Source organism: Neovison vison, chromosome 7, assembly GCF_020171115.1.
Source record: "Neovison vison isolate M4711 chromosome 7, ASM_NN_V1, whole genome shotgun sequence".
In the NCBI taxonomy this organism is placed as follows: Eukaryota; Metazoa; Chordata; class Mammalia; order Carnivora; family Mustelidae; genus Neogale; species Neogale vison.
The window spans coordinates 152,909,276-152,981,364 of NC_058097.1; the positions used below are offsets into that span (position 1 = coordinate 152,909,276).

Genomic DNA, 72,089 nt, shown 5'->3' on the forward strand with positions numbered 1-72,089 from the left:
CACTAAGATTCGTGGACTAGAGGCAAAGGAGTTTGGGAATTTTTTTTAAAGAGTTTATCTTATTTATTTGACAGAGATCACAAGCAGGCAGAGAGGCAGGCAGAGGGGAGAAGCAGGCTCCCCGCTGAGCAGAGAGCCCAATGTGGGGCCCAATCCCAGGACCCCGGGACCATGACCCAAGCCAGAGGCAGAAGCCCCAATCCACTGAGCCACCCACGCACCCCTGGGATATTTTTTTAATATCCCATCTTTATACTAATATATGTGTGTGTGTGTATGTGTGTGTGTGCACGTGTGTGTATGTGTATAAAATCTCCATAGTTGTGTGTGTGTATGTGTATAAAATCTCCATAGTTGACCACAGGGAATATAGCTAATCACTTCCTCACATTCCTCAGGAGAATTGCATCATAGTCTAATAGTATATTTCACTGGAAGTGATCTTTTAAATAACTGCTCTGTTTATAACTATGCCTCATAAGTAGGTGAGTGCACATAAGAAGGCTGAAGAATTAAACTCGTGAGTAAATGTTCTCATAGGTGCCTCTGAGATCTAAATAGACAAATATTTAGAAAGGACCCAAAGGGAGCATGGGGGATTGCACCTTGTTATTGTGCATAAGAAGACACTCTGAATGGAAATTGTTGAAGGAAAATAAGTAATTCAGTTGTCAGAATTTGACCCAGGATATAGAGTGTCAGAACATTTTTCACCTTTCTTTTCTTCACTTATCCAAAGTGAATATTTCTAGATCTTTCATTAAGGAGGTATGCATCCTGCCTCAGGTATTTAGGTAAAGATAATGCAGAAGTACAAAGAAAGCTTACATATCAAGAAACTAAAATTCCTAATATTTTTCCTAAACTGTTTCTTTGTGTTTTCTAATCTTTCTCCATGCAGATATACTCCTGGGAATAGAACACATAGATTTGTACCCACATTAAATGTGATGTGTTCTTTGATATTAAGTCGATCCAGGGAAAGTAAATTGCTAAATTAATTTATTCTTCCAAGGGTGCGCTCAGTAAATAGTAATTGTCTTGCGTCCAGGTTGTAAAGGAAGAATTTGGAATTCTGCTTAAAAATAGGAGATACACGGAGGACATTGGGAGAAGGAGAGGAGAAGGGAGTTGGGGAAATCAGAGGGCGAAATGAACCATGAGAGACTGTGGACTCTGAGAAACAAAGTGAGGGTTTGGAAGGGGAGAGGAGTGGGGGGATGGGTGAGCCTGGTGGTGGGTATGAAGGGGGCATGTATTGCATGGAGCACTGGGTGTGGTGCCTGAACAATGAATCTTGGAAGGCTGAAAAAATAAAAGAAAGTTTTTTAAAAATTAAATAAATAAAAAATAATGCAACTAGGGGAGCTGATTCTTGAGCTCAGACTTGAATAATAAACAATTATTTGCTAGGTAACAAACATTGGGTACAGGAGAAAATCTAAGGGAAAATAGATTATAGTGAAAGAAAAGTATAATAAAAAAGTAGAACCTAAAGTGGTTTTTTATAGATCTAATATACATTTTCTTATGACAATAAATTTGCAGTTGGATTAAGTTAATGGTAGCGAAAACACTTCAATAGTATGTACTAAAGTTCATCTCTTATATGTTAAGAATTTAGTCACGAAATGTATGACTGAGTTTGAAAGAATGGTAAGTTTGCTATTTTTTTGGAAGGGGGAGAAAATGAAATATTATTATTGCATTTACAATTACAGACAATAATATCTCCTTATAGGTGTCTTTTTCTTTTAAAATTTTATTTATTTATTTGAGAGAGAGAGAGAGAGAGAGACAGAGAGAGCACAAGCAGGGGGAGAGGCAAAGGGAGAGGGAGAAGCAGACTCCACCTGAGCTGGGAACCCCATATAGGACTCGACCCCAGAACCCGGAGATCATGACCTGAGCCAAAGGCAGGCACTTAACTATCTGAGCCACCCAGATGCCCCTCTGAGATTTGTATAATAAAAATCTCTCGTGTCTTGCGCGAATGAGATATATGGGTTTTCATGGTTGGTGAAGCTAGATTAAATCAGAATACTAGAATATCAGGCAAAAAGTAAGTGTTTTTCCCCCTATTTATAAGTGAAGTAGAGGGACTTTCCCATCCAGCCACAGCCAGTCACCAACGAGGTTAACCACTATGTGGCGTTAGAAGTACGAAGAGTAATCTGCTGCTCTTGACTGTACTGGAGAGATCAAAATGAAAATGAGAGGAAGAGAGAGACAAAGTCAGACAGACAAAGTCTTAGAGAATACAAGAGACTTAGAGAAAGATCACCAAAGGTGAAAGAAAGAAAGAAAGAAAGAAAGAAAGAAAGAAAGAAAGAAAGAAAATGACACCTAACATGTTTTCTAATCTCAACAATCTTATGAGTCACTTTTCATCTTCACCTGTTGGCAAAGTGAGTGACAAATTGGAGTTAAAGGTAGGAATCACCTTTCCAAACATTTTAAGGTCAGTATTTCCTAGTTTATGGGTCAACAGGAATCAGGGGTATTGGGGGGAAGGTCCTGTCAACAACAATGAGAAAGGTGAATTTAATTCAAAGAAGCTTTCAATTTGTTTTATTTATTTTCCACCATGGTGGAACTATTTAAAAGGCAGTTCAATATTTGCCTTCTGTGTTCAAAATTAGATTTATGGAAAAGCAATATGTAATTCTTCTATTTTCAGTGATCCATATAGCTGTGGGACTGGGTAATATTGCCAGGAAAGGACACGTAGTATAAGAAGGAGAACCATGAAGATGAACGTAGTTGTCAGTGGAATTTCTGGTATCAACAGTATAGTCAGACAAAGGAACATAGGAAGGGTATTTTTGAAATGGAAGAAAAGAAATTAAGATAAACAATATAGAAACAAAAAATGTATTTTAAGGAGAAAATAATATCAAGCACTGCACAGTTATCAATTCAGTAGAGCCTTTACCAAGTTTATTGTGTTTGGTTAATAGAGGATCATTTTTATTTTTTTTTCCAGAAAAGTGAAGTTAAAGTTGTACATGTAAGCGTTATTACAGTGGTTTGAAATGCACTTTAACTGATTAGAAAACCAGAAGTCATAGTGACTAATGTGACGGTTAAGAATATAAACAAAATGAGAGAGGGAATATTAGCAGGAGGAGGTCCCCGCTTCTGGTATAACAAAATGTATTGAAACTTGAATAGTTTGTCAGTAGGCAAAGAACAAGAATATTGCAAATGCTTACAATACAAGAATTTAGGAGAAAGGTAATAAGCAACAACAAAGAATCAAAACGTATTTAGGGAAATTTGACCAGAAGAAAAAGAGAAGTTCTCTTCCTGCTGGGATAAGAAATGGGAGAAAAAAGAAGATGAGAATTGTATATGTATATTATAAATACGTTTAATGGCAGAGAGAAAAAGAGAGAGAGGTGGAAATTGAATAGAAAGGTGGAATTTAAATGTAGAAGGATATAGAAATCAGTCAGGGAATTCAGAGCTGCATAAATGTTGTGACAACTCTTTTTAAGATTTTCTCTAGTATTATTGAGTTTCTCTGTTAAAATAACAGAAGAGACTGATCAAAATTTGAGATTTTCAGACACAGACTGGTGGGTAATTAAAGGAGCAAAGATATTTCATTACATGACCAAGGAGTAGCTAATATGTCATACGATAAATAAAAAGCAAGAGAAGAATTTGAGTTAGGAAGAGGGGATAGAGGCCCTGAATAAGAAAGAAAAATAAACAACATGGATCACAATATACTGAAAATAAAAAAGAGGTATTTATTAGAATACAAAGTTTTGATGAGTAGCTTGTACATGAATAGTGTCTGTTGTACACATTTTCAGGGTGATTCCAAGCTTTTACTCATGGAGATTTAAAAATAAAAGAGAAAAACAAAATAAAACACCTTATTTTCTTCATTCACAATTATTAAAACATAATAAGTATTTAGTGTTTCTGCCAGGACAGAAAAATAAAATCCAGGTACAGGAACACTTGTCTCCTTTAACCTGTTATTTCTATACTCTAAATATAAGAATTCTGTGCCTTTTAGTGATTTACTTTTTTAAAAATTTGGAACATTTAGATGAATGTTATTTTGAAGCTAATATTTCATGCATCAAGTTGCATTCAATACATTGCCAAGAGAAAAGAATTCAGAAAGAATTTGTTGGCTGATACATCAGCGCAGATATAAAGGAAAGAAAATGTGTAAAGAATGAGGTGGATAGAGAGAAAACAAATTTGTATTGATCAACAATTTTTTCTGGGTGAATACAGAATGGATTGATGCATTGAAGGGTGGAAGACTTACATGGATTTTTTTTTAATTTTATTTGTTTATTTGACAGACAGAGATCACAAGCAGGCAAAGAAGCAGGCAGAGAGAGAAAGGGAGGGAAGCAGGCTCCCCACTAAGCAGAGAGCCCGATGAGGGGCTCAGTCCCCGAACTCTGGGATCATGACCTGAGCCGAAGGCAGAGGCTTTAGTCCACTGAGCCACCCAGGTGCCCCACATGGATAGTATTATATAAAGCAGGCTTTGCATGATCGAAGATATAATGATAGTAAACTAAGAATACTGGCTTCACACTAAGGACTTTCATGAGGGTATGGGGAATTAATGGGAATTAAGGGTAGAGAGATACTTATCGAGGTTGGCATGTTCCTTAGTCAGCCACGATGAGTGGTGAATTAAGCAACAAATTGAACAAACAAACAAACAAAAAAAAACAAACAAGAAGCCCAACAAACAAAATCTTTGGATTTATAGTTCTTAAAATCCCTTCAAGAACTAGGGGAATTAGACTGCACTTTTTTTTTTTTTTTAATCTTATCTATAGTCAGAACTTCATGATGTCTCTGAAACGAAACTTATGCAACATGCTTATAAGACCTACCAAAGAATCATCATCCAACACAAGTGAGAAGAACATTGTTATCCAACACAAGTGAGAAGTAGAAGTCCACATTGGGTGGAATTAGCATTCTAAAGTCTGTTTCTCCCATCCAAGTACTAACCAGGCCCTACCCTGCTTAGCTTCTGAGATCAGACGAGATCGGGCGCGTTCAGAGTGGTATGGCCGTAGACCTAATGTCTGTTTCTAAAGCATTCATTTTATAGATCTAAGTCTTTAAATTATTTTGTAAAAATTTAAACTGACTTCATAGATATTTTCCTGCTGATGAATTAATAGCACAAAAGGTAGCAGAGAGGCAAAAACCAAAGGTTCTAATAATGAATCATATAAGAAATGCGAGGTGTTTGAGTCCTTTTTTGGGGGGGGTGTATAATTTAAAAAATTTTTTTTTTGTATTAACATATAATGTATTATTTGTTTCAGGGGTACAGGTGTGTGACTCATCAGTTTTACAATTCACAGAGTTCACCATAGCACAGACCCTCTCCATCGCCCACCACCCAACCACTCCATCTCTCCCACCCCACTCCACTCCAGCAACCCTGAGTTTGTTTTTTAATTTGGTATTTTTTTATTGTTGGGTTTTAAGAGTCCTTTGTATATTTTGAAATAAAAAGTAATTTTATCAAATATATGCTTTGCAAATATTTTCTACCTGTCTGTGCTTTGTCTTTTCATTCTCTTAACAATGTCTTTCACAGAACTGATGCTTTCCAATTTTAATTAGGTCAACTTATCAGTTTCTTTTTTCATGGATCAACCTTTTAATGTTAATAAAAAGATTACTGTCAGAGACAAGGTCTCCCAGATTTTACTCCATTCTCCCTTTTAGAATTTGTAGAGTTTCAAAATTTCGATCTAGAAATACTGTGATCCATTCTGAGTTAATTTCTGTGAAAGGTATAAGGTCTGTTTTCTATTTCCATTTCTATTTGCATGTGGATGTGCAGTTGTTCTGGCACCATTAGTTGAAAAGACCCTTCTTTCTCCATTAAATTGCCTTTGTTCCTGTGTTAACTACTTACATAGTATCTAGTTGTGGGCTCTCAGTTCTGTTCCACTGAAAGATTTGTTTATTCTGCATTACAACACTGTTTTGATCACTGCCATGCTAAATTCTAGAGTACAGTAGTGTCATTGTTCCAACTTTGTTCATCTTCAGTGTGTGTTGCTATTCCGGGTATTTTGCCTTTGCGTATTAACTGAAGAACAGTTTGTACATATATACAAGTTTTGTATGGAATGTTGATTGGGATTACATTGTATATATGCATCAAGTCGACAATAAATTACATTTTAATAATACTAAGTTTTCCTTTTAAGCACAGAGACATTTAAATTTTATTATAGCAATGCATCTTCACAAACAGATTATTGTCTTTAAAGTCAAGATCACAACTTTGTAACTTCCTATTTTCCCATGGTATACAATACTGCTTGGAATGGAGAATGTTCCTTTTCTTATTTTCCTCTTTGTATTGACAGCAGACTAAATGCCTATGAATTCCTCTTGGGTAAAAACAGAATTGATATATGTAGTATCTTAAATTTCTGAACCTATTATTAATCCAAACTAATATTTTGTAACTGATAAATGCACACAAATGCACATACAATATCAGGTGTGACTGGGTCTGCTTTGCATACTGAATTGTCCTGTGTATTTGTCTGCCTTCATAGAAAGAGAGAGCCAGAGACAGAGACAAAGAATTTTGGGAACCTGTATATGCATTTCTAGACTTACATCATCAATGAATACATGTGATTGACAAAATGCCTTTTAAAAACACATTCAATTTCTGTTTCTAGAAGTTTCAATAACTCTAGAGGAGAACTAATAAAGAAGAGAGAAACCAATATAAAACTTGAAGCATTAATCAGGCAGCTCTAAGCCAAAATGTTCAATCTCAATGTCACAGTCTTCATGCCTTCAGTGCTGACACTGATCGGGATCCCTGGATTGGAGTCTGTGCAGTTCTGGATTGGAATTCCTTTCTGTGCCATGTACATCACTGCTCTATTTGGAAATTCCCTGCTCCTGGTCATCATCAAATCTGAACGCAGCCTCCATGAGCCCATGTATCTCTTCCTGGCAATGCTTGGAGCAACGGACATTGCTCTCAGTACCTGCATCCTACCCAAAATGCTTGGAATATTCTGGTTTCATCTGCCAAAAATATACTTTGATGCTTGTCTCTTTCAGATGTGGCTCATCCATACCTTCCAGTGCATCGAATCAGGAATTCTGCTGGCCATGGCCCTAGATCGCTATGTGGCCATCTGTGATCCCCTGAGACATGCAACCATCTTTACCCACCAACTTCTCACTCAGATTGGGGTTGGAGTGACGCTCAGAGCAGCCCTCCTTGTAGCTCCGTGTCTCATCCTCATCAAATGTCGGCTGAAACACTACCGGACCACTGTGGTCTCCCATTCATACTGTGAGCACATGGCCATCGTGAAGTTGGCAGCAGAAGACATCCGAATCAACAAGATCTATGGTCTCTTTGTGGCTTTCACTATACTTGGATTTGACATAGTTTTCATCACACTCTCTTACATCCAAATATTTCTAACTGTCTTCAGTCTTCCTCAAAGGGAAGCTAGGTTCAAAGCCTTCAATACCTGCATTGCCCATATTTGTGTCTTCCTCGAGTTTTATCTACTGGCTTTCTTCTCCTTCTTTACACACAGGTTTGGATTCCATATTCCACCCTACATTCATATTCTTCTGTCCAACCTTTATCTTCTTGTCCCTCCTTTGCTCAATCCTATTGTGTATGGGGTGAAGACCAAACAGATTAGAGATCGAGTGTCCAAGATTTTCTACTCTAAAGATCCATCTTGATTTCTCATTTAACTCCTTTTAAATAATAAAATTTCACTTTGAGAAATACTAGTTTGGGGTCAGGTTTTGTGCTTTCTCAAGTTCATTTGTGCTGCTGAAATATACAGTTCTAGATTTTACTTTGGAGACAAGATCTGTCTCCTATGTAAACAATTTTAACTTTTATGAATATATAATCAACTCATCAGTAGGTGGTATAAAAGTCAGAAAACATGAAGACTTGTTTCTAACTTAGTCAATGAAAATTTTTAATTTTTCAGTGGGGACGTTTCTTAAAGACAAAAATAAATTTAAGTGGTTAATCTCGATTAAGATATTAAGTTCATGGGGTTCTTCAAAAACAATAAATTCATTCTAAAGTTGACAATTCTGATGACCATGTACTAATTTGTCTTCTAATTTTGATTTCAGTAGTCTTTCTCCTCAACTTTATCATCTTCATCATTTTAATTATCATCACCATTCAAGTCTTAATTATTTTCTGACTTACATTCATCTGAGCATTAAGAAGTTTTGGATGTTTAATTTTGTATTGAAATGAAAAATAATACATTTTTAAAATCTAAAAGATTTGGATTTGTAGAAACTTGAATATGTAGTTACTAAGAGTTCCCATAGACCCTCTACCTAGTATTCCTTATTGTCATCTTTCATTAATATATGTTACAGTTAGTGTATCAACATTGATAAACTGATTTACTAAATTCCATATTTTATTCATATTTCTTAATTTTTACCTAACTTCCTTTTTTTCCTTCCAAGATCCCATCCTGGATGCCACATTGCATTTAATTGTCAGGTCTCCATACGATGCTCTTGGCTATACCTTTCTGAGACTTTACTTGTTCCTAATGACTTTCAAAACATTGAAGAGTACTGTTCAGGTATTTCATAGGAATCTTTTCCATTGGAATTTATCTGATGTCATTGTATTGATTAGATTGGAATTATGTGCTTTGGTATATGTGCTGCCGAAGCGAGCACTGGAATTATGTGCTTTGGAGAGGAAATCATCGCTGTTAAAGTCCCATGTTGATGACATACCAAAGGTACATATTATCAACATAATTTATCCATTGTGTATATTGACCTTAATTGTCAGATTTCTCCATTTTAATTCCGTTTTCCATTCCATTTAATTTCATTTTCATACTGAACTTTTGGAACTTTTGAACTTTTTGCTTAACCAATGGAGCCATCCAACTCCCCATCATCTACACATTTTTAACTATATTATACTTAATTTTTTTTTTTAATCTGGGGTGGCTGGTGGATTTTATTTTCTGTTTCTTAATTAATTTTTTACCATTTAATTTCTCATATATCTTTGGCCTATATTTGACACTTAAATACTTGCTGACATTAACTGTTTTGTGTCACTTGACATGTTTTTCACTGAGATAAGAAATTTTTTTAGAAAAAAAAATTTTTTTTAAAGATAGTTTGTGTGGGGTAATAAGTGCAAAATGCCCACTTTGGGGTATGTTGAATTAAATAAGTAGGACCTTCTAGGAGATATACCCATTTGGGAACTCTATTTAAACATTTGAAAAGATACCTTTATTAGTTGATCTTAATATTTTCAATGGCTATCATGGCCGTGAGCATTGGTGTGTATGGAAGATTGTGTTGAATATTGTGATAATTATGTTTCATCCATTGTTTCATTGAATTCTGACTTTAGCACTATAAAGTATAAAAATCATTTCCCGTGTTTCTCAATGATGAAGTTAGGATTTATAATGTTAAAAATGACACTCATCCAGCTATTAGTGGGAAGCAGTATTTAAATGACTTTTCCCCCCAAAACCCAGTCTAAAATATCTGATTAACCCACTCAATATAGACTCATTGAAGAAATGGAAGAACTATATGATAATTATAAGGAAACACAATTATTTTCAACATAAAGCAAAGATGTTGATAAGATACATGCACAGTCATTAACAAATAAGAATGTGGCTGTAGATGAAACACCTAAAAATGTAAAGTTTTTGAGGAATTAATTCGAGAGCACAGAATGTTCATGTAATGTCCACAAAATAAATACCAGCCCTGATCAAAAACTAACAGCTTCCAATTCAATGAACCTTTCATTCCATGGTGATCTAAAAGTAAAACAATATTTTGAACAGAGCATTTTACAGATAGGCCCGATGTAATTTCTTCTGTGTTCCCTGCATAATAAAATTAACATTAGATTAAGAAGTGAATCATTTTCAACTTTAGCACTAAATGAATGTGACCGAAACAAACTGGTATTCACTAAAGCAAAAGAAGAAAGGAAGGAAGGAAGGAAAAAGAGGGGGGAATGGCATGTGGATAAAGTAGTATTTTCAGAGATTTTCTTAGCATTTTACTTAAGTCTGGAAAGCATAGTTATAATGTTACCAGGCTATACTGATTGGACATTTCTCTGGTAAAATAGAAGCAATTCTTGCTTGGGGTCTTGTCAAAATACTGTAGTAGATTTATCACTTATAAGGAGTTTTAAGGAAACTGAAAAAAATCTACCACAATATCTAAAAGAAAGGAAGATGTGGGGGATAAAAAAAAGTGTTTAGAGGAATAAGCCCCCATAATCATAAAGCAAGTAATTGTAAGCACATTGGTGGATAATATTGCACTATAAGGAGCATATCTTTTGAAAGCCAGAGTCCCTGGGTTCAATTCTGCATTGCTTTGTGCTAGGCGAGTTACCTTTATGCCATTTACTTAACCTTTCTGTGCCTCAGTTTCCTACTTGGTACAGTGAGAAAAATAATACCATCTATATCACAGTATAGTTTTGTGGACGAAAGGAGTAAATATATATAAAGAGATTAGTAAACAGCCAAGCCCACAGTGATCATTATTTGAGTGTTAAGCAATTATGATAACTATTACAATAAGAAAAATGAAACTTGAAAATAATGACTTTTACTCAGGAATTTTTAATCAGTGTAGGTAACAATTAATTGGGAAAAATCATGTTTATAAATTACATTGTCCAATGTACTGAGAATTTTAAAATTATTACAATAATTATCTTAGTTATTTCACATTTGTGAATATTATAAAATATTATCCACAAATATAGAATACAAAGTAATTTCAATAATAAATAAATAACAATTATTGCAAATATTTATTGAAAGCTTCCCATGAAGCTTATTTATAAGAGAAAGAAAAGGAAATATTAAAAGATGAAAATAGAGAGAAAAATGTACAACATCACATATCCCTGCTGAGAGGTATAAATGAATTGAGAAATATCATGTTGAGACAAAGCTGCAACTATTGTAAATGTACCGTAATTGTATTAAACAGATTCTGCCAATATGGGTTTTTATTTACATATTTTAGTTTTCAGAAATCTTCTTGTTTGGAAAGGAGAGACTAACCACTCGGTCACGAATCTGCTTGGTCTTGACACCATACACCAGAGGATTGACTGTGGGAGGCACCAAAAGATACAAACTTGCAAGAATTATATGAATGCTTGGAGGTACCTTCTTGCCAATGCGGTGAGTTAGGAAACTAAACAGCGCAGGTGTGTAGGACACAAGTATAGTGCAGACGTGAGCAGCACAGGTGCCCAGCGCCTTCGAGCGGGTGTTCTGGGAAGACAGCCGGAAGACTGCCTGGAGGATTTTGATATAGGATGTGGCTATGAGCCCGAGGTCCAACACCATCACTGAAAGGGCCACAGAGATTCCATATGCTCTGTTAATGAGGGTGTTGGCACTGGCCAACTTCACCACAGCCATGTGTTCACAGTAGGCATGGTTGATGACATATTTAGTGTAATATGGTAGCCTTTTAATAAGAAGAGGACAGGGCAAAACCATAAAGGCAGCTCGGGTCATACCAGCAAGACCCATTTTAATGACCACTGGTGTTGTCAGGATGGTTGTATAACGCAGTGGGATACAAATAGCTACATAGCGGTCAAACGCCATGGCAACCAAGAGGGCTGACTCCATTATGCAGAATGTGTGGATAAAATACATTTGTGCTAGGCAGATACTAAAATCAAACCTGTGAGCATCCAACCAGAAGATACCAAGCATCTTGGGGGCTGTGGAAGAGGCAAGAGCCATGTCATTCACTGCCAGCATGCAAAGGAAGAAATACATAGGCTGGTGGAGGCTTGGTTCTAGTTTGATGGTGATGATGATTACGCTGTTCCCCAGCAGGGCCAGGACAAACAGGAGGAAGACAGGGATGCCAATCCAGCGATGAAAAGCTTGCAAACCAGGAATACCAACCAGGAAAAAAGATGAGATGTAGTGATGTGTAGCATTGTCTGCCATGTTAAAACTGGAAAGTTTGCAAGCTTGGATATAAAATAACCAGGCTAATCCCCTCTGGGCAGAAAACAGGATGGCAGAGTAATCCTGCTAGCACCTGAAAGGTTAAAGCTTGAAATCATCAGTAAACCACTTCATTCTGAATCTTAAATCTTCATCTGCAAATGAGAAAACTGTGTTCATATTTCAGAAAATTTTCCCTGAATTTCGGAATTTTATTTAATTCTACTCTATTTTTTAATTTCCTACTAGAGGGTCAGTTAGTAATAAAATGACCTCATGGTGATGTCAAAGTCAGTGTTGGATTCTGTGATACAAACATTAAAAAAAAAAAAAGTCAAGTCTTGTCAAGGACGTTGAGTTCAAGTATAGATACACATGAATAAACATACATACACACAATAATTAACAAATATTTCAAAATGCAATCATTATTTTAATAATACAGTTATTCATAAAGAACATAACTAATCAGGAATTCAGAATAAGATCTTATCCCAATAGGGAAGAACAAGGCTTATAAAAATTAAATACAATAAGTGCCTTATCATCAAAGACAAATTTATTCCTATTTTAGAAGAATTGCTCAAGGTGATCTGAAAGTGGAAGAAAGAACAGACGATCTGAAGGTGGACAGCATAGCATAATCATATAAACAGGGAAAAGGAGGAGAATTTTAATTTCTTTATGCTGGTAAATGATTTAAAGTTGCTAGAAATAAGCATATTAGTGGTTAATAAGCTCGGTCTATTTTCTGCAAAGCCATCACTCTCAGCTATAAACTCAGCCCTACCCCTCGCTGGCATCCAGACCTGCCTAATGACAGTGAAGAGCAAATCAGGTAGAATTCAGCCTGACTCAGCTGCAAAAATATTTTTGTATGACTCTTGTTCTGACCATATCCTTTAGTTTTGATAACTCATCTCTGTTTTTCTTCCTACCATCCAGTTTCTACCTAATATTTTAATTCTGGAACATGCACTCTACTCTTCTTAATCTGCTTCTTAAATTTATATCAATTTCTTTTCACTAACTCCACTGATGAGAGAGCTCATGATCTAATGAGAAATATTCTGAATGGCAAAGCTTCCTTTTATGGAAGTCTAAATACTACCTGTGTAGGGAAAAAAACTTTCTGGTTATGGAATCTGCACTCCACTATTAAGCATACTACACTGGGACTATATGAATATCTGAGGTATTTTGTAAGGAATTGAAAAATGTCAAATGAGTCGTAAAATGTTTCAGAACAAAGCCAGAGCTTAAACTTCAGCCACAATATAGAAACCTAGTGTTGTAGAAATTACTAGATATGGATGAGCCTGTAAGTCCAGGCAGAGAACTTCAGTCAAAATATACAAGATATAAAAAATTCAAAGTAAGAAAGTCTTGTGTGTATTAAACTTTTGCTCTTGGAGATCCTCACATAATTGTTTTCCACTTGGAAACTTGTTCTGCCAAGTTTCATTCTTGTATCTTCTTCTGAAAGTCTCAAACATGCAAGAGACTAATTTGCCTAGAAATATAGGCATATACATTTTAACTAGGAAACATTACTTATGACTGCAAACAAGAGTAATTACTTTTGGTAATGCTCTTGGTATATGCAAATACTTTAAAATCATCTCTTAGTTTTCAGTAAATTAATTTATAAAACAACAACATATTTAATCTATACCAAGACAAAATAAGAGCAGTGACTTCCCATTAAACAAAAGTTTTCTGTGAGACCCCCTAGAGTAGGACACATAAGAAAGTACAGAAGATGCCCCCCACATGGCAGTCTGCCTGTTACCATTTCCACTTCTACCTAGAAGGTCTTCTCTATCTTCTCTCAGGCTTAGTTTGAAAGAAATATTGAAAAAATCCATTTGTTTCCATCAGACTATTCTTTATATTATGTTCAGCAGACAGTCTGGGAGGACATTCAGAGTATCTATTAGCACAACCGTCCCTGGTGTTTCTGAGTCATGTTAAGTACCATATGCCTTCTGACTCCCTGGGCTTTGCCATTTTGCCTGTTTCTGGGTCAAGCCATTTTGCCTGTTTCTGAATCTGCCACATCAGAGTAGAGGACTCTATACCTGCGCAAATACCATGGCAAATACCACGGCATTTTTTATACAGTGCTTCTGAATGCATTATCTAATTCATATTAATGTATTATAATAATAACACAAACATACCCCACACTAAAATCAGTATGTTCTCCCATCCTTCCCCCATGTGATTGTATCTTACATGCTGGCCACAGTGGCCACCCAGAAATTAAATTAGGAAATCACAGAATTTTCCTTACCTCCTCAATCTGTTTATATCTAATACTTTAGTCAGCAACCATAAAGTCCTTGTTTCTGTTAGAGCTCTTACTGTACGCTTTGTAAGCAATTATTTTCATGTCAACCATGTTCATCAGTGTGAACTCCCAAAGGAAGTTTCTGAATCTTAACTTTCAGTAGATTCTGAGAAAAAGATGGGATGTTTCTGTACTTCCTCTTCAGTTTCTTAAGAATTTCACAGATTTTTATCTTGCTTCCAAGGCTTCTGAGCTCCCAGAGAAAGGTTACATAACCAGAAACTTCCCTATAGCAGAAATTTCCAAGGTCCTTCCATAAACAGGGTCTCAGTATGTGTGTGTGCGTGCGTACGTGCATGTGTGTGTGTGTGTGTGTGTGTGTGTGTTTAAGATTTTGTTTGGTTCCTCTTCTACTACCAAATCATATTACTCAATATCCATTATGTCTCATAAAAGTGTATCATCCTTTATGTTTACAGATCATGCCTTCCCATTTTACTTTCACCTGCTTTATCTTAAATTCCATCTCACAAACCACAATATATTGCAGATGATAATAAAAGCAACTATTATTCTCTGAAAATCTTCAAATGTTCATTTTCCATTGGAGCATCTAGGTCAATATGTTATGTGGGGCTGGTTAAAAAGTATGTCTGTGGTTGCCATTGGAGCAGTGAGGACTGTAGTTGAGTCATAGCTGCCGTTGATTTATAATGGGCTATCTAGATGCTCAGGAGGCCCCTTTATATGGAAGATGGATAGGTCCTTTAGGAGAGAAGAGGACAAAGGAAAAGAGTACTGGGCCAGGACTGAGCACAAAGCAGTAACAATGTTTCTCTAGAACAGCTATAAACTCCCTGGAGCTTGTATGTGGGTAATACTCTCGTGTTTCGCCTTTGGAGGATACAGTCTTGAGAGACTCTCTCACAATGCCCAGTTGAATGAGATGGCTGAGATGTCCATCAAATATGCAATTCACAGAAGTAATCTGTGAGAAGGGTTAGAGAAAATCAATTTAGTGTGGGCAAACTATTTGAAAATTAAGAGAAGCAAATTGTTAACCTTAATTCCAATATGATTATCATTGAATTTGCACCTATGTCTTAGGAAAAGATTAATAGTCTGAAAGTGTAAAGGTAGCTCAGGGCATTGCATGATCTCTGATGTGTTTTCCTTTTTCTCTTGTACGATTTTACTGACACAATTCTCATACATTGATCACCTTGCATTTCTCCTCCCCTATTAACACGTGCTCACATGCATGTATAGCCTTGTGTATTCAGTCCTTTAGAGTTGATGAGCCAGGATTGCTCTCTGCTGTGACTAAGCTTATCTATCATCCTTCCAGTTGTGCAATAAATGATCATACTTATTTCCTTACGTTTCTGGTAATTTCAAGCTTTCCATGTTCTTCTGATCTGATATACAAGTATAAAGAGGGTTTCAGGGTCCTTTTTTTTTTTTTAAGATTTTATTTATTTATTTGACAGACAGAGACTACAAGTAGGCAGAGAGGCAGGCAGAGAGAGAGGAGGAAGCAGGCTCTCTAAGGACAGAGAGCCCGATGCGGGGCTCGATCCCAGGACCCTGAGATCATTACCTGAGCCGAAGGCAGAGGCTTTAACCCCCTGAGCCACCCAGGCGCCCCTCAGGGTCCTTTTAATTTCTACCCCCCTCCTTACCCAGAGTAAGAACATCTAGTTACATGTTAGAGTGTCTTATGTCCCATTTTCTCTGCCATAAACTGATTTTACTCTTTAGTTTTCTATTGGAGATTCTGTATTTTTCTTGCAGTTGTGCAGGAATTAGATTTTCCTAAGTCTTGCCAAAGGCATTGCAAACACCTTCTCCCAATTGATCTCTTACCTTTGTCTATGATGTTCTTAGCACTTAAAAAATCCTGCATTTGACAAAAAGTCATGAAAATTTCACAGTATGTTCTTGTGCTTTTGGCATTTTTTTGTTTTTCATACACTTATTTGTTATCTTCCCACATTCCCTTCTACTAACTTCCTAGCTTTAACTTAAGCTTTTGGGTTTGTATGGAGCACTGGGTGTGGTGCAAAAACAATGAATACTGTTGTGCCAAATAAATAAATAAATACAATTTTTTTAAAAAGGCAAAAAACTTAAGCTTTTGGACTTTCATTTGTTTGGAGTTCACCATGTTTTCTATAGGACATAAGGTAGAGGTTCACTTTTATTTATTTATTTTATAAAAATAAGCCCATTTTATCAGAAGCATCTAAAATATGTTCGTTATTTTCCATTATTTTGTGGTGTCATCTTAAATGTATATTAAATTCCTGTATATAAATGAATGTTTCTACACTTTCTAGTTATTTTTTGTTTGTATTTATCTTTTTGTGCCTATATATGACATTTCATTGCCATGCCTTAGTAGTATACTTTGAGAGCTCTTGCTGTTACTTCTCAAAAGTAAATGTGGTGAAAAATAATGAATAATGTTTTTCTGAAAATAAATAAATTGGAAAAAAAAAGTAAATGTTCCATCTATGAACATTTAATTTTCATATAACTTTAGAGTTGGTTTTCAAGTCCCTAAAAAATGCAATTGAAATATTGGTTTGTATTGCATTGATTTTGTGACTTAGAAGAGAACATTCTAATATTTTACTCATTCACTCAGATCATTTCTATGTCTGTTAATTGAATCAAAATAAAAAAATTATCCATAGGGGCGCCTGGGTGGCTCAGTGGGTTAAAGCCTCTGCCTTCGGCTCAGGTCATGATCCCAGGGTCCTGGGATCGAGTCCCACATCGGGCTCTCTGCTCAGCGGGGAGCCTGCTTCCTCCTCTCTCTCTGCCTGACTCTCTGCCTATTGTGATCTCTGTCTGTCAAATAAATAAATAAAATCTTTAAAAAAAAAAATTATCCATAAAGGTGTTTAATATTTTTGGCTGGTTTGTAGATACTTTATAACATTTATTTCTATTAAAATAGAATATTATATTTAATTGTAATTTAAAAATCTATAGTACTTCAACAGATAAATTATTATCTAAGTTGATCTCATGTTAAAAATAATAATTAGAAGCTGTTCTTCTATGCACTAACTGGTTTTGCTAAGAAAATTAACATATCATCCATAAATGACAACTTTATTTCTTCTTGTCCTATTCTTACACATCATATTTCTTTGTGTTTCTTTATAACATTGACAAATTGTCTATTTGGTATTTGAGCACTGAATTTCCTACAAATATACTTTATGTATTTTTTGTTATTATGTTCTCTAAATCCCCGTTCCATCAAAATGATGGAGAGTTTTGTTCAAAATGTCATTTTGTTAATTTTCTTATATCAATTCCTGAGAAAAGGATGCTAAAATCTCCACTGATAATTGTTGCTTTTTGTATTTCAACTTTATTTCTGTGTGGTTTGGTTTCATGAATTTTGAAATTAGTTATTAGATAAAAGCACTTGCATAATTGTTATGCCTTATTGATGAATAGTCACCTTTATAATTAGAAACTGTTCCTCTATCTCTTGTAATACTCCTGGTCTTGATGTATATTTGTCTGTATTAATATATCAATTCTACTTTTTTTTATGAAGAGCCCTGTCGTGTTTTATTTTTCCTATTTTTTTTTTTTACTTTTAACCTACCTACCTACAAATTTTTAATTAAACTAATTATCATAAGGAAGAGTTCACTTTTTTCTTTCACCATACAATATGATAGGATTTAACATATGTATAGAGTCATTTAACCTCCATTGTAATCATGATATTAGAAAACATCCAACTATATTACATTGTATGGATTTAGTACAATGTATTTATCCATTCACTCATTGAAGAACATTTGGGTTATTTCCATTACTAGGCAATTATTCATACAGCTACTATATTCATCCAGGTGTAGCTTTTGAATGAGCATAACATTTAAATTTTTCTAGTGTTACCCATTACTGAAAAAGGAATTGATAAACCAAGCAAGCATAAAATCGGGCAGGACCTTGGGATACCTGGGTGGCTCAGTCTGTTAAGTGTCTGCCTTTGGCTCAGGTCATGATACCAGGGTACTCAGATCTAGTCCCTCATCAGCCTCCCAGCTCAGCAGGAAGTGTGCTTCTCCCTCTGCCTGCTGCTCCCCCCCGCTTGGGCTCACTCTCTCTCTCTCTCTCTGACAAATAAATAAATAAAATCTTTTTGAAAAATCAAGTAGGACCAGAATATAAATACAAATCAATATGATCTATTAAACAAGATCAAATTATGGAACATAAGGCAAACTTTAATTTAAAATAACAGAAATCATACAAAGTATGTTCTCGGACAATAATGGAATTAAACTTAATACCAATAAAAGAATGATACCTAGCAAACTCCCAAAGTATTTGGAAATTAAGCAATATACCTCTAAATAACATACATTGAGGATAAGTTCTCAAGAGAAATTTATATGATATGCCCATGCCTTCTGCTGTCCATAGCTTCTGATGAGAGACCAGCTACAAATTTTATTGGGAATCCTATGAATGCAATGAGTCATTCTCCCCCTTTCAGCCTCAAGATTCTTTCTATCTTTGATTGAGTTTTGTCAATTTAACTATGATGTGTCTTTTTTTTTTTTTAAAGATTTTATTTATTTATTTGACAGAGAGAGATCACAAGTAAGCAGAGAGGCAGACAGAGAGAGAGAGAGGAGGAATCAGGCTCCCTGCTGATCAGAGAGCCTGATGCAGGACTTGATCCCAGGACTCCGAGATCATGACCTGAGCCGAAGGCAGAGGCTTTAACTTACTGAGCCACCCAGGCGCCCATGATGTGTCTATATATGAATATCTTTGAGTTTATCTCACTTATTGTTTTTTTTTTTTTTAATACTTAGTAGCATTTGTCAAGGTCTTGGATATAGAGATTAATGCTTTTCATTAAATTTGGGATATTTTCTGCTATTATTTTTTCAATTCCCCCCCCCACTCCCAATTTTCTTTCTCTCCTCTTCTCTTACAACTCCCATCAGTATATGTCAGTATACTTTTGGGTATTCTATAGGTCCTTAAGGCTTTGTTAATTTTCTTCATTCTTTTCCATTTCTGTTCCTCAAAGAGGATAATCTCAGTTGACATCTCTTCATGTGATTACTTCTCTCTTCTGCCACCTCAGTTCTGCTGCTTATGTAGTCATTTTCAACTTTCAGTTATTGTTCTTTGCAACTGCAGGACTTAAATACTCAAATTCAGTAATTGTCAGCTTTGAATTCTGGTTAGGACCCTGGACAGAATGGAGGGATAGACTGAAAAATGTGAAGATTTGTTTCAAATACCCTATCCTTGTCATTGATCTAGGCTTGTGGTATTCTCTGTTCAGACTTAAAATTTTGTTTTCAGGCTTTTTTTTTTAGAGGGTATGTATAATTTTTTTTCAATTTATTTATTTTCAGAAAAACATTATTCATTATTTTTTCACCACACCCAGTGTTCCATGCAAGCCGTGCCCTCTATAGTACCCACCACCTGGTACCCCAACCTCCCACCCCCCCTGCCACTTCAAACCCCTCAGATTGTTTTTCAGAGTCCATAGTCTCTCATGGTTCACCTCCCCTTCCAATTTACCCAAATTCCCTACTCCTCGCTAACGCCCCTTGTCCTCCATGCTATTTGTTATGCTCCACAAATAAGTGAAACCATATGATAATTGACTCTCTCTGCTTGACTTATTTCACTCAACATAATCTCTTCGAGTCCCGTCCATGTTGCTATAAAAGTTGGGTATTCATCCTTTCTGATGGAGGCATAATACTCCATAGTGTATATGGACCACATCTTCCTTATCCATTCTTCCATTGAAGGGAATCTTAAAGTGACCAGACAGGATGTTCACAATGTTAGGGCGGAGCTTAAAGCTACCAGGGAGGAGGTCCACAATGCTCTCAATGAGTTCCAATCTAATCTAAACTCTCTCAAAGCTAGGGTAACTGAGACAGAAGATAGAATTAGTGATCTGGAAGACAAACAGATAGAGAGAAAGGATCAGGAGGAAGCCTGAACAAACAGCTTAGAAACCACGAAAACAGAATCAGGGAAATAAATGATGCCATGAAGCATTCCAACGTCAGAATTATTGGAATCCCTGAAGGGGAGGAGAAAGAAAGAAGTCTAGAAGATATAGTGGAACAAGTCCTTCGTGAAAATTTTCCAAATCTCACGAATGAAACCAGCGTTCATGTACTAGAGGCTGAATGGTCTCCACCCAAGATTATACATTCCAAAAAAACATCACACCTGATAGTCAAATTGAGGAATTATAATTGTAAGCATAATCTCTTGAAAGCCGCCAGGGCAAAGAGGCTCCTTACTTACAGAGGAAAGCCCATCAGAATAACGTCAGACCTGTCCACAGAGACCTGGCAAGCCAGAAGAGGCTGGCAAGATATATTCAGGGCACTAAATGAGAAGAACATGCAGCCAAGAATACTTTATCCAGCAAGACTGACATTCAAAATGGATGGAGAGATAAAAAGTTTTCAAGACCGGCAAGGCTTAAAAGACTAGGCAACCACCAAGCCAACACTGCAGGAAATATTAAGGGGGGTTCTATAAAAGAGGAAAAATCCCAAGAATAGCATTGAACAGAAATATAGAGACAGTCTACAGAAAGAAAGACTTTAAAGGTAACTCGAAGTCAATAAAAACGTATCTATCAATAATCACTCTCAATGTGAATGGCCTAAATGCACCCATAAACCGGCACAGGGTTGCAGATTGGATAAAACGACAGGACCCATCCATATGTTGTCTACAAGAGACCCATTTTGAGCCTAAAGATACACGCAGACTGAAAGTGACGGGATGGAGAAGCATCTTTCATGCCAATGGGCCTCAAAAGAAGGCTGGGGTAGCGATTCTCATATCAGATAAATTAGACTTCAAACTAAAGACTGTAGTCAGAGATACAGAAGGACACTACATAATCCTTAAAGGGACTATCCTCCAAGATGATCTAACAATTGTAAATATCTATGCTCCCAATATGGGATCAGCCAATTACTTAAGAAAACTGTTAATCAAGATAAAGAGTCATATTGATATGAATACACTAATCGTAGGAGATGTTTTCAGGCTTTTAATACTTCTTTTCTTCATTTTTTTTTTCTTCATTTTTATTTTACCTGTTTTAAAGTATTCCTCATCTTACATACACAGAGACTTATGTGTATTAGTGGTTTCCCCATATTTAATAATTGACAACGATATCTAGAAAATAATCTCTCATCAGCAGCAGTTTAAAATTAACACTTAACAGGTTTACAATGTATACAGAGTTTTAAAAACTAGCCCAAGTACATTTTATGACGATTCATTTAATCTTTTATTACTCTTCTGAATTAAATCCTCATAATGTCTTATTTTATAAATGAGAGAGTTGAAGCTTGTACCAGCCTAAGAACATACCCAAAGACACACAATGAAAAAGCAGTGGTGCCAGATTTTAAACCCAAACATCCAGACTGTACTCTTACCCACAACACAATGTTGTTCAATCAGGTGAGGTTATCCCACCCAGAAATAATTGCAAATGTCCTGTGTGATGAAAGAGGCCAAAAGCCCTATTAATTTTTACTTTTTAAGCCCACTGAGTTAGTGTTAAATTGAATACATGTTTGGACAAATTGGGGATTAATAAGAATCACAGTGTTTTGTCCAATTATTGGTTTGTTAAAAGAAATTTATCTTTGTTATGATTATGACAAGTCATCATGTAATTATTCCAGAATATGTTGTGAGCCATAAAAGGTCATTATTTCCCTTATCAGAAGTCTAGGCTGCAGGCAGCTTGCTGCTGTTATGGATCATATATACATACTTTAGGTAATGAATCCTAGAATTAAAGTTTGTTTAAAGACATATTAGTTAATAAAAACAAAACTTCTGGTTATCATCGATTGGTAAATGTATTTTTGGGAATCAAAGTGACCAGACTGAGAAAGACAAATACCCTACGATTTCACTCACATGTAAATCTAAAAAACAAAACAAATGAATGAACAAAAGGCAGAATCAGACCTATAGAGAACAAATCAGTGGTTGCCAGTGGAAAGGAGGATGAGACAATGGGCAAAAGGGGTGAAGGAGAGTGGGAGATACAGGCTTCCAGGTGTGGAATGAATGCAGCATGGGAATAAAAGCTTCTGCCCAGGAAATATGGTCAATGATGATGTAATAGCATTGTATGGTGACAGATGGTATCTGTGCAGCAGATGCTACACTTGAGAGCAAAACATAATGTAGAGGGATGTTGGATAATTATGTTGCTCACCCGAAACTAATGTAACATAGTGTGTTGACTATACTGAAAAAAAGAGACTAATTCTCACCCCCCGACCAAATTAACTGAGAGTTTTATATATTTTTGTTAAAGATTTTTTATTTATTTGTCAGAGAGAGAGGAGCAAGAGCAAGCACAGGCAGACAGAATAGCAGGCAGAGACAGAGGGAGAAGCAGGCTCCCTGCCGAGTAAGGAGCCTGATGTGGGACTCGATCCCAGGATGCTGGGATCATGACCTGAGATATTTTGATAATACTTGTTTGGTTATTTCACATTTGGAGATGTGATGTAAATAACTTTGAAATAATTCCATATTAAAATATATGGGGGCACCTGGGTAGCACAGTCAATTAAGTGTCCAACTCTTGGTTGCAGCTCAGGTCATGATCTCAGGGTCATGAGATCAGGGTCCCTCTCAGGCTCCACATTCACACAGAGTCTGCTTGAGATTCTCTACCCCCTCCCTCTGCCCCTCCTGCTTGTATGCACTCTCTCAAAAATAAAGAAATAAATATTTTAAAAAATAAGATAAAATACATAGAAAATAATAAAATTGGTGAAAATGTTAAATGTTTTCCATACGACATATTATGATTTGATTTGAGTTTATTTCAGTCAACTGAAAACAGAAGTTTATATAATCCAATTTTTTACGTAACTGGACAGCATCAACTCTTCCTGCTGCAAGGCATAAGGAGAACCCAGAAAGAACAGATGGAGACTACTTTCTGTTACTCATCAGGGTAGCCATAACTTTCAATAATCATTTTTTACTAATTTGGGCTGAAATTTACATATTTTAGTTTTCAGAAATCTTCTTATTTGGAAGAAAAGATTAACTACTCGGTCACGAATCTGCTTGGTTTTGACACCATACACCAGAGGATTGACTGTGGGAGGCATCAAAAGATACAAACTTGCAAGAATTATATGAATGCTTGGAGGTACCTTCTTGCCAATGCGGTGAGTTAGGAAACTAAACAGCGCAGGTGTGTAGGACACAAGTATAGTGCAGACGTGAGCAGCACAGGTGCCCAGCGCCTTCGAGCGGGTGTTCTGGGAAGACTGCCTGGAGGATTTTGATATAGGATGTGGCTATGAGCCCGAGGTCCAACACCATCACTGAAAGGGCCACAGAGATTCCATATGCTCTGTTAATGAGGGTGTTGGCACTGGCCAACTTCACCACAGCCATGTGTTCACAGTAGGCATGGTTGATGACATATTTAGTGTAATATGGTAGCCTTTTAATAAGAAGAGGACAGGGCAAAACCATAAAGGCAGCTCGGGTCATACCAGCAAGACCCATTTTAATGACCACTGGTGTTGTCAGGATGGTTGTATAACGCAGTGGGATACAAATAGCTACATAGCGGTCAAACGCCATGGCAACCAAGAGGGCTGACTCCATTATGCAGAATGTGTGGATAAAATACATTTGTGCTAGGCAGATACTAAAATCAAACCTGTGAGCATCCAACCAGAAGATACCAAGCATCTTGGGGGCTGTGGAAGAGGCAAGAGCCATGTCATTCACTGCCAGCATGCAAAGGAAGAAATACATAGGCTGGTGGAGGCTTGGTTCTAGTTTGATGGTGATGATGATTACGCTGTTCCCCAGCAGGGCCAGGACAAACAGGAGGAAGACAGGGATGCCAATCCAGCGATGAAAAGCTTGCAAACCAGGAATACCAACCAGGAAAAAAGATGAGATGTAGTGATGTGTAGCATTGTCTGCCATGTTAAAACTTGCAAACTTGGATGCAAAGTAGACAGGCTTTCCCTATGGGCAAAATCAGGTTGATAGAAAGATTGATTCACTATATGGAGACTCCAGGCATACTAAGATAGCCTATCTAAAGGGCTGACTCTTCCCTGAAACTTCTGGAAGCTGCTGGGTCAATCACTTCACTATTATGAACCTCAGGATCTTCATTTGCAAATAAAAAGTTTGAATCAAGTTCTTTTTAAATTTTCTCTTCTCTGTTCAATCTTATTCTTGTCTACACTTTCATTTTTATTATCTACCAAGTATACAGGTCGTGATAAAATTTCTGCTTCTTTGTGCCTAGGAGTTTTCTGAATTGTGTGACACCAACTTTGCTTTAAGAAAGGCAAAGACCACTCCTTTCAGGGAATTCTCAATCAAGTATAAAAATACATGCAGGCATACAAAAACACACAGGTGTATGCATGCATATATATAATAATTGGTAGGTTATGTAAAAGGCAATTATAATCTTAACAACATGGTAGTCTACAAATAGTCAGGAATGCAGAATAAGAGAATAAGAAATCCAAGCAGCTTAAATATAGCCAAAATTCTTGTGAACATTAAAAATAATAAACCCATGGAAAATGCTTTCTTATTTCAGAAAAGGTCTTAAAGATAATCAGAAGGATAGGTTATTATAAGCATGTATCAAAAGTGAGGAATATCAACTGAAAACAGTAGAAAAACATGAATCTGCCATAGAGTTTTAAATTAATATTCTCCAGAAAACAGGTTTTTTTTTTCCAATGGCTATATCTCCACAACTTTTTATTTACTTCAAAAGCAAGTACCTATATGAGTACATTTATCAGTCCTTCCAATTTTAATAAGTGTATACTATGTTTCAAGTAATAAGGAAAACCTTTTTCTTTTTGGGGGGAGCCATCCAAGGAAAGTTAACTTTATTCAACATCTCATCAAGTTACCATACACCACTTTTTTAAATATTTTATTTATTTATTTGGGAGAGAATGAGAGAGAAAGCACAAGAAGGGGAGGTCAGAGGGAGGAGAAGACTCCCTTCTGCGCAGGGAGCCCAATGCAGGACTCAATCCCAGGACTCCAGGATCATGACCTGAGCTAAAGGCAGTTCATTAACAAACTGAGTCACCCACACATCCACCATACACAATTTTTAAAAAGATTTACTTGAAAAAAAAAAGATTTACTTGAAAGTTAATTTAATGTTTTAAATGATAGGGGAAAGTTGTAAAGAAGTTACTTGCCCTCAGATTTTCTTTTTTTTTGGAAAATTTTATTTCTTCATCCTTTCAGATAATTGAAACATTGTTATCAACACACATTTTCTGCTAATGGGAATAATGAAAGTTCATTTGGTCTGCCTCCTCTGACTCCTGACCTTGATCCTAGCTTTGCAACCACCATTGCCTAATGGTAAGGAAGAGCAAAACAACTTCCATCCAGTCCCCCACGTCTGAGTGCCACAAGCATCTTCTCATGATCTTTCACTGATCTGGTCCTTTTGGTCTAGTAATGGCCCTCAAACCTTCTTCTGAGGATCAAATTTCCTCCTAATATCATAATTCTGGAATGCACACTCCAGTCTTCATAACATGCCTTTTTAAAATTTGTAATTGTCCCCAATATCTGCTCCTAAACTCACCTGATATGAAAGTTCAATAAATATTAATAAATATTCCTACTGACAATACCTCTTTGTTTGAATGTCCATATAATATCTGTGAGGGAAGAACTTTCTGCTTGTAATATGCATATTGTCCTTTTAAGCATATGCTACTCTGGACCTATGTGAATAAATATCTGAGATATTTCCTTATAAGAAAGTGAGAATTCAAATTTGAGTTAATCATTATAAATATTTCAGGAGAATTCAGAGTTTAAACATTATCCCAAATACAAAGGGCCAGAGTTAGGTTAGGGATTGCCACATTGGATGTGAACCCCATAACCTCAGGTAGAATGGTATATAGATATAGATATAGATCATACTTGATGAAAGATATCAAACAAGCAGCAATTTTAGCAAACCCCAAAGTGGGGAAAATATGAAGAAAGCCACACTTAGGCATATCATAATCAAAGTACTGAAAATCAACGATAAATGTGATTGGAACATTCATTTTAAGGAACAGCAATAAAAATGATGGCTATTTTCTCATCAGAATCAATAAACTTCAGAAGATAACAAAACCATATATTTGAAGAAAAAAATTGACAATCTGAGATTCTACATGCAGAAAAAATATCTTTCAAAAATGGGAGCATAAGAATATGGGGCAAGAAACTTCTAGTATTGAACACGTAAACTATAAAAGATTTTTAAGTTTAATGTAAAGAGTACTTGATACCTTTACAGGTTTTTTCCATGTTCCATGATTTTTTCTCATTTTGGGAAAACCAAAAATTCAAGAGGATATTGTCAGAGAACTAGGTATGCGGCAAGTAAATAATACACCTAGAAACATAAACATGATTTCTAGGTAGAAAAAATTACATAGAACAAAATGTAAGTGTAAGGGCCTGGTTGGCCAGAGGGGGCCATTTCATTGTGAGCTTGGGTTGACCCTGCCCCTCCTGGAGGAACTTCTGCAGGCCCCTGATATGGGGGCAGGCCAGCTGGATGGAGACATCCAATCAGTGGGGTGCGTATATATTTGCTATGGTGAATTGAAATTCAATTGGCCACCCGTATTGCTGACCGAGCGTGACTGTGCAGTTCTCCCTGTGTGTTGCAATCTCATCGGCCACCTGTGTGTGGGCGGGGCTCAAGCACCTCTATAAAGGTTAGTCTATGAGGCAGGGGAGGAGTAGTGTCGGGGTCGTGGGGAGCGTCAGGGTCATCAGGAGCAGAGCAGCATTGTGGGAGCATCTGGAGCTACATCTTCAGGAGTGTGCGGATCATGGCGAGCATCATGGGCCTCACCGTGGAGCGGCCTTGCTGGAAAGCAGCACGGCCAGGAGCGTTGTCGTTGGGCAGTGGCCTTGCAGGGTAGCAGCACAGATGGGAGCGTAGTTGTAGGGTAAGGGGAGTCATCCTGGTCGGTGTCCTGGTCGTCGTCTCTTTGTAAGAGACGGCTCTGACTGTCAGTTTGATTTTTGATGCTTGGCGTGAAATAAAGCTTTGCTTGACTTTCGCTTTGTGTCAGTCTCATTCCTTTGATCACGGACCCTAACCAGTAAGCTTAATTGCTTTGTGATACATAGTACTAACAAAAATAGGTCTATAGGAATCAGTAAATGTACTTTATAAGATATTACTAAAAGGTGCCTGGGTGGTTCAATCAGTTAAGTGTCTGCCTTTGGCTTGGGTTATGATCTCAGGGTCCTGAGATTGAGCCTCAAGTAGGGTTCCTTGCTCACCAGGGAGACTGCTTCTCCCTTTTCCTCTGCCCCTGTCCCCACCCCCACCCCAGCTCTGCACTCTCTGTCTTTCTCTGTCAAGTAAGTACGTAAAATCTTTTTTTTTTAATTTATTTTCAGAAAAACAGTATTCATTATTTTTTCACCACACCCAGTGCTCCATGCAAGCCGTGCCCTCTATAATACCCACCACCTGGTACCCCAACCTCCCACCACCCCCGCCACTTCAAACCCCTCAGATTGTTTTTCAGAGTCCATAGTCTCTCATGGTTCACCTCCCCTTCCAATTTACCCAAAAGCACATACCCTCCCCAATGTCCATAACCCTACCCCCCTTCTCCCAACCCCCCTCCCCCCAGCAACCCACAGTTTGTTTCGTGAGATAAAGAGTTACTTATGGTTTGTCTCCCTCCCTATCCCATCTTGTTTCATGGATTCTTCTCCTACCCACTTAAGCCCCCATGTTGCATCACCACTTCCTCATATCAGGGAGATCATATGATATTTGTCTTTCTCCGCTTGACTTATTTCGCTAAGCATGATACGCTCTAGTTCCATCCATGTTGTCACAAATGGCAAGATTTCGTTTCTTTTGATGGCTGCATAGTATTCCATTGTGTATATATACCACATCTTCTTTATCCATTCATCTGTTGATGGACATCTAAAATCTTAAAAAAAAAAAAAAGAGGAAATACTAAGAGAAAGATTTTAAGTAGCTTCAGTTTATAGAGGGACCAGGCTCTCTTAAAGGCATTAGAATGTGTAACAAAAAAAAGAAATGAAACAACGCAAAGAGCAGAGCAGCCTATTTTGAATGAAGTCAATAAGGTCATTCATTACCTTATATTTAGCAGACAGATTGCCCTGGAAGTCAGAAAGCCTGCTCACACCCTCTGGCTTCTTGTTGGTTCTGTTTTTCCATCTGTTTCTGAAACATACAGATACAATGTTCCTTCTGCCACCTGGACTTTAGCAATTTTACCTGCATCTGGGTTAGTTAGCAGAATCTCTTGCTGGCAATCTGCCACTGGAGAGAGCATTGTTCAAGGAGAGAATGCAATGTTTTCTATGTGATCTGTTTTGTTATATATAACATGTTTATACCATGTCTTAAATAATATCACTTCAAGATATCCCATGCAATATTTGCTATTTGCCTCAAAGCCCCCCTACCATCTGCCTGTATCTCATTTGCTGGCAATAGCAGTCAGTCACACAGACATTTAAACTAAAAATCTCAGAGTTATCCTTGACCCTTTGCCCTTTATAACTTTAACAGTACAGTTGAGCAGATATTACATCTTCCTGAATTTAATTATTTGATATCCATCAGATACAGCATATGTCATTCATCCCCCATCAGATACAGCATATGTCATTCATCCCCGTTTCCTGTAGCTTTGGTATGTATTCCCTCCCATGTAGTCTGTAGCATAGTCTCCTAATTATCTCTCCTGTTTCTTTTTTTTTTCTTATAAAGTTCACTTCCTCACATTATCAGCTTTCGAAAATCAGATGTGATTATTTTGCTTAAAATCTTATCACTGAAAGCATTATTGTTCGAACCAAAATTGTTAATTCACTCTGCAAGATTTTCTTACCTTTCTCAAGCTCCCAGACTTGCTACTACTTCCCTTCAGTGTGCTCCAGAACTTTTAGCAGTTCTGGGATCACATTAAATGGGTTTTTTGTTTGTTTGTTTGTTTTAATGAATTTAAACTGACTTTACCTTTGGACTTGATTAATTTTTTCCTTATTGGCTTAATAAACTTTTATCTATCTTTTTAATTCCCATTGAACATTTTCTGATTCTCTAAAGCTTCTGTTGTCTACTTCAACCATTGATGATCCTCCCCATGAAATAGTCCCATATCTTTCACACATGCTGATGATCACAAATATTACATCTTGTGGAAGCTATTCCTTTACTTGTCCTAAGTACTCCACTATCAGTATGAGACATGAAATAAAAGGACCATACATTAAGGACTCTGTGTCTCCTATATTTTGCTCACTTTTTGATACAGAGGAAGCAACTAAATTGTCAGTGATTTAATATTAACTGAGATGCTCTTTCTGCCAGATAATATCATATTACAATAGCATAAAGGTGGTTTTGAAACATGAGAGCACCTTATGTTCTATGTTGGCAAATGGGGAAGGTGGTGGTGGTTCTGGACTCCCTAAATATCCCACCATCAACAAAGACATTCCTCCTCCAGTTTAATCAAAGATTACATTCTCTTAATTTTCATCAATACTGTGCTTCCTTTCAAAAAGCAGTATAGTGTAGAAGTATAACATTATGTCCAGAGGACAGCTATGTGTTAAATTCTAAATGGGTACACAGGGAATTATTTTAAGACATGGAAAACAGCATTTCATGACTATGTTTTTGAGTGACAGACATAAGTCCAAACCATCCTTATTTCTGTTCATAAAGGAATGTGGTAATACATAATATGTTATTCTATATTTGGCTTTCTATTTTTCCAGAAGCTATTATTACTTCATATTTTTTTACCATTCAAGGAAGAAGTCAAGTATATTAAAATAGTAGAGAGCAAGGATATATGCGTGCCAAATATATATTTTTTCAGCCCCTTAAACTTTCTGGGATTGGGCGGAGGGCTTAAGGAAAAGACTTCGGTGTATTTTGAAAGATAAGCCAATTTATTTTTCCCAAAAAGAAAAAAAGACATAGAAAAGACAGAGACTTAACTCATATCTGCAGCTGCAGCTTCATCCCATAAAATTTACCCCATTTTCCATCTTAAAAAAAAAAAAAAAGACAGGCAAAGAAGCAAGGAAAAAGGAAAAGCGCTTTCTTACATAGATGCTTCTCTTAAGTTCAGGAGCCTCTCCCCTTGCGCTGGTAATTTTCATTTCACTGCACTTTCGTACCTCCCACTTCAAACACTCTTCATCAGCAGCTTTGACATCTACAAATAACTAGTAAATCTTACACATATTCATTGAAAACTTTGCCATATGGTTTGTACTTTACATTTCCACCTGCATTGCTATTATATTAATAGATGACTTTGAAATATGTATATTTAGATCCTTTCTAACCCACTGGCCTTTAAGATGAATTCACTACATTATACATCACCCCGCACACATCTATCATCATCTATAACTGTTCCTTCTTTGAAAACCTAAATTCCAAAAAATTGCATCACGGGAATAGCATTTCACATTCTTTTCCCATACTCTAACACCTAGCATTATTAATCCCTTCTCTCTAGATGAACAGATTTTGTGGAACATCACTTCAAACTTTTACTAATTAGCATACCTAAGTATCTTATTCCATCTGTTTTTGTAGGGACCAAGGATAGGCTGCCCCATTTTAACATGAAGGTTACTCTGAGCTGAAGGCTATCAAGACCCTACTGGCTTGGGGCGCCTGGGTGGCTCAGTGTGTTAAAGCCTCTGCCTTCAGCTCAGGTCATGATCCCAGGGTCTTGGGATCAAGCTCTGCATCGGGCTTTCTGCTCAGCAGGGAGCCTGCTTCCCTCTCTCTCTCTGCCTGCTTGTGATCTCTGTCTGTAAAATGAATAAATAAAATATTTAAAAAAAAAGAAAAAAGAAAAAACCCTACTGGCTCAAGAGAAACTTTTGTCCCTCCCTTAAGTACATTGAAAAATCCAAATTGGGAGTCTTTCCCAGAATAATTAGCAGAGATAATCTCAGTGACCCATCTATACAGTTGGGCAAACATCTCATTACCAAACATCTGCTCTTTTTTTTTTTTTAATTTTTTATTTTTTATAAACATATATTTTTATCCCCAGGGGTACAGGTCTGTGAATCGCCAGGTTTACACACTTCACAGCACTCACCAAAGCACATACCCTCCCCAATGTCCATAACCCCACCACCCTCTCCTGACCCCCTCTCCCCAGCAACCCTCAGTTTGTTTTGTGAGATTAAGAGTCTCATATGGTTTGTCTCCCTCCCTATCCCATCTTGTTTTATTTTTTCCTTCACTACCCCTCAAACTCCCTACTTTGCCTCTCAAATTATTCATATCAGGGAGATCATTGATAACTGTCTTTCTCTGATTGACTTATTTTGCTCAGCATAATACCCTCTAGCTCCACCCACATCGTTACAAATGGCAATATTTCATTTCTTTTGATGGCTGCATAGTATTTCATTGTGTATATATATATATATATACCACATTTTCTGTATTCATTCATCTGTTGATGGACATCTAGGTTCTTTCCAAAGTCTGGCAATTGTGGACATTGCTGCTATAAACATTCGGGTGCACGTGCCCCTTCAGACCATTACATTTGCTTCTAGGCCTTTGGGCTAAGATCAAGTGTAGTATCAAAACTAGAGTTTTTTAATACATTGAAAATGATCAGGTTGGATGACTTAAACGTTTTCAACAGTAAATATTTTAAAATTGTTTTCTAAGGTAGAAAGATTATGCAGTTAGGCCCAAAGACTCACATTTAAGTAATTGGAACATTATTAAATGCCATAGCTATGTGATCTTTAGGAAGTTTCCAGTGCATATCTCTAAACACGTGTTATTATGTAGTTTTAGATTCTAAGTAAAACTGAGTGGTAAAACCCATGTTAAGTTTTATTTAGCCTACTATATCTAAAATATTATGTCAATATGTAGTCAATATAAACATTTTTGAAGAGACATTTTAAACCATTCTTTCCCAACTAAGTCTTTCATCTGGTCTGTAATTTGTACTTACATAACATCTCAATTTGGCTTGCCACATTCCAAGTACAAAATAGGCTCTGGTGGCTTATGGATAACATATTAAAGAATGCCACTCTAACCTCAGTTTCTTCATCTCTGAAATGGAAACAATTACAATTTACTTGTATTAAGTGTTTGCTTTGTGTCTTTCGTGATTCTAAATGTTTTACAATTTCATCTAACTTAATTGTCAGGACAATCCTATGAAGTAATGTCATCATCCCCACTTTAGATGAGGCTAAGTATCCTGCCCAGGGACAGAGTACTCACAGGTGTTGGAGAAGGGTTTCCAAACCAGAAAGCCTGGTTTATAAGCACATTTTTAATCTACTGCCATTAAAATAAAAGATATGTGTGTTCAGTAATTCTAGAAATTTAATTAGATAACAGACATACTCTAATTCTGAGAATTAAATAATGCTAAAATTCCTACTGCAATTTAAATTCTAAAAAAAGTGCTTGGTGTAATTGCTGTTATCAAAGTAGAGACTCAGATTTCAAACAGCTTATAATGATTATCAACCTTACACAAAACTATTGACTTTGAAGAATGTTTTAGTTGCTAGCACATGAAGTCTTTGAATAGTGAAGTCATGTTATCAAAAAAAGAAGGAAAAGTTGTAACTGAAATGGAGGGAAATAAAATAAAATTTGTGTTAATAACAATAGGCTGTTTTCTATAGAATATGTCTGCTGCCCTTCAAAAAAAGCATGTAAGGACTCATTAGGGAGGGGCAAGACATTTCTTGATCTCTCTGTCTGACATTTACTCCAAATCTCCCTGGACAGGAGAATTGTAATTGCAAAAATGCACTTGTGAGACTATTCAGAATTTGGTGGAGTGGAGAGTCTGCCCTGCAAACACTGCCTCGGGGTTTGCCTTCATTACCCCAAAGGAATACAGCCCTGTAATTCACTCACTCTCAGCCCCTCCTGGGGTTCAGGCTTTACTCTAGTGATTCCCAGACCCGCATAAATTTTGCTTCTCCTAGAATGTCCCTGCCACTGGGACAAAAAGAGGAAGAACAAGATCCATTTTCAAGATTGGCGCGACCATCTCTACTGTGAGTGACAGCTGTTCTCTTTTAAGGCAGCGAAAACAACATGTCAGAATGGACAACATGACTGAGAAACGAATTCTCCAAGTGACTGAGTGTCTTATGTAACAGGGAGAGGTTAATCCTATAGCCCGTGGCAGTGATTTGCAATTTAATTCACCAGATTTTTGTTTTTGTTTTTGTTTTTTTTAATTCACCAGGTTTCAAATGCAAAAACTCAAATGTGTTTTCCTTTTCTACTTGGTATACTTAAACTTCATTATTATACCTTCACATGCCAGAAATCATTTTTTTTTCTCTGTTATTTTTAGTATATAGCATTGAAATAGAAAGTGACAGTGAGATTGTGTATATGGACATGGATTCCTCTGATAGGGTAATGACCTAATAACAAGGAGGTTTCACATGTAGGCATAATGTAGTTTGTTTCAGAGTAAATGCAGTTTCGGTAAAAAAGCACTGGTCTTAAATAAAATGAGTTGGAGTGCCAAATCCAGTCATTCTTTCTATGGCTTTTTCCTCTAAGTTTATATTAAGGGATGGAAAACACTTAGGATTCTTAATAAGCTGTTCCATAAATATATATGTGTATACACATACACACAAAGACACACAAACACACACTTTTTTTTTTTTTTTTTTTTTTTCTGAGAGGTTTCTGTTTTTATAGATTCATGTCTGTTCAACCTGGTTCCAAAGTCAGTAACTCCACCTTTCTCCTTGCGGGTTTCCCTGGCCTGGAACGGGAATACCCTTGGCTCTCCATCCCTTTCTCCTGTATCTATGCTATGGTACTCTCAGGGAACTGCCTGGTGCTGCACGTGATTCGGACAGAGCCGAGCCTGCATCAGCCCATGTTCTATTTCCTGGCCATGCTGGCCCTCACTGACCTGTGCATGGGGCTGTCCACAGTACACACAGTCCTGGGCATCCTGTGGGGGCTCAACCAGGAGATTGGTCTGGATGCGTGCATTGCTCAAGCTTTCTTTGTTCATGGTCTATCATGCATGGAGTCTGGAGTCCTACTGGCCATGGCCTTTGATCGCTTCACTGCAATCTCCAAACCTCTGAGATATACATCCATTCTCACTAATACAAGAATCATCAGCATTGGTGTGGCCATTTTAGGGAGGATTTTCCTCACTGCTCCCATTGTCCGCCTAAAGTTCTTTGATTACTGCCGCCCCCACATCCTCTCCCACTCTTTCTGCCTGCACCAGGACCTACTTCGGCTGGCCTGCTCTGACATCCGCTTCAACAGCTACTATGCCTTGGCTCTGGTGATCTGCACACTGTTTTTGGATGCAGTGCTCATTCTGGTCTCCTACATCTTGATCCTGCACTCAGTATTGACTATTGCATCCCGGGAGGAGCGATTCAAGTCCTTGCAGACCTGTGTCTCCCACATCTGTGCAGTTCTAGTTTTCTATATCCCAATCATTGGTCTGACTATGGTGCACCGTTTTGGAAAGCACCTCTCTCCTGTGGTCCACGTCCTCATGGGCAACATCTATATCCTTTTCCCACCCTTGATGAACCCCATCATCTACAGTGTCAAAACCCAACAAATACGTATTAGGATCCAGAGATGGTTCACTAAACCAAACTGAATACTGGACGTTAATGTGTTCTAAGGAAGGGAAGGGAGTGTTTGCAGTAGGAATGACGAATTACAACATGTGGCAGAAATAATACATTTATATGGAATATTTAATAGAGTAAAAGCATACTTTAGAAAATAGTCATTTTCTAACTTAATTTTCACCAAAGCTAGAGAAATATGCAGAGGATATGTTACTGATCTCATTCCCTAATTTTAAAATTCAGTATGATGTTAATTAGCTACAGTGAGTTATATTCCGTAGTGTGTCAATGAGCTCTTGCCTGGGTAATTCCCAAGTTTACAGTACCATTCATGCTTCTTGACTTCTAATTCAGAGTGTGATTTTATTTTCTCGTGTAACTGGTATATTTGTACATTTCCTATGAATGAAATGAATAGCCTTTACATATTATTATCAGTTATTGCAAGTTGACTCTGTTAAGGTTGTTGAGAGGAAAATTTTACTCTATCCTTCAAGGTTCTCTTAAACTGGTCTAAAAATTAAATGACATGAGACAGAGTAACAGGAAAAAAAAACAATATTTAACCCCATGCACGTAGAGGCCCAGTAGTAAACTTCAGACTCCAAGAAATGACCAACGCATGGGTTTTTTTTTTCTTTTTTTTGTGTGTGTGTTAAGATGTTATTTATTTGAGAAAGAGAGAAAGAGAGCAGGAGGAGAAGGAGAGAGAATCTGAAGCAGACCCCATGCTGAGCACAGAACCCCAGGCAGGGTTTGATCCCATGACTGAGAGATCATGACATGAGCTGATACCAACAGTGGAACACTTAACTGACTGAGCCACCCAGGCTCCCCATCGTGAAGTGTTTGTTCATTTTAGACAAAGAATAATTTATCTGTGAGGAATGGATGGGACAAAGAAAACTTATGCTCAGGAGCTTCAACTAGTAAGGAATTGTAATTTGGACTAGAATCTGGACTGAGGTAATATGATAGTAGTAGTTACAAGCTGTATTTAATTTTATCTTTCTATTTTTTCACAAGGTTTATTTATGTAGGCTCCTTTGGCCCTATATGCCCTACATTCCCTACCTTGGATGATAAGGATGTCTCTTTACCTCATGGTGCAGACAGGGTACCTTTCCCAAGGGAGATGGACCTCCTGCTTTCTGGAGACAAAGAAGAATTAGTATTCTTGTACTGGCTGTTTCTTAAATTACTTCAATTCATAATAATCCTTATTGTCATACGTTGGGGCTGCCTTCCTTGGGCCCCCACAAAGTCACTCACACCTCACCCCTTATGCCTGTAATTAAGCCAATGTGCCAGGAAAGCCCATTCTGACTCCCTAATAGAATACTGGATGGGTAGGTTAGATTATAGTTGAGTGCAAAAGACTTGGTGAACACTGACAGAATTGACTATCACATCTCTACATATGCTACCATGTGCCCCGAATCTGTATAGTTTACAGTGCTCATGAGAGCTGTCAGTTGACTTCGGTCCTAGTGTCAGCATATGTAAAATTTTAAAGACCGTTTGAGTAACCTCTTTATTTTTAAGGGAGGGTGCTAAGGCCCAGAGATAGAAGTAAAATATCGGTAGCTAGGTTGGGGATAGAATTGTGGTTTTGAGAATCCTTTCAATGTATATTTCACTCCTAGGTCTCATCCTCTTCATAGATAAAAATAGGAAATTCAATTTAATCATAAAAAGCAAATGTAGTTTTTTGGGTACTTGCTTTTGAAAAATATTGACCTCCCAAAATAAAAAATAAAACACATAGTAGCAATCTCTAGATGTTTTTTATTTCTTTAAATTTCGTCTCCTAATGACAGCTGTGTACTAGCCATGACTGGGCAGTAGAGTTACCAGCAGAGGCAAATTACAGTTAAGCCGCAGAGATGGGAGGAAGCGAATTGTTGCACATGTACCTTCAGGTAATGAAGTTCCACCATCAATATCTGAACAAACAGGGAAAACGTCAATTTTGGAAATTATTGTTTGGCTTGTTAACTTTAATTTTTCTTTTAGTATTTTATTAGAAAATTAGTGTGACTCTTTTTAGCTTTTATTTATTTATTTGAGTAAGCAAGAGAGAATGTGAGAGTATGAGTTTACAGATTTGTACTTTATTTTAAACAAATTGTTACTAAATTGATAGCATAATGAGAAAGTAGCTATTAAAGCATTGTATATGTGCATATGGATATATATCTATATATATATATCCATATACATATATATATCATATATATGGATAAATATCCATATGCATATTTGTGTGTGTATATATATGTGTGTGTATATATATATGTGTGTGTGTATATATATACACACACACATATAGTCGATCCTTATTACTTATAGATTCTGTGTTTGTGATTTCACCTACTTATTAAAATGTATTTGAAACCTCATAAGGAATGACTCAGTGCTGTCACTGTCAGTGGACATCTAAGTTTTTGCAAAGCAGCAAAAACTTAAGAGTTTCCTAGCACACATGTTCCCAGCTATGGTTGGACAAGGCAAAGCTCTGCCTTCTGGTTTATATCTAATAGGCTTAAATGAGTATCGCTTTCTGTGATCTATTTAACATTCTGTTCTTGTCATTTGTTGTTGGTGGTGGTGACGGGAACCGTTGAAGATGGCCCCAAGCATGTTGTGCAAGTGCTGTCCAGGCTCATATACACAGGCTGTGGTCCATCTCACAGAGGAAATAAGCGTGTCGGATAAGCTGCCTTTAGATGATAGCTTTGTTGTCCGTGAGTTCAATATTAATGCATCAAAAATGCTGTACATTCAGAAAAAGCATGAGCCTTTTATCCATCTGTGTATGAGGCTGTGCCTCAAGTGCTAAGGTAGCATCGAGAGTATGTGATGAAACTATGGCAAAGCGGGGAAAGTGACTAAATTTGTGAATCCATGAGGTAATGACAGATTAAATAAAATGTAGTGGATGGCACCGTTGTAGGGTGAAATCCGAAGGAATCTATAGACACACGACCCAGGGCCAGGAAAATGGGAAATGCTGCTCAGCTAGTGTCTTACTACAATGAAATAGTGCATGAAATTCATTATTTGTAGGAAATACATATTGAAATGTGCCTTAGACAGAAGCACAGATTATGTAAAACTGGTTATAGAAAATGTGATCAGAGGCTCAAAAGCAAAAGCAACGAAATGCTTGTTTCAGAGTTTATTAATGCTGTGTTTTCAGCAACGTAACAGAATAAAACTGCAGCAAATAACAAAATAGTCTGTATATGGGGAGGCTGGGTGGCTCAGATGGGTAAGCATCTGCCTTAAGCCCAGGTCCTGATCTCAGGGTCCTGGGGTGGAGCCCTGCATTGGGCTGCCTGCTCAGCGGGAAGCCCGTTTGCTCCTTTCTCTGCCTGTCTCTGCCTACTTGTGATCTCTCTCATTGTCAAATAAAATCTTTTAAAAAATAGGTGTAGTATTTATATTTGTACTGCAATTCTATTTTTATTAATGCATAGAACAAAATTACTTAGAACTATGAAAAGACATAATTGGGCATAAACATTTATTACATCATGAATGTGTTTCCAAAACTCTTTATTGAGATAAAAAGTTAACTGAATTATGGTACTTCTATAATATTCATTGTCATGGGCATATTGAAAGTGAAAAATCCCAAACGGCACATTACAAACTTGCCTATATTATTATAATAGTAGCTAAAAACTGTGCAGAACAACGTTTATGAGATGATCTAGTAGTACTTAAAATAATTCTACATGTATTCAAGTATAAAAAAGCCTGAATATCAGAGCACCTGGGTGGGTCTTTGGGTTAAGCCTCTGCTTTCAGCTCAGGTCATAATCTCAGGGTCCTGGGATTCAGCCTGGCATCAGGCTCATTGCTCAGAGGGAACCTGCTTCCCCCTCTCTCTCTGCCTACTGCTCTGCCTACGTGTGATTTCTCTCTCTGTCAAATAAATAAATAAAATCTTTTAAAAAAAAGCCCAAATATCATACTCATTAGGGAGAAGTATTTTATATTTAAACAGAAGGATTTTTCACAGGATATGGTATTATTTTAACTGACTCATGGAGTTTTCACATACATAGACATCACAAACTATTTCACATATATTACAAACCATTCATAAATTTTGTGATTGGCACAGTTTTCTAAGCATACCCAAAACTGTATTAAAAAGGAAAAATGAGGAAAATTCAAATGCTTTGTGTATAAAATCCAAATTATAATTCAGCCCAAAAGGAGCAAGAAGGAGAAACTAGAGGCAAAAGCTTACCCGCTGAACAAGAAAAGAAGAAATTAAAGTGCCCTCAGAGTCCTAAGAATCTGAATTCCTACCTAAGATTCCAGAGAGGAGTATTTCTGATGTTGGAGAAAACTGACTTTCTGAAACTCTATTTGCCAAGAAGTTGGGCTTAACATAGAGCATGAACTCAGCCATTAATACCTAGCTTGCAAAAATGTTACACAGAGGTTGTTATGGGAGGCAGGGAAGGTTTCACAGAGGGAATAGGCCTTGGGAATGCTGAGGTCTGCATGACCACTTTGACATTGGAATGGCCAGGGAAGCTGCCTTCCTGGATGCTTGCTTAGCCCAAACAGAGGCCCAGTGATCTAAGAGAGGTAGGCATTGTCCCTTAGGCTATGTTTAGCAGGACTCCTAGAACAAGCAGATTAGCAAATCTTTCCCTAAAACAGATCCTCCTAGTTCCAGTAAGACCCCTTGTCAAACATCACTGCCTGAGAAACAGTGATAAGCATTTGTGAGTATCCTGAAGGACCTACAAAAGTTCCAGAGCAAAGAAAAGCCAAGGGTTGTGTCCCTGAGCAATTGTCCCCACACCCCTTGCCTTCTCCTCTCTTTCACAGGAAAGTCTGGAGTCATCCTTCATCTGTCAGTACAGGGGTTGCTGGCCATTCCTGACACCAAGAACCATCTGCTATTTCTGATCCCAAAGGAAGATTTTTCCCAGCAGAAAGCTCATTTTGAGAGTCAGAAAACAGAGATTTGGGAACTCTAGTAGAGCATAAAAGACCAAAGTAGGCAACAAAAACATCTCATTCCAGTTGAGAAAGGAGGAACAGAGACCTGACACTGACCACGTGTGTTAGTTTCCAGAGGAAACATTTGCTAATCTCTGAAACTGCATGGAATGGGAAGTCAAAGAGTATGCAGAGAGCATCTGAAAAATAAAGAAGGAGTTTTGGGCAGTCTTTTTTTTTTTTTCCCCCCCTTGGCAAACAGAGAGTATAGCCCATACTGTGGATTACACCCTTTCTCACAGCTGAAAGCCTGAGCAGGTTAAGCCTTAGATGCAAAAGGGCCACTGACCAATAAAGTGGTAGAATAAGCTTCAACTCAGTCATATTTTGATCAGATCAAGGTAGAAGTCCTATTTGGAGTTCATCACAGAGCAATGGCTGAATTATTACTGGAGGACAATATAACTTCATCCGGTCTTCATCATTTTCATATACAAAGTCTAACACCCAATAAGAAATTAGTAGGCACAGCAAGAGACAGGAACATGAGTTCAGAAACAAGGGGGAAAACAGAAGAAACAGAGTCATCCACGCATGTATTTATTGTAAATAGCAGTCAGGGATTTTAAAGTGACAATGCTTAATGGGTTTAAGGAAATAAAAGGATGGATGACAAAGGAATTTATTAATTTTTTAAAGTAAAGAGTTGGGGAATTTTGCCAGGAAGATAGAATATACTAAAACTTAAAATAAAGAGAGACAGATAGAATGAACCAGATGGACGTTAGAAAATTCTGAAGCACAAGAGCTAAACTTAATAATTCAAGAATGCAGAATTACAGAGGAGAAGACAGGATTACTGAGCTAAAATAAAGGCTAGTAGAAAATAACAAACCTGAGATTTTCTGAGAACAGAGAAGGAGAAGGGTTTCACAGTGATATAAAGGTCAATCTCACCTAAAACTAACAAACTTGACTATGCACACACAGCTATGCGAATATGGATAGAGATAGAGGTATAATAACGTCAACAAGTATAGGTGAATGAAAAGGACCACAGACTGGATCATACATAAAGATTAAAATTTTTTTTTCAATTAACTTTAGTGTGGTATGAATAAACTGGAAATTAGTGGTTCGGCATTTCAGCTCAAGCACAGCAGGAGTGATGCGGATTTTCACAATGAAAATGATAATGGTGATTGATGGGTCAGCAGCCCTGGGATTGCAGGAGGAACAATAAGGTGACTGCCAGGCTGTCATCTTCCCCCTACCCAGGACTTCGCCGCCGGAAGGACAAGTCGCCTTGAGCAAACCGAAACCTATGCAATAAATAGAAAGCAGCCACTTTGAGACTTCCTAACCCCCAACCTCTAACCTTACCAAATATGGTTATGAGGCCCTGCTCTGCCTTGGCCCAATAAAAGCTCACTCAACCTCTTCCCACACACAACTTCCCTGACTCTCCTCTCCTGAGTCGTGGAACCTCGCCTGAGAGCGCATTTAATAAACCTTGCCTTGTACCTACTTCCCTGACTCTCCTCTCCTGAGTCGTGGAACCTCGCCTGAGAGCGCCTTTAATAAACCTTGCCTTGTCCCTATCTCGCCTGGTGTCATGTGTATCTCGCCTGTAAATCCTTACATTAATGACAATAATGACTATGATAACCATTCCTCAGTTTTCACCAATTACCACTCCCCATGGTAAGGGCCTTACATAAGTGCTTTCATCTTGTTACACTGTGACCACTCCATTTCTAGTTCCCAATGAAACTCCTGTCATTCTTCCTTGTTGATAGCTTAGTAGCTGAATATACAACTGTAAGTTGTATTCCAACACATGTAGTTCATAAGTGGCAAAATAATGTTTTGAACCAAGCTCATTTCACTCCAGAACTCATGCACATAACAACTTCCACAATGGTATTCTCCCTTACCAAACTGAAATCTGCTTTTTGCATCAAATATTCTTGACAAATATTGGAGTAGTTGCCCTCACTTTTGTTGGTCTTGCAAAATACAGCTTTTCTATGAAATATTATCATTGGTATATAATCATTGTAAAGCATAACAAAATGTACTTGCTTTCTATAAAAAAGAAAAACATACTTTGGAAAACCAACATAGTGAGAATCTTAGCCACCAGAATTTCTGACCAGGTTTCTTGGATGAAAGGGTTATTGTTGGTTGAATTAGGAAAATGATTGAACAAAAGTTAAGGATAATGCTGTTTATTTATTTATTTATTTTAAAGATTTTATTTATTTATTTGACAGAGAGAGAGATCACAAGTAGGCAGAGAGAGAAAGGGAAGCAGGCACCCTGCTGGCAGAGAGCCCAATGCAGGGCTTGGTCCCAGAACCCTGAGATCATGACCTGATCTGAAGGCAGAGGCTCAACCCTTTGAGCCACCCAGGGGCCCCAAGAATAATGCTGTTTGAATGCAAAAATTCTCACCAAAATACTAGCTAATAGGATCCAGCAATACATTAAAAGGATTATTCACCACGACGAAGTGGGATTTATTCCAGGGCTACAAGTTTGGTTCAACATCCGCAAATCAATCAATGTGATACAATATATTAATAATAGAAAGAACAAGAACCACATGATACTCTCAACAGATGCTGAAAAAGCATCTGTTGACAAAGTACAGCGTTCCCTTCCTGATCAAAACTCTGTGAAGTGTAGGGATAAGGGTCCATACTTCAATATCATTAAAGCCATCTATGAAAAGAGGGCACTCCTTCATAGCACTGGGTGTGGTAAAAAAATAATGAAAAATGTTTTCTGAAAATAAATAAATTGAGAAAAAAAAAAAAGCCCACCACAAATATCATTCTCAATGGAGAAAAACTGAAAGCTTTTCCACTAAGGTCAGGAACACGGCAGGGATGTCCTTTATCACCACTGCTATTCAACATAGTACTAGAAGTCTTAGCCTCAGCAATCAGACAACAAAAAGAAAGTAAAGGCATCCATATTGGCAAAGAAGAAGTCAAACTATCACTCTTCACAGATTATATGATACTATATGTGGAAAACCCAAAAGACTCCACTCCAAATCTGCTAGAACTTGTACAGGAATTCAATAAAGTGCCAGGATATAAAATCAATGCACAGAAATCAGTTGCATTTCTTTACACTAACAACAAGACAAAAGAAAGAGAAGTTAAGGAGTCAATTCCATTTACAATTGCACCCAAAACCATGAAATTCCTAGGAATAAACCTAACCCAAGAGGCAAAGAATCTATACTCAGAAAACTATAAAGTACTCATGAAAGAAATTGAGGAAAACACAAAGAAATCGAAAAATGTTCCATGTTCCTGGATTGGAAGAACAAATATTGTGAAAATGTCTATGCTACCTAAAGCAATCTACACATTTAATGCAATCCCTATCAAAGTACCATCCATTTTTTTCAAAGAAAATGGAACAAATAATCCTAAAATTTATATGGAACCAGAAAGACCTCGGATAGCCAGAGGGATATTGAAAAAGAAAGCCAAAGTTGGTGGCATCACAATTACGGACTTCAAGTTCTATTACAAAGCTGTCATTATCAAGACAGTATGGTACTGGCACAAAAACAGACACATAGATCAATGGAACAGAACAGAGAGCCCAGAAATAGACCCTCAACTCTATGGTCAACTAATCTTCGACAAAGTAGAAAGGAATGTCCATTGGAAAAAAGACAGACTCTTCAACAAATGGTGCTGGGAAAATTGGACAGCCACATGCAGAAAAATGAAACTGGACCATTTCCTTACACCACACACGAAAATAGACTCCAAATGGATGAAGGACTTCAATGTGAGAAAGGAATCCATTGAAATCCTTGAGGAGAACACAGGCAGCAACCTCTTTGACCTCATTCGCAGCAACTTCTTCCTGGGAACATCTCCAAAGGCAAGGGAAGCAAGGGCAAAAATGAAGTATTGGGATTTCATCAAAATCAAAATCTTTTGCACAGCTAAGGAAACAGTTAACAAAACCGAAAGACAACTGACAGAATGGGAGAAGATATTTGCAAATGACATATCAGATAAAGGGCTAGTATCCAAAATCTATAAAGAACTTATCTATCTAAACACCCAAAGAACAAATAATCTAATCAAGAAATGGGCAGAGGACATGAACAGACACAGGAAAAAGTGTTCCACATCACTCGGCATCAGGGAAATACAAATCAAAACCACAATGAGATCCCACCTCACACCAGTCAGAATGGCTAAAATCAACAAGTCAGGAAATGACAGATGCTGGTGAGGATGCAGAGAAAGGGGAACCCTCCCTACACTGTTGGTGGGAATGCAAGCTGGTGCAACCACTCTGGAAAACAGCATGGAGGTTCCTCAAAAAGTTGAAAATAGAGCTACCCTATGACCCAGCAATTGCACTACTGGGAATTTAACCTAAAGATACAAACGTAGTGATCCAAAGGGGCACGTGTACCCGAATGTTTATAGCAGCAATGTCCACAATAGCCAAACTATGGAAAGAACCTAATGTCCATCAACAGATGAATGGGTAAAGAAGGGGTGGTATATATATACAATGGAATACTATGCAGCCATCAAAAGAAATGAAATCTTGCCATTTGCAACAACGTGGATAGAACTAGAGGGTATAATGCTTAGCGAAATAAATCAATCAGAGAAAGACAACTATCACATGATCTCCCTGATATGAGGAAGTGGAGATGTAATACGGAAGGCTTGGGGGGTAGGAAAAGAATAAATGAAACAAGATGGGATCGGGAGGGAGACAAACCATAAGTAACTCTTAATCTCACAAAACAAACTGAGGGTTGCCAGTGGGGAATGGGGCAGGGAGAGGGTGGTGTGGTTATGGGCATTGGGAAGGGTATGTGCTATGGTGAGTGCTGTGAAGTGTGTAAACCTGGCGATTCACAGACCTGTACCCTTGGGGCTAATAATATATTACATGTTAAAAAAAAATAATGCTGTTTAAAATAAGTCTAGAACCTACCTTCACATTCCTTAAAAAACAGCAATAACAACAACAAACAAATACCAGAGCTTTTCTCAAATTGCTCTTTATACAAATGAAGAAATTAAATGAACACTGAAGAAGAATAAAAAGATTAGTGTGGCCTTAGTCCCAGGTTTGTGGAGCAAATATATTTTTAGGTTAAGAGAAGGAGCAATTTGATTAAACATAAATTGCTTAATAGAGAGGATTTGATAAAAAGGAGATATTTATAGATCTTTATATCAGACATAGTTCCGACTATATTTAACAAAGATATATTCAAGGGATGAATTTTTAAGGGAAAAGTAGGAAGATTTTAGAATAGCTGGAGAAAAAATGTAGTTGGACTTGTATATTATATACAGGAGGTTAATCATAGTGCTCTAAGTATAAAACAATCAGTGTTAAGTATTACGTACTACTACAATCTGCAAAAGGACCTTGAATTTGTCTGTTCTACTCCAAACAGCATCAGGTGCTAAGGAAGTCATGTATTCTGGCTTTTCTTATAGCCAGCATTTAGTATTTCAGTGTCTTATCTGTTCTTCTATTTCATCAATTTCTAATAACTGCCTTCTGACATAAGCTCAATATCCTGTGGGATTATTTAAATAATTATTCATTCATTCATTCAATCATTCATTCTTCATTCATAATGCATGACAATATTCCAAACTATTAGCTGGATTTTCACAACACATAGGACCAAAAGATGAGCCATGAAATCTGTAAGAGGAAGAATTTCCAACAAATATCAGCCCTGGTTTTTAGAATGAAACATTTTTACTACCTTATCTCAGATGTGTTTTGTTTTCACCCCATACACAAGGGGGTTGAGGAAAGATGGAACCAGTAGGTAAAGGTTGGATAAGATAATATATATATGTGCTGGAACATATGATTCATACCTGTGGGTGAAAAAGGTAAAAAAAAAAAGCCAGGAGATAGAACTGGAAGAAGACACATATGTGGGGAACATTCAATGCCTTCAGACGTGCCTCTTTCTGCGGCAGGTGGAAGACAGTGATAAATATTTGTACATAAGAGAGGCTGATCAAAATGTAGTCCAGGCCACCAACAATAAAGGCTCCAAGGAGACCATAGAATTTGTTGATGGAAACATCTTCAGTGGCAAGCTTCACCAGGGCCATGTGTTTACAGTAAGTGTAGGATATTAACTTGGTTCTGAAAATTTCAGATGACGCTATGAGCAATAGGCATGGGATGACCAGAATGGCAGGCCACAGTGTCACTTCAACTACAATGTGCATGACTAGTTGTCAGGTGAATATGGTAGCATGTCTCAGAGGATAATATTTTTTTTATTATTTTTATTTTTTATAAACATATATTTTAATCCCCAGGGTACAGTTCTGTGAATCGCCAGGTTTACACACTTCACAGCACTCACCAAAGCACCTACCCTCCCCAATGTCCATAACCCCACCCCCCCTCTCCCAACCCCCCCCCCCCCCCAGAAACCCTCAGTTTGTTTTGTGAGATTAAGAGTCACTTATGGTTTGTCTCCCTCCCAATTCCATCTTGTCTCATTTATTCTTCTCCTACCCACTTAAGCTCCCATGTTGCATCACCACTTCCTCATATCAGGGAGATCACAGGATAGTTGTCTTTCTGCGTTTGACTTATTTCGCTAAGCATGATATGCTCTAGTTCCATCCATGTTGTCACAAATGGCAAGATTTCATTTCTTTTGATGGCTGCATAGTATTCGATTGTGTATATATACCACCTCTTCTTGATCCATTCATCTGTTGATGGACATCTAGGTTCTTTCCATAGTTTGGCTATTGTGGACATTGCTGCTATGAACATTCGGGTGCACATCCCCTTTGGATCACTATATTTGTATCTTTAGGGTAAATACCCAGTAGTGCAATTGCTGGGTCATAGGGCAGTTCTATCTTCAAAATTTTGAGGAATCTCCATGCTGTTTTCCAGAGTGGTTGCACCAGCTTGCATTCCCACCAACAGTGTAGGAGGGTTCCCCTTTCTCCACATCCTTGCCAGCATCTGTCATATCCTGACCTGTTGATTTTAGCCATTCTGACTGGTGTGAGGTGATATCTCATTGTGGTTTTGATTTGTATTTCCCTGATGCCGAGTGATATCGAGCACTTTTTCATGTGTCTGTTGGCCATCTGGATGTCTTCTTGAAGAAATGTCTGTTCATGTCCTCTGCCCATTTCTTGATTGGATTATTTGTTTTTTGGGTGTTGAGTTTGCTAAGTTCTTTATACATTTTGGACACTAGTCCTTTATCTGATATGTCGTTTGCAAATATCTTCTCCCATTCTGTCAGTTGTCTTTTGATTTTGTTAACTGTTTCCTTTGCTGTGCAAAAGCTTTTGATATTGATGAAATCCCAATACTTCATTTTTACCCTTGCTTCCCTTGCCTTTGGCGATGTTCCTAGGAAGATGTTGCTGTGGCTGAGGGTAAAGAGGTTGCTGCCTGTGTTCTCCTCAAGGATTTTGATGGATTCCTTTCTCACATTGAAGTCCTTCATCCATTTTGAGTCTATTTTTGTGTGTGGTGTAAGAAAATGGTCCAGTTTCATTTTTCTGCATGTGGCTGTCCAATTTTCCCAGCACCATTTATTGAAGAGGCTGTCTTTTTTCCATTGGACATTCTTTCCTGCTTTGTCGAAGATTAGCTGACCATAGAGTTGAGGGTCTATTTCTGGGCTCTCTGTTCTGTTCCATTGATCTATGTGTCTGTTTTTTGTGCCAATACCATGCTGTCTTGATGATGACAGCTTTGTAATAGAGCTTGAAGTCCGGAATTGTGATGCCACCAACTTTGGCTTTCTTTTTCAATATCGTTCTGGCTATTCAAGGTCTTTTCTGGTTCCATATAAATTTTAGGATTATTTGTTCCATTTCTTTGAAAAAGATGGATGGTACTTTGATAGGAATTGCATTAAATGTGTAGATTGCTTTAGGTAGCATAGACATTTTCACAGTATTTAATCTTCCAATCCAGGAGCATGGAAAATTTTTCCATTTCTTTGTGTCTTCCTCAATTTCTTTCATGAGAACTTTATAGTTTTCTGAGTATAGATTCTGTGCCTCTTTGGTTAGGTTTATTCCTAGGTATCTTATGGTTTGGGGGTGCAATTGTAAATAGGATGGACTCCTTAATTTCTCTTTCTTCTGTCTTGTTGTTGGTGTAGAGAAATGCAACTGATTTCTGTGCATTGATCTTATATCCTGACACTTTACTGAATTCCTGTATAAGTTCTAGCAGTTTTGGAGTGGAGTCTTTTGGGTTTTCCACATATAATATCTTATCATCTGTGAAGAGTGATAGTTTGACTTCTTTGCCAATTTGGATGCCTTTAATTTCCTTTTGTTGTCTGATTGCTGAGGCTAGGACTTCTAGTACTATGTTGAATAGCAGTGGTGATAATGGACATCCCTGCCGTGTTCCTGACCTTAGTGGAACAGCTTTCAGTTTTTCTCCATTGAGAATGATATTTGCGGTGGGTTTATCATAGATGGCTTTGATGATATTGAGGTATGTGCCCTCTATCCCTACACTTTGAAGAGTTTTGATCAGGAAGGGATGCTGTACTTTGTCAAATGCTTTTTCAGCATCTATTGAGAGTATCATATGTCTCTTGTTCTTTCTTTTATTGATGTGTTGTATCACATTGACTGATTTGCGGATGTTGAACCAACCTTGCAGCCCTGGAATAAATCCCACTTGGTCGTGGTGAATAATCCTTTTAATGTACTGTTGAATCCTATTGGCTAGTATTTTAGTGAGAATTTCCGCGTCTGTGTTCATCAAGGATATTGGTCTATAGCTCTCTTTTTTGATGGGATCCTTGTCTGGTTTTGGGATCAAGGTGACGCTGGCCTCATAAAATGAGTTTGGAAGTTTTCCTTCTATTTCTATTTTTTGGAACAATTTCAGGAGAATAGGAATTAGTTCTTCTTTAAACCTTTGGTAGAATTCCCCCAGGAAGCCCATCTGGCCCTGGGATTTTGTTTGTTTGGAGATTTTAATGACTGCTTCAATCTCCTTACTGGTTATGGGTCTGTTCAGGCTTTCTATTTCTTCCTGGTTCAGTTGTGGTAGTTTATATGTTTCTAGGAATGCATCCATTTCTTCCAAATTGTCAAATTTGTTGGCGTAGAGTTGCTCATAGTATGTTCTTATAATAGTTTGCATTTCTTTGGTGTTAGTTGTGATCTCTCCTCTTTCATTCATGATTTTATTTATTTGGGTCCTTTCTCTTTTCTTTTTGATAAGTCTGGCCAGGGGTTTATCAATTTTATTAATTCTTTCAAAGAACCAGCTCCTAGCTTCATTGATTTGTTCTATTGTTTTTTTGGTTTCTATTTCATTGATTTCTGCTCTGATCTTTATTATTTCTCTTCTCCTGCTGGGCTTAGGGTTTCTTTCTTGTTCTTTCTCCAGCTCCTTTAGGTGTAGGATTAGGTTCTGTACCTGAGACCTTTCTTGTTTCTTGAGAAAGGCTTGTATTGCTATATATTTTCCTCTCAAGACTGCCTTTGTTGTGTCCCATAGATTTTGAACCATTGTATTTTCATTATCATTTGTTTCCATGATTTTTTTTAATTCTTCTTAAATTTCCCGGTTGACCCATTCATTCTTTAGAAGGATGCTGTTTAGTCTCCATGTATTTGGGTTCTTTCCAAACTTCCTCTTGTGGTTGAGTTCTAGCTTCAGAGCATTGTGGTCTGAAAATATGCAGGGAATGATCCCAATCTTTTGATAGCAGTTGAGTCCTGATTTAGGACCGAGGATGTGATCTATTCTGGAGAATGTTCCATGTGCACTAGAGAAGAATGTATATTCTGTTGCTTTGGGATGAAATGTTCTGAATATATCTGTGATGTCCATCTGGTCCAGTGTGTTGTTTAAGGCCTTTGTATCCTTGTTGATCTTTAGCTTGGATGATCTGTCCATTTCAGTTAGGGGAGTGTTAAAGTTCCCTACTATTATTGTATTATTGTCTATGTGTTTCTTTGATTTTTTTATTAATTGGTTTATGTAGTTGGCTGCTCCCACGTTGGGGGCATAGATATTTAAAATTGTTGTCTTCTTGTTGGACAAATCCTTTGAGTATGATATAGTGTCATTCCTCATCTCTTATTATAGTCTTTGGCTTAAAATCTAATTGACCTGATATAAGGATTGCACTCCTGCTTTCTTCTGATGTCCATTAGCATGGCAAATTCTTTTCCACCCCCTCACTTTAAATCTGGAGGTGTCTTCGGGCTTAAAATGAGTTTCTTGGAGGCAACATATAGATGGGTTTTGTTTTTTTATCCATTCTGATACCCTGTGTCTTTTGATTGGGGCATTTAGCCCATTAACATTCAGGGTAACTATTGAGAGATATGAATTTAGTGCCATTGTATTGCCTGTAAGGTGACTGTTACTGTATATTGTCTCTGTTCCTTTCTGATCTACCACTTGTAGGTTCTCTCCTTGCTTAGAGGACCCCTTTCAATATTTCCTGTAGAGCTGGTTTGGTGTTTGCAAATTCTTTCAGTTTTTGTTTGTCCTGGAAGCTTTTAATCTCTCCTTCTATTTTCAATGATAGCCTAGCTGGATATAGTATTCTTGGCTGCACGTTTTTCTCGTTTAGTGCTCTGAAAATATCATGCCAGCTCTTTCTGGCCTGCCAGGTCTCTGTGGATAAGTCAGCTGCCAATCTAATATTTTTACCATCGTATGTTACAGACTTCTTTTCCCAGGCTGCTTTTAGGATTTTCTCTTTGTCACTAAGACTTGTAAATTTTACTATTAGGTGACGGGGTGTGGACCTATTCTTATTGATTTTGAGGGGCATTCTCTGAACCTCCTGAATTTTGATGCTTGTTCCCTTTGCCATATTAGGGAAATTCTCCCCAATAATTCTCTCCAGTATACCTTCTGCTCCCCTCTCTCTTTCTTCTTCTTCTGGAATCCCAATTACTCTAATGTTTCGTCATATGGTGTCACTTATCTCTCGAATTCTCCCCTCATGGTCCAGTAGCTGTTTGTCCCTCTTTTGCTCAGCTTCTTTATTCTCTGTCATTTGGTCTTCTATATCACTAATTCTTTCTTCTGCCTCATTTATCCTAGCAGTGAGAGCCTCCATTTTTTATTGCACCTCATTAATAGCTTTTTTGATTTCAACTTGGTTAGTTCTTTTATTTCTCCAGAAAGGGCTTTTATATCTCTGGAGAGGGTTTCTCTAATATCTTCCATGCCTTTTTCGAATCTGCCTAGAACCTTGAGAATTGTCATTCTGAACTCTAGATCTGACATATTACCAATGTCTGTATTGATTAGGTCCCTAGCCTTCGGTACTGCCTCTTGTTCTTTTTTTTGTGGTGAATTTTTCTGCCTTGTCATTTTGTCCAGATAAGAGTATATGAAGGAGCAAATAAAATACTAAAAGGGTGGCAACAACCCCAGGAAAATATGCTTTATCCAAATCAGAAGAGGTCCCAAATCGTGAGGGGGGAGAAAGGGGATAAAAAGAGGTTCAAAAAGAAAGAAAGGAAAAAAAAAAAAGAATTAAAAAAAGAAAATGAATAAAGAAAAATATAAAAAAGAAAAAATATATATATATTAAACTAGTTAAAAAATGTTAAAAAGGAAAAGGATAAAAGTTAAAAAAAATTAGCAAAAGAAGAGAAAAAAATGAAAAAGAAAAAAATTACTTTAACTGCAAGACTAAAAAAATCACAGGGAGAAAGCCATGAGGTCATGCTTTTCTTTCTCCTCTTCTCGAATTCTGCTGCTCTCCTTGGTATTGAAACTGCACTCCTTGGTAGGTGAACTTGGTCTTGGCTGGATTTCTTGTTGATCTTCTGGGGGAGGGGCCTGTTGTATTGATTCTCAAGTGTCTTTGCCCCAGGCAGAATTGCACCACCCTTACCAGGGGCCGGGCTGAGTAATCCGCTCGGGTTTGCTTTCAGGAGGTTTTGTTCCCTGAGCACCCTCTGTAGAGTTCCGGAGGACGGGAATACAAATGGCGGCCTCCTGGTCTCCGGCCTGGAGGAGTCCAGAGCCCAGGGCCCCACTCCTCAGTGCGCCCTCAGAGAACAGTGCCAGTATCTCCCGTCTGCCTGACCTCCGGCCGCGCTCCAAGCTCACCGAGCCTGCGGTCGGTTCAAGGTAACCCCGAGCTGCGAGCTTACTGTCAGCTCTGTCTCTGCAGCCGGCTTTCCTGTTCCAATACCCGCAAGCTCTGTGACACTCAGACACCCACGATCCTTCTATGACCCTGCGGGATCTGAGGCCACGCTGACCCCGCGTGGGCATCGCCCCAGTTTAGCCTCTGGAGCAATGTCCCTCAGCAGAACAGACTTTTAAATGTCCTGATTTTGTGCTCCGTTGCTCTGCTGCTTGCCGGGAGCCGGCCCCTCCCCCCCGTGTCTATCTTCCCGTTGCTTTGGTTTCACTTCTCCACCAGTCCTACCTTTCAGAAAGTGGTTGTTTTTCTGTTTCTAGAATTGCTGTTCTTCTTCTCTTTGATCTGCCGATGGATTTGTAGGTGTTTGCAATCTTTAGATAAGCTATCTAGCTGATCTCCTGCTAGCTGAAGTGGTCTCAGCCTAATACTTCTCTGCCACCTTGACTCCTCCCCTTCTTATAGTGTCTTAATCTAGATTTGATATTAGGGTTATGTTGGCCTTGTAAAATGAGTCTGGAGGTGTTCCTTCCTCTTCAAGCTTTTGAAAGAGTTTGAGAGGGTTGGCATTAATTCTTTTTTAAATATTTAGTAGAGTTCACCATCACATCTGATCCTGGGCTTTTCTGTGTGCAATGATGGATTACTGATTCAACCTCCTTACTCATCATTCTGTCCAAATTTTCTATTTCCTCCTGATTCAGTCTTTGTAAGTTTTATGTTTTAGGGAATTTATCCTTTTCTTCTAGGTTATCCAGCTTGTTGGTCTATAATAATCTGTAGAAAACTCTCTTGATTTTTTGTTTCTGTGGTATCAGTAGTAATGTTTCATCTCTCATCTCTGATTTCATTCACGTGAGACTCCTCTCATGTTCTTCATAGTCTAGCTAAGAGTTTGTAAATTCTGCTTATCTTTTACAAAAACAGCTTAGTTTCATTGATCATTTCTGCGTTCTTCATCTCCATTTCATTTATTTCTGCTATGATCCTTGCTCTTTCTTTCTTTTTTTCTTTCCTTTGTCACCTCGGGCTTAGTTTGTTCTGTTTCTAGTTTCTTGAGGTGATAAGTGAAATTGTTTATTAGAAATATTAGTTTCTTAATGTTGGTGTTTATGGCTATAGAATTCCCTCTTAGAACTGATTTTGATTAATTGCATAGGTTTTAACTATAGCATGTTTTACTACTAAATATGAAGTCTATTTGAGTCTTATTCCAAAACTTTTAAATATGTAGGAAAGAAATCCTCTCTATTTAGTGTGTAAACTGTACTTTGCTTTGCCCCTGTGGGTCTCTTTTTTCTCACAGGTTATATATTATTTCAAAATTGCCAGAAAACAGAAGAAATGAAGATGAAAGAAGGATGAAAAAAGTTAAGAATGATTTCTGGGTATACTGTTACCAAAACCTTTGTCATTTTTTTCTAAGAAAAAGGTAACTTTTCTTCCCTTAATTTTTCTGAATTGTATTTCATCAGCATTTTGGTTCTACATGGAAGCTCAGTTCTAATATCTTCAACATCTTTCCTATATTTCTGAAATGAGTATGGGGACATGAGTCTTGTGTAGTTAATATGAACCACAGTTTCTGCATTGCTAATATTGTTAGTGTAAGCAATCAATGTGATATGTGGCACATATTCCTGTGGATTTCATTTACCTTTTAAATCTTGGTTTCTGGAAATTAAAAAAGGTTTTACTTAAATGAATCCAGTATGTTTAAGTATTTATACCAGAGGGAAGTTCAAATATTTATTCCACAACATTAAAGGAAATCAAAGTCTCTCCATAATGAGTTTCTGTAGTATAGTGTTCTTAGAGTTTTTTTTTAACCCATTGAAAATGATCAGGATGGGGCACCTGGGTGGCTCAGTGGGGTAAAGCCTCTACCTTATGCTCAGGTCGTGATCGCAGGGTCCTGGGATCCAGCCCCAAATTGGGATCTCTGCTCGCAGGGACCCTGCCTCTCCTCTCTCTGTGCCTTCCTCTCTGCCTACTTGAGATTTCTGTCTGTCAAATAAATAAATTAACTTAAAAAAATAAAAAGAAAAAAAAATGATCATGTTGGATGACTTGAATGTTTTCAACAATTAATATTTTGAAGTTGTTTTCTAAGGCAGAAAGATTATGCAGTTAGGTCCAAAGACTCACATTTAAGTAATTAGAACAATATTAAATGCCATAGCTATGTGATGTTCAGAAAGTTTCCAGTACATATCTCTAACCACATGTCATACCATAGCAGTCCAAGATGAGCCACTTATGTAGTTTTAGATATTCTAAGTAAAACTGAGTGGGTAAAACCCATGTTAAGTTTTATTTAGCCTACTATATCTAATTATTATGTCAATATGTAGTCAATATAAATATTTTTGAAGAGACATTTTAAACCATTCTTTCCCAACTAAGTCTTTCATCTAGTCTGTAATTTGTACTTACATAACATCTCAATTTGTCTTGCCACATTCCAAGTACAAAATAGGCCCTGGTGGCTCATGGATAACATATTAAAGAGTGTCATTCTTTTTTTTTTTTTTAATTTATTACATTTTTTATTTTAATTTTTTTTAATTTAATTTTTTTTTTTTTAGTGTTTCAAGATTCATTGTTTATGCACCACACCCAGTACTCCATGCAACACATGCCCTCCTTAACACCCACCACCAGGCTCTGACATCCTGGTCCCCATCAGTTTGTTTCTCAGAGTCCACAGTCTCTCATGGTTTGTCTCCCCCTCAAATTTCCCCCAACTTACTCCTTCTCTCCTTCATCTAATGTCCTCCATATTATACCTTATGCTCCACAAGTAAGTGAAACCATATGATAATTGACTCTCTCTGCTTTACTTATTTCACTCAGCGTAATCTCCTCCAGTCACGTCCATGTTGATACAAAAGTTGGGTGTGCATTTTTTCTGATAGAGGCATAATACTCCATTGTATGTATGGACCATATCTTCTTTATCCGTATTTACGTTTTTATTTAATTCCAGTTAGTTAACAGAGAGTGTAATATTAGGTTCAGGTTCACCACACAGCAATTCGATACATCTATATAACACCTGGTGCTCTCTAAAAGTGCCCTCCTCAATCTCCATCACCTATTTTCCACCATCTCTCCTCTGGTAACGAGGAGTATGTCTCTCTTTCTCTCTCTCTCTCTCTTTTTTTTTTTTTTCAGCACAAAAGTATTCCTTGTTTTTGCACCACACCCAGTGCTCCATGCAATCTCCTCTCTCTAATACCCACCACCTGGTTCCCCCAACCTCCCACCCTTCACCCCTTCAAAACCCTCAGATTGTTTTTCAGAATCCATAGTCTTTCATGGTTCACCTCCCCTTCCAATTTACCCAAATTCCCTACTCCTCTCTAATGCCCCTTGTCCTCCATGTTATTTCTTATGCTCCACAAATAAGTGAAACCATATGATAATTGACTCTCTCTGCTTCACTTATTTCACTCAGCATAATCTCTTCCAGTCCCGTCCATGTTGCTACAAAAGTTGGATATTCATCCTTTCTGATGGAGGCATAATACTCCATAGTGTACATGGACCACATTTGCCTTATCCATTTGTCCATTGAAGGACATCTTGGTTCTTTCCACAGTTTGGCAACCGTGGCCATTGCTGCTATAAACATTGGGGTACGAATTGTAATTGCAAACTGGCACTTGTGAGACTATTCAGAATTTAGTGGAGTGGAGAGTCTGCCCTGCAAATACTGCCTCAGGGTTTGCCTTCATTCCCCCAAAGGAATTACAGCCCTGTAATCACTCACTCTCAGCCCCTCCCGGGGTTCAGGCTTTACTCTAGTGATTCCCAGACCTGCATAAAATTTGCTTCTCTTAGAATGTCTGTGCCGTCTGGACAAAAGGAGGAAGAATAAGGTCCATTTTCAAAATTGGTGAGACCATCTCTACTGTGAGTGACGGTTTTTCTTCATTAAAGCAATGAAAACGACATGTGAGAATGGACAACATGACTGAGAAATGAATTCTCCAAGTGACTGTCTTATGTAACAAGCAGAGGTTAATCTTACAGCCCATGGCAGTGATTTGCAATTTATTTAATTCACCAGATTTGAAATGCAAAAACTAAAATGTGTTTTCATTTTCTGCTTGGTATACTTAAACTTCATTATTATACCTTCACAAGCCAGAAATCATTTTTTTCTCTGTTATTGGTAGTATAAAACCTTGAAGTAGAAAGTGACAGTGAGATTGTGCATATGGACATGGCTTCCTCTGATGGGGCCAATGACCTAATGACAAGGAGGTTTCACACGTAGGCATAATGTAGTTTGTTTCAGATCAAATACAGTTTCGGTAAAAATGCATGAATTAGTCTTATATATAATGAGTTGTTGTGCTAAATCCAGTCATTTCTTCTATGGCTTTTACCTCAAAGTTTATATTAAGGGGTGGAAAACACTTAAAATTCTTAATAGGCTGTTAAATAAATATATAAAATATATACTATATATATTTATATATGTGTGTGTGTGTGTATATATATATATATATATATATATTTTTTTTTTTTTTTTTTTTCTGAGAGGTTTCTGTTTTTATAGATTCATGTCTGTTCAACCTGGTTCCAAAGTCAGTAACTCCACCTTTCTCCTTGCGGGTTTCCCTGGCCTGGAACGGGAATACCCTTGGCTCTCCATCCCTTTCTCCTGTATCTATGCTATGGTACTCTCAGGGAACTGCCTGGTGCTGCACGTGATTCGGACAGAGCCGACCCTGCATCAGCCCATGTTCTACTTCCTGGCCATGCTGGCCCTCACTGACCTATGTATGGGGCTATCCACAGTACACACAGTCCTGGGCATCCTGTGGGGGCTCAGCCAGGAAATTTTTCTGGATGCATGCATTGCTCAAGCCTTCTTTGTTCATGGTCTATCATGCATGGAGTCTGGAGTCCTACTGGCCATGGCCTTTGATCGCTTCACTGCAATCTGCAATCCTCTGAGATATACATCCATTCTCACCAATACAAGAATCATCAACATTGGTGTGGCCATTTTAGGGAGGAGTTTCCTGTTCATCACTGCTCCCATTGTCCGCCTAAAGTTCTTTGATTACTGCCGCCCCCACATCCTCTCCCACTCTTTCTGCCTGCACCAGGACCTACTTCGGCTGGCCTGCTCTGACATCCGCTTCAACAGCTACTATGCCTTGGCTCTGGTGATCTGCACACTGTTTTTGGATGCAGTGCTCATTCTGGTCTCCTACATCTTGATCCTGCACTCAGTATTGACTATTGCATCCCGGGAGGAGCGATTCAAGTCCTTGCAGACCTGTGTCTCCCACATCTGTGCAGTTCTAGTTTTCTATATCCCAATCATTGGTCTGACTATGGTGCACCGTTTTGGAAAGCACCTCTCTCCTGTGGTCCACGTCCTCATGGGCAACATCTATATCCTTTTCCCACCCTTGATGAACCCCATCATCTACAGTGTCAAAACCCAACAAATACGTATTAGGATCCAGAGATGGTTCACTAAACCAAACTGAATACTGGACGTTAATGTGTTCTAAGGAAGGGAAGGGAGTGTTTGCAGTAGGAATGACGAATTACAACATGTGGCAGAAATAATACATTTATATGGAATATTTAATAGAGTAAAAGCATACTTTAGAAAATAGTCATTTTCTAACTTAATTTTCACCAAAGCTAGAGAAATATGCAGAGGATATGTTACTGATCTCATTCCCTAATTTTAAAATTCAGTATGATGTTAATTAGCTACAGTGAGTTATATTCTGTAGTGTGTCAATGAGCTCTTGCCTGGGTAATTCCCAAGTTTACAGTACCATTCATGCTTCTTGACTTCTAATTCAGAGTGTGATTTTATTTTCTCGTGTAACTGGTATATTTGTACATTTCCTATGAATGAAATGAATAGCCTTTACATATTATTATCAGTTATTGCAAGTTGACTCTGTTAAGGTTGTTGAGAGGAAAATTTTACTCTATCTTTCAAGGTTCTCTTAAACTGGTCTAAAAATTAAATGGCATGAGACAGAGTAACAGGAAAAAAACAATATTTAACCCCATGCACGTAGAGGCCCAGTAGTAAACTTCAGACTCTAAGAAATGACCAACTAATGAAGTGGGGTTTTTTCCTTTGTTTTTTTTTTTTTTTTTTTGTGTGTGTGTGTGTGTGTGTGTTAAGATGTTATTTATTTGAGAGAGAGAGAAAGAGAGTAGGAGGAGAAGGAGAGAGAATCTGAGGCAGACTCCATGCTGAGCACAGAACCCCAGGCAGGGATCCCATGACTGAGAGATCATGACATGAGCTGATACCAACAGTGGAACACTTAACTGACTGAGCCACCCAGGCTCCCCATCGTGAAGTGTTTGTTCATTTTAGACAAAGAATAATTTATCTGTGAGGAATGGATGGGACAAAGAAAACTTATGCTCAGGAGCTTCAACTAGTAAGGAATTGTAATTTGGACTAGAATCTGGACTGAGGTAATATGATAGTAGTAGTTACAAGCTGTATTTAATTTTATCTTTCTATTTTTTCACAAGGTTTATTTATATAGGCTCTTTGGCCCTACATTCCCTACCTCGGATGATAAGGATGTCTCTTTATCTCTTGATGCAGACAGGGTACCTTTCCCAAGGAAGACGGATCTCTTGCTTTCTGGAGACAAAGAAGAGTCAGTATTCTTGTACTGGCTGTTTCTTAAATAACTTTAATTCAAAATAATCTTTATGAAATTATGTCAAACTTTGGGGCCGCCTTCCCTGGGCCCCCACAAAGTCACTCACACCTCACCTCTTATGCCTGTAATTAAGCCAATGTGCCAGGAAAGCCCATTCTGACTCCCTAATAGAATACTGGATGGGTAGGTTAGATTATAGTTGAGTGCAAAAGACTTGGTGAACACTGACAGAATTGACTATCACATCTCTACATATGCTACCATGTGCCCCGAATCTGTATAGTTTACAGTGCTCATGAGAGCTGTCAGTTGACTTCGGTCCTAGTGTCAGCATATGTAAAATTTTAAAGACCGTTTGAGTAACCTCTTTATTTTTAAGGGAGGGTGCTAAGGCCCAGAGATAGAAGTAAAATATCGGTAGCTAGGTTGGGGATAGAATTGTGGTTTTGAGAATCCTTTCAATGTATATTTCACTCCTAGGTCTCATCCTCTTCATAGATAAAAATAGGAAATTCAATTTAATCATAAAAAGCAAATGTAGTTTTTTGGGTACTTGCTTTTGAAAAATATTGACCTCCCAAAATAAAAAATAAAACACATAGTAGCAATCTCTAGATGTTTTTTATTTCTTTAAATTTCGTCTCCTAATGACAGCTGTGTACTAGCCATGACTGGGCAGTAGAGTTACCAGCAGAGACAAATTACAGTTAAGCCGCAGAGATGGGAGGAAGCGAATTGTTGTACATGTACCTTCAGGTAATGAAGTTCCACCATCAATATCTGAACAAACAGGGAAAACGTCAATTTTGGAAATTATTGTTTGGCTTGTTAACTTTAATTTTTCTTTTAGTATTTTATTAGAAAATTAGTGTGACTCTTTTTAGCTTTTATTTATTTATTTGAGTAAGCAAGAGAGAATGTGAGAGTATGAGTTTACAGATTTGTACTTTATTTTAAACAAATTGTTACTAAATTGATAGCATAATGAGAAAGTAGCTATTAAAGCATTGTATATGTGCATATGGATATATATCTATATATATATATCCATATACATATATATATCATATATATGGATAAATATCCATATGCATATTTGTGTGTGTGTATGTATATATACACATGTGTGTGTGTATATATATACACACACACATATAGTCGATCCTTATTACTTATAGATTCTGTGTTTGTGATTTCACCTACTTATTAAAATGTATTTGAAACCTCATAAGGAATGACTCAGTGCTGTCACTGTCAGTGGACATCTAAGTTTTTGCAAAGCAGCAAAAACTTAAGAGTTTCCTAGCACACATGTTCCCAGCTATGGTTGGACAAGGCAAAGCTCTGCCTTCTGGTTTATATCTAATAGGCTTAAATGAGTATCCCTTTCTGTGATCTATTTAACATTCTGTTCTTGTCATTTGTTGTTGGTGGTGGTGACGGGAACCGTTGAAGATGGCCCCAAGCATGTTGTGCAAGTGCTGTCCAGGCTCATATACACAGGCTGTGGTCCATCTCACAGAGGAAATAAGCGTGTCGGATAAGCTGCCTTTAGATGATAGCTTTGTTGTCCGTGAGTTCAATATTAATGCATCAAAAATGCTGTACATTCAGAAAAAGCATGAGCCTTTTATCCATCTGTGTATGAGGCTGTGCCTCAAGTGCTAAGGTAGCATCGAGAGTATGTGATGAAACTATGGCAAAGCGGGGAAAGTGACTAAATTTGTGAATCCATGAGGTAATGACAGATTAAATAAAATGTAGTGGATGGCACCGTTGTAGGGTGAAATCCGAAGGAATCTATAGACACACGACCCAGGGCCAGGAAAATGGGAAATGCTGCTCAGCTAGTGTCTTACTACAATGAAATAGTGCATGAAATTCATTATTTGTAGGAAATACATATTGAAATGTGCCTTTAGACAGAAGCATACACAGATTATGTAAAACTGGTTATAGAAAATGTGATCAGAGGCTCAAAAGCAAAAGCAACGAAATGCTTGTTTCAGAGTTTATTAATGTTGTGTTTTCAGCAACGTAACAGAATAAAACTGCAGCAAATAACAAAATAGTCTGTATATGGGGAGGCTGGGTGGCTCAGATGGGTAAGCATCTGCCTTAGGCCCAGGTCCTGATCTCAGGGTCCTGGGGTGGAGCCCTGCATTGGGCTGCCTGCTCAGCGGAAAGCCTGTTTGCCCCTTTCTCTCCTGCTACTGTCTACTTATGATCTCTCTCACTGTCAGATAAAGTCTGTTAAAAAAATAGGTGTAGTATTTATATTTGTACTGCAATTCTATTTTTATTAATGCATACAACAAAATTACTTAGAGCTATGAAAAGATATAATTGGACATAAACATTTTATTACATCATGAATGTGTTTCCAAAACTCTTTATTGAGAGAAAAAGTTAACTGAGTTATGGTACTTCTATAATATTCATTGTCATGGGCATATTGAAAGTAAAAAATCCCAAAAGCAGTACGTTACAAACTTGCCTATATTATTACAATAGTAGCTAAAAACTGTGCAGAACAACGTTTATGAGATGATCTAATAGTACTTAAAATAATTCTACATGTATTCTAGTATAAAAAAACCTGAATATCGGAGCACCTGAGTGGGTCATTGGGTTAAGCCTCTGCTTTCAGCTCAGGTCATGATCTCAGGGTCCTGGGAATCAGCCTGGCATCAGGCTCTTTGTTCAGCAGGGAGCCTGCTTCCCCCTCTCTCTCTGCCTACTGTTCTGCCTACTTGTGAATTCTCTCTCTGTCAAAAAATAAATAAAATCTTTAAAAAAAAAAGCCGAATATCATACTCATTAGGGAGAAGTATTTTATATTGAGTTTTATACAATGAATAGCATTGTTTAAATTTAAAATATATATTTTTTCAGAAGGATTTTTCACAGGATATGGTATTATTTTAACTGACCCATGGAGTTTTCACATACATAGACATCACAAAGTATTTCATATATATTACAGACAATATATAAATTTTGTGATTGGCACAGTTTTCTAAGCATACCTAAAACTGTATTAAAAAGGGAAAAATGAGGAAAATTTAAATGCTTTGTGTATAAAATCCAAATTATAATTCAGTCCAAAAGGAGCAAGAAGGAGAAACTAGAGGCAAAAGCTTACCCGATGAACAAGTAAAGAAGAAATTAAAGTACCTCAGAGTCCTAAGAATCTGAATTCCTACCTAAGATTCCAGAGAGGAGTATTTCTGATGTTGGAGAAAACTGACTTTCTGAAACTCTATTTGCCAAGAAGTTGGGCTTAACATAGAGCATGAACTCAGCCATTAATACCTAGCTTGCAAAAATGTTACACAGAGGCTGTTATGGGAGGCAGGGAAGGTTTCACAGAAGGGAATAGGCCTTGGGAATGCTGAGGTCTCATGACCACTTTGCCATTGGAATGGCCAGGGAAGCTGCCTTCCTGGATGCTTGCTTAGCCCAAACAGAGGCCCAGTGATCTAAGAGAGGTAGGCATTGTCCCTTAGGCTATGTTTAGCAGGACTCCTAGAACAAGCAGATTAGCAAATCTTTCCCTAAAACAGATCCTCCTAGTTCCAGTAAGACCCCTTGTCAAACATCACTGCCTGAGAAACAGTGATAAGCATTTGTGAGTATCCTGAAGGACCTACAAAAGTTCCAGAGCAAAGAAAAGCCAAGGGTTGTGTCCCTGAGCAATTGTCCCCACACCCCTTGCCTTCTCCTCTCTTTCACAGGAAAGTCTGGAGTCATCCTTCATCTGTCAGTACAGGGGTTGCTGGCCATTCCTGACACCAAGAACCATCTGCTATTTCTGATCCCAAAGGAAGATTTTTCCCAGCAGAAAGCTCATTTTGAGAGTCAGAAAACAGAGATTTGGGAACTCTAGTAGAGCATAAAAGACCAAAGTAGGCAACAAAAACATCTCATTCCAGTTGAGAAAGGAGGAACAGAGACCTGACACTGACCACGTGTGTTAGTTTCCAGAGGAAACATTTGCTAACCTCTGAAACTGCATGGAATGGGAAGTCAAAGAGTATGCAGAGAGCATCTGAAAAATAAAGAGGGAGTTTTGGGCAGTCTTTTTTTTTTTTCCCCCCCCTTGGCAAACAGAGAGTATAGCCCATACTGTGGATTACACCCTTTCTCACAGCTGAAAGCCTGAGCAGGTTAAGCCTTAGATGCAAAAGGGCCACTGACCAATAAAGTGGTAGAATAAGCTTCAACTCAGTCATATTTTGATCAGATCAAGGTAGAAGTCCTATTTGGAGTTCATCACAGAGCAATGGCTGAATTATTACTGGAGGACAATATAACTTCATCTGGTCTTCATCATTTTCATATACAAAGTCTAACACCCAATAAGAAATTAGTAGGCACAGCAAGAGACAGGAACATGAGTTCAGAAACAAGGGGGAAAACAGAAGAAACAGAGTCATCCACGCGTGTATTTATTGTAAATAGCACATTTTAAAGTGACAATGCTTAATGGGTTTAAGGAAATAAAAGGATGGATGACAAAGGAATTTATTAATTTTTTAAAGTAAAGAGTTGGGGAATTTTGCCAGGAAGATAGAATATACTAAAACTTAAAATAAAGAGAGACAGATAGAATGAACCAGATGGACGTTAGAAAATTCTGAAGCACAAGGGCTAAACCTAATAATCAGGAATGCAGAATTACAGAGGAGAAGATAGAATTACTGAGCTACAATAAAGGCTAGTAGAAAATAACAAACACGAGCTTTTCCGAGAACAGAGAAGGAGAAGGGTTTCACAGTGATATAAAGGTCAATCAGCAAGCAAGATCCCTCAACTTTAGATCTTCATGCACTCAATAAAGGATTGTCTCACTACCTAGAGCTGAAAAATACAAAATTCAAGGAAATCCGCAGCTCAAACAGGAGACATAGAGTAATCCACTTTCATAATGGAACATTTGCACACACACTTGTATTAAAGCTGAAAATACAAGCGAAGAAATTGAATGATATAAATATAAAGTCACCTAAAACTAACAAACTTGACTATGCACACACAGCTATGTGACTATGGATAGAGATAGAGGTATAATAACACTTCAGTCAACAAGTACAGGTGAATGAAAAGGACCACAGACTGGGTCATACATAAAGCTTTAATTTTTTTTAAATTAACTTAATGTGGTATGAATAAACTGAAAAGTATTGGTTCAGCATTTCAGCTCAAGCACAGTAGGAGTGATGTGGATTTTCATAATGAAAAAATGATGGTGATGACCATGATGACTGTGATAATCCCTCCTGAGTCCTCACCAGTTACCACACCCCATGGGAAGGGCCTTACATAGATACTTTCATTCTGTTACACCATGACTACCCAGTCTCTTGTTACCAATGAAACTCCTGTTATTTTTCCTTGTTGATAGTTTAGTTGCTGAATTTATGACAATCAGTTGTATTCCAACACATGTAGTTCATAATTGGCAAAATAATATTTTGAACCAAGCTCATTTTGACCTCAGAACTCATGCATGTAACCAACTTCCACAATAGTTTTCTCCCTTACCAAACTGAAATTTGCTTTTTGTATCAAATATTCTTGACAAATATTTGACTATTTGTCCTCACTCTTTGGTCTTGCAAAATACTGCTTCTCTATGAAATATTATCATTGGTATATAATCACCTTAATGCATAACAAAAATGTACTTTGCTTTGTATGAAAAATAAAAACACACTTTGGAAAACCAATATAGTGAGAATCTTAGCCACCAGAATTTCTGACCAGGTTTCTTAGATGAAAGGGTTATTGTTGGTTGAATCGGGAAAAATTTGAACAAAAGTTAAGAATAATGCCGTTTATAAGAAATCTAAAATTTACCCTCACATCCCCCCCAACAAAAAAATCAAATTCCAGAGCTTTTTTCAAATTGCTTTTTATACAAATAAAAAATTAAATGAACACTGAAGAGGAATAAAAAGATTAGCATGGCATTATATACCTTAGTCCTAGATTTGAGGAGCAAATATATTTTAGGTTAAGAGAAGAAGCAAATTGATTTAACATGAATTACTTAGTAGAGATAGGATTTGAGAACAAAGAGATATGTATAGATCATTATATCAAACATAGTTCCAACTATATTTAACAAGGATATATTCAAGGGATTAATTTTTAAGGGAAAAGCAAACAGTAGGAAGATTTTAGAATAGTTGGAGAAAAAATGTATTTGGACTTGTATATTATATAAAGGAGGTTGATAGAGTGCTCTAAGTATAAAACAATCAGTGTTAAGTATTACATTCCACTACAATCTGCAAAAGGACCTCAATTTGTCTTTTCTGCCCCATACAGGATCAGGTGCTAAGGAAGTCATGTATTCTGGCTTTTCTTATAGCCAGCATTTAGTATTTCAGTGTCTTATCTGTTCTTCTATATCCTCAATTTCTAATAACTGCCTTCTAACATAAACCCAATATCCTGTGGGATTATTTAATACAACCATTCATTCATTCATTCATTCATGAAGTATGACAATACTCCAAACTATTAACTGGATTTTCACATCACATAGAACAATAGATGAGCCATGAAATCTGTAAGAGGAAGTATGTCCATCAAATATCAAGCCTGGTCTTTAGAACGGAATATTTTTACTACCTTATCTCGGATGTGTTTGGTCTTCACCCCATAGACAAGGGGGTTGAGGAAAGGTGGAACCAGTAGGTAAAGGTTGGATAAGGTGATATGTATATATGATGGAATATATGATCCAGACCTGTGGGTGAAAAAGGAAAAAAAAGCCAGGAGATAGAACTGGAAGAAGACACATATGTGGGGAACACAGGTATTAAATGCCTTCAGACGTGCCTCTTTCTGCGGCAGGTGGAAGACAGTGATAAATATTTGTACATAGGAGAGGCTGATCAAAATGAAGTCCAGGCCACCAACAATAAAGGCTCCAAGGAGACCATAGAATTTGTTGATGGAAACATCTTCAGTGGCAAGCTTCACCAGGGCCATGTGTTCACAGTAAGTGTGGGATATTAACTTGGTTCTGTAAAATTTCAGACAACACTTTATGAGCAATAGGCATGGGATGACCAGAATGGCAGGCCGCAGTGTCACTCCAACTGCAATGTGCGTGACTAGTTGTCGGTTGAATATGGTAGCATGTCTCAGAGGATAACAGATTGCTACATAGCGGTCCAGAGCCATAGCCAGCAAGACCCCTGATTCGATACCCTGAAACGTGTGGACGAGCCACATCTGAAAGAGGCAAACATCAAAATAGATCTCTGGCAAGTGGAACCAAAAAATTCCAAGCATCTTAGGGACAATGCTGGTGCTAAGTGCAATGTCTGTAGCTCCCAACATGGCCAGAAAGATATACATAGGCTCATGGAGGCTGGGTTCAGTTTTGATGATGATCAAAAGCAGAAAATTTCCCGCCAAAGCAATGATGTACATAGCACAGAATGGAATGCCTATCCAACACTGTATAGTCTCCAGACCAGGGATCCCAATGAAAGTCAACACAGAGGGCATGAACACGGTGCCATTAGTAATAGGCATGGCAGTTCAGGGCCTTTTAGAGCAAAGGGCTATAGATTGCCAAACTGTGATCCTATGTATTCTAATATATCCTATTCTCATCCAGTCATACAATCACTGATTGACAAAAGTAGAAGAACCGACTTTATCAGCTTAGTTTTCATTAATTAGAAAATCAATGGAAAGGTCCACAATATACAATTTAGTAAAAAAAAAAATCCACCCCAGTTCAGTGATATTCACCACAAGACAACTGGGTATTTGGACACCATGCTTACGATAAGGATATCATGATCAGGCTGCTGAGTGGTGGTGTCCTTCCACCCCCAATTCATCTTCTCTTCCTTCCAACCTGGTCATGGGAATCAGAGAGAAAAATTTTGGAATGATACTGTAGACAGAGAAATATGAAAATTCACTCTACTTTGAGCCTGATTTTTTGTTTGTTTCTTTACTCTTTCGTTTTATTTTCCAGTCATGTCAGAAAAACTAGTTATTTCTGTAGAACATACCAACACTTCCTTGACACAGAATCAATTGAAGTTCCTTTTCAAGGGTTGAGACTCCATTAATGGGTTCCTAATGATTCTCCCTACCTTGAACTTCCTGATCACCCAGAGGTTTCCAAATATGTTAAAGCTGCGGCACTCTGACTCCATGCAATGGCAGGGGCATAATTTTGAATGGCAATTGCGATTCAGGACACAAGAGTTGAATAGGAATACTTAAGTTAGATAAACACCCACAGCTCCTCAATGCACTTTTTTGCACATATCATACAGGAAGGCCAGTTTGACAATATTAAATAAAATCAAAGGGATTAAAGAGTACCTGGTATAAAAGAGAAACCATGGGTATCTCAACCTGAATGGACATGAGAAAGAGGCTGAGGTGATGTGGGGGAGGTCATGGAATGAGATTGGGAGCCCAGGGTTGGCAGAGATGATCCTTGTGTAGACATTGGGGCTGAGTAGCGCTGAAGGAACTAGAAAGTTCTAATTTTTATCTTCCACAGAAGCTGACACAAGAAAAATGTGAGGGAGTGGGGCTCTTTGAGAATTATCCAGGTGATTCCATGGAGGATAGTTGCCAAACACATAGGTACAGTCAGGTGGAAGTGCCTGGGGAGTCAGCAGAGACAGGAAAAGAGGCCTCCAAGACAGAATTCTCATTGCAGTATGTAGGCTGCTGCCAAGTACACTTCACATTCCCCAACAACTGCACACCAGCAACTAACCCTAGTTCCGTTAAGGCGCTGACAAGATTATGCATGGGTAATTTATTATTTAAAGTGAGTAGCTGTCTGACTCTAAGTGAAGCTGATCCATACGTCTTCAAAGTGTTGTTTTCTTAAGCATTTTGAAACATTTGCCCATAGTTCAAGTCACACCCTCCAAATATTAATCTGAAGTTTCTCCCTGGACCCCGACAACCCTAGTTTCTACTCAGAAATTTTAAATTTGGGACACTGTGGAAATTATTCTCCCACATCATCCACCCACAGCAGCATTCCCGGCAGCCCACTGCATGTGTGCGGAGGCCTTTGCAAGCCTGCTCTGCCTGTCTGCTATGCAGCCCTCGCTCGCAGAAAGACCTCCTCCTGGGGAAGAAACACATTCCCTGCAGGCACTGTCCCCTTTTTGAGTTATACATCTTCAGTTATAATAGCACAAGATTCAAGTTACCCATGATCTGCTCTCCTTCAAGGAAAACAGCTGCACTTCTGCCCACCTTCTCTGGTGGCATGCTGCTAACTTTCTTAACCTCCCAATGTTCTAAAGCATATCCTCCAGTCCATCATGACTGCTGTTGAATTGTAGCTCAATTCTTCTAAACTTCAAAGTCAGACTCTATCAAAAAAGTTATTTGTACTCTTTCTTTCTATGATTTGTAAGTTTGCTTCTGGAATCTACATTCACTGACTCTACTTGTGTTCATCCCTCAACACAAAGAATTTCATGCCCAGTTACCCAGCTACTCACTTACTTAGTATCCAGATGCAGTGGTGGGAAGTGAATGGAGCAGGAGAAGGTTGCTCTTTGCTGGTCCCAGCGCTGGAATATCTGTGTGTTTTGACATAATTTTCCCTGATGACCAAACTTGATAAGCTTTTGCAAATCTTGAGACATTTTTTACTCCCTGTGGCAAAGAAGGACGGTTAGAGCCAGAGGAACAGCCACCATTTCTCAGGAGGATCATCTTACTCAATTCCCAGGAGACCGGAAATGTATCTAGTGCATCCAGGAGCTGACAGTGTTGAAGTAGGTTCTCTTGGTCAAACAGCACAGTGTGTTCACACTTCCACAGATTGGGATTTCTCGTTCTCACTTATATAATGGAGAAATGGAACACAAAATGGGGAATGCATAGCGTGGGACTCCATGTCTTGCCTGAGCAAAGTGGCCAACTTTATCTATGCGTTTTAAGGAGAGGAAATTGGAAATAAAACAAATGGGAGCCTCTTCTCACTTATCTCACTTACAAACTCTTGGCCATCCCATGGAGATTCAAAGGGTTTCCAGATGCATTGCCATGATCCCAGGGAGGAGGATGTTTGCAGGTTGTGGGGACGAAGTTTGGAAGTGGGAGGGAGTCTATTGCATAGTCAGCCCTCTTATTCATCTGTCTGATTACAATAGCTATGCTATTTGTTTGTCTGCCTTTAACTTAAGGCCATCTCTTCCTGCTCTTAAGAGAGCATGTTTGTGGAGTAAGTCCCTCATTCCTTGCATCATAGACAGCGCATATGCCACAGAGACATGTACCTCCACCCATTATCTGGTCCATATGGTTGCCTATTACCGTGGACTTTGCATCTAATTAGCTGCAACACTCAGTTAAAGGGGACCTCAGAGGTGGGAGTGAAGCAGCTCTTCAGTGACTGTGCATTCAGCATGACTTTGCAGGCATCTCTTCTTTATACCTTGAAAAGTTGCTACGTTCCTGAATCTGCAGCATGGAGCAACTCTGACCTGGAAAGGAGACAAAAAGGGCGTGCTAAATACCAAACGGATCCATGTGTGGATTAAAATCTCTTGGACCAGGCCCTTGTGTTTCACATGGAAGTTCTCTCAGTAGTTCTGCTGTGGTATGTTCATCAAGGAGATCAGGAAGGATGATATTGTTGTCTGACAAACCATCTCTAGGGATAGCAAAATTAGTTTTGATATAACTAAAGTACAGCATTCTCAAGTCCTGGTCAAACGCCAATGCTAATGGCACCAGTTAATGTGTTAGCGCGTGTGCACATTCCACTGGTGACCTGAGAGAAACTCAATGCCACAGGCAAAATATACATTCCACAATGCTGTGAGGTCATTTCAACAGCTCGTGGTGGGAAAGAGCCAACTTTTGGAAGGAAATAGCTCTGCTTCTTCCTACTCAGGACTGAAGCTTGGGCTGTTTGTGCTTCTGGATATTTATTGTAACTCTTCATAGCTTTCTGTCCATCACTGGTAAAATGAGAATAAAGCAACAGACACCCTTTTTCCTTTTTTAAAATATTTTATTTATTTATTTGACACAGAGAGAGAGAGACAGAGAGAGAATAGCAAAAGCATGAGGATGGCAGGCAGTGGAGAAGTAGGCTCCCTGTTGAGCAAGGTGTCTGATGTAGATTGCATCCCAGGACCCTGGGATCATGACCTGAACCAAAAGCTTTACCGATTCAGCCACTCAGGCACCCCACAACAGATGCTCTTAATTGATTTCCAAAGTGACCTCTGGAGCTCGCTGCCACTCTCCCTTGCCAGACACACACCTACTGATGCTCTAGGGAGTTGAGCAGGGCTTCCCTCAGCCTTTCTCTCCTTTCCTCATCTGCTGGATTTTGAACTGATCAACAGCCAGCTGACTTCCTCTAAATTCAGTATATGCATGTTATCTTTGTTTTTATAATTATATGTGTCAATTCAATATTTGGTAAATAACAGAAAAGAAAGTCAATCTGTTTAACTTACCATGTAATCAAAATAATAAATTCTTGTGATCATTTCAATAACTACAGAGAAACATAGGAAAATATTTAATATGCATTTATTTAAAAGCCATCAGAAAAGCAGGAGTAGTGGAGAACTTGTTAAACTGAAGAAATGTATCCATGAGCAACCAGCTAATATATTTAAAAGTGTAAAACCAAAAAGTCTCTATTAGATTGGGAGAAAGGCCTGAATGCCCACTGTCATACCTTCATTCAACATTTGTACACAGGTCCAAATCATAGCAATGCTACCATCATATTCTATTAGTTTTGATTTCTTTCTCAAAAATATCACACAGTTATCTCCATTCTTTATATTTTTGGCTATAGTCTCTAAAAATTCATATGTTTGCCATTTTCTTCCCTTGGAAAGGTAATGTCATCAAGTACTCAGGATGCACAATGGTAGCCACAACTTCCAGAAATATTGAATCCCCTAATATGGAATTCAAATGAATTAATTAAATGTTTATTACCTTTTTAAACATATTTTTTCCTTGTCTAATATCCACAAATGTGTTTTCTTCCTTCTATCAGGGTATTCACCGTTTCTTAGTTTATATACTTCATGTTCACGTGAATTTTACTAAGCACCAAAATGTTACGACTCAGATTTATTTGTTTTATTCAACGAGATTTTATTTCCCAAAAAATATCCTCCACCTTTGCCATTTAAACACTATCATCCCCTCCATTTTCTGTAGTGGTGGTTTTCTTCTTTTTTTTTTTCCTTCCTCTGACTATGTCTCAATTCAACATTGGAGATCCCTGTGTTTCTCTCTGTGTGTTCATTTTCTTTTCAGTAAGCATCTTGTTGGTTCACTTGAAGCTTGAATGAATAAAATTAAACCAGATAGCTATTGTTGAAGCATCCTGACAGAGGTTGAAGGGACGTGGGCAGAAGATTAGCAAAGAGTGAAGATCTGAAATCACTGTTTTAAGAGTCAGTCTCTCCTCTTCCAGTTTTGTGTTTCACTCATACTTTATTTCAGAATTCCATAATGATCATTCATGACATCATCTTTGTTCATCTTATTAATATGGGAACAAACTCCTTTCTATGCAGATATTCTCTATACTGATGTTGCATAGTACCTCAAGACTTCAGACTGGTTCCTTTGGAATACCCCTGACCAATAACAAGAAAATGTCTGAGGTGTTCATTATCCAAAGTCATTTTTACAGAGGTTCTAGGAAGTCTCAGGCATTTGTTGCCCTATGTATTGTGGAACTGAGTATAAATAAGATACTGGTTTTATATTCAAGATACTTGCATAGACAGTTACTAGGGGAATTAGATTTCTATATGTTCATTTCTGGAACTTCAACCTTCATATTTGAAGGAAACTCTAATTAGATAAAATCATTTATAAGTGTGTCTCTAGAAGTATTATTTCTGTATAAGTACTGATCACATTTTCATTCCTGAAAAAAGCATTTCAACAAGTGAAAGAAGAGACTACAAAAGATTTACACTGCATGAGTCAAATTTGTAAAATTCTTGAGAATACAAACTACTCCCTAGTGACAGATAATAGATCAATGGTTTTTGGAACCAGCCAGGGATAGAAGAAGGTTCAGTAGGAGTCAAAAAGGAGTATTGGAAACT

General features: G+C 37.8%; 6 protein-coding genes and 2 pseudogenes across 6 annotated transcripts; 4 read left to right on the forward strand and 4 right to left on the reverse strand.

Annotated features, from left to right (window-relative positions):
• Positions 1 to 6,798: 6,798 nt before the first annotated feature.
• On the forward strand, positions 6,799 to 7,749 carry LOC122914161 (olfactory receptor 52A5-like). The gene has a single exon (XM_044260794.1). The coding sequence runs from the start codon at positions 6,799 to 6,801 to the stop codon at positions 7,747 to 7,749; it is 951 nt and encodes a 316-aa protein (XP_044116729.1).
• Positions 7,750 to 11,090: 3,341 nt separating this feature from the next.
• LOC122914163 (putative olfactory receptor 52P1) lies at positions 11,091 to 12,044 on the reverse strand. Its single transcript, XM_044260795.1, has one exon. The coding sequence runs from the start codon at positions 12,042 to 12,044 to the stop codon at positions 11,091 to 11,093; it is 954 nt and encodes a 317-aa protein (XP_044116730.1).
• Positions 12,045 to 23,393: 11,349 nt separating this feature from the next.
• On the reverse strand, positions 23,394 to 24,378 carry LOC122913530 (putative olfactory receptor 52P1). Its single transcript, XM_044260224.1, is given in 2 exon segments — positions 23,394 to 23,697; positions 23,699 to 24,378. Coding segments are annotated over 2 exon segments (984 nt in total).
• A 7,684-nt stretch (positions 24,379 to 32,062) lies between these two features.
• Positions 32,063 to 32,195, forward strand: LOC122914674 (annotated as a pseudogene).
• Positions 32,196 to 34,226: 2,031 nt separating this feature from the next.
• LOC122914164 (olfactory receptor 51V1-like) lies at positions 34,227 to 35,162 on the forward strand. The gene has a single exon (XM_044260796.1). The coding sequence runs from the start codon at positions 34,227 to 34,229 to the stop codon at positions 35,160 to 35,162; it is 936 nt and encodes a 311-aa protein (XP_044116731.1).
• A 10,700-nt stretch (positions 35,163 to 45,862) lies between these two features.
• Positions 45,863 to 46,421, reverse strand: LOC122913531 (annotated as a pseudogene).
• A 10,441-nt stretch (positions 46,422 to 56,862) lies between these two features.
• Positions 56,863 to 57,804, forward strand: LOC122914165 (olfactory receptor 51V1-like). Its single transcript, XM_044260797.1, has one exon. The coding sequence runs from the start codon at positions 56,863 to 56,865 to the stop codon at positions 57,802 to 57,804; it is 942 nt and encodes a 313-aa protein (XP_044116732.1).
• Positions 57,805 to 65,571: 7,767 nt separating this feature from the next.
• Positions 65,572 to 66,522, reverse strand: LOC122914166 (olfactory receptor 52A5-like). The gene has a single exon (XM_044260799.1). It carries the CDS (start codon positions 66,520 to 66,522, stop codon positions 65,572 to 65,574), a length of 951 nt encoding a protein of 316 aa, XP_044116734.1.
• Between the last annotated feature and the right edge of the window lie 5,567 nt (positions 66,523 to 72,089).

Bases quoted from the DNA above. Each gene is read 5' to 3' on its own strand.
- LOC122914164 (XM_044260796.1), top strand. From the start codon at position 34,227: ATGTCTGTTCAACCTGGTTCCAAAGTCAGTAACTCCACCTTTCTCCTT.
- LOC122914161 (XM_044260794.1), top strand. From the start codon at position 6,799: ATGTTCAATCTCAATGTCACAGTCTTCATGCCTTCAGTGCTGACACTG.
- LOC122914165 (XM_044260797.1), top strand. From the start codon at position 56,863: ATGTCTGTTCAACCTGGTTCCAAAGTCAGTAACTCCACCTTTCTCCTT.
- LOC122914163 (XM_044260795.1), bottom strand. From the start codon at position 12,044: ATGGCAGACAATGCTACACATCACTACATCTCATCTTTTTTCCTGGTT.
- LOC122914166 (XM_044260799.1), bottom strand. From the start codon at position 66,522: ATGCCTATTACTAATGGCACCGTGTTCATGCCCTCTGTGTTGACTTTC.